The sequence below is a fragment of the Mercenaria mercenaria genome, chromosome 1 (assembly GCF_021730395.1).
Source record: "Mercenaria mercenaria strain notata chromosome 1, MADL_Memer_1, whole genome shotgun sequence".
Lineage (NCBI taxonomy): Eukaryota > Metazoa > Mollusca > Bivalvia > Venerida > Veneridae > Mercenaria > Mercenaria mercenaria.
The window spans coordinates 49,538,538-49,598,514 of NC_069361.1; the positions used below are offsets into that span (position 1 = coordinate 49,538,538).

Genomic DNA, 59,977 nt, shown 5'->3' on the forward strand with positions numbered 1-59,977 from the left:
AGGGCCTAGGGCTTTGATAATTTGTTTGTAGCATCATCTAGCTGTCCTTTACCAATAATGTTCAAAATATCCCCTAGGGTCACATATGGCCCGCGCTGGTCCGGGTTACATGTTTTATATAGACTTGTATAGGAAAAACTTTAAAAATCTTCTCGTCTGAAACTGGAAGACCCAGCCTTTTGATATTTAGTATGTTACATTGCCTAGTGGTCATCTACTAAGATATTCTGAATCATCTCAACGAATTCAAACAAAAGACACATGGCTACCTTTTCTTTTTTCCTTTGGTCACACTTCCCTTCTATGATAGTCTGTAACTCTGTTATGTGATAAAAAGTTATATAAGCATATAAGTTTTCTTAAGTTAATTATAAAAGTACAGATCGCTTTAAATATTAGAACATTACCATTCAAATGATTAACGATGATAAGTTAAGAAATAAAACTGAGCTACAAGACGTGAGCATAAATATTTATGTTTCTGTTACGTTTTATGAAATTAGTTTTAGTATTTTTCAAATTACCTTTCTTAGTATTTCGTTCGGAATCAATTATACGCATCTCCATCATTTTGTCAACTCGATGTGAAATTTCTTCCAGTTGTGCTGTCATATATGAAATAAGAACGAGAACACATATATAATAAATGTGTGCGACATATCCAGTTGTGAATGAAAAGTAAAAATTTAACTGCAAAAGAATATGTTTTGATTATCAAGGATTAGACAAATATTAAATATGCAAAATGATTAAAACAGATTTCTTGATACGATAGTCAAGGAACATTGGTTTATTAAATGATTTAATTTCTAAGCATTATTTCATTTCATATACTTGTATATCGTTCATACATGGGCATTATGAACATTTGTTAGATGTACAATCAATTATTTGTATATCTGAATCGAAACATAATGAGAGAATCCATTGCGATGATTTGCAATGTACAAGAAATATTACTCTATCTTCCTACTTTTTCTAACATCGTTCTTCATACATACTGTAAAAGAGAATTGAGAGAAAAGTGTTGTGTACAAGAACCATAACTTCATTTTTTTCCTCTCTGGAAATTAAGTTGTAATTATAGAATGAACTTATAACATTTGTCCGTAGAATAAAGAGAATTAACTTATAACATTTGTTCGTAGAATAGCTCGAAAACATCGGATTATTTTTTTCTGAATTTTCAAAAACAGAATATATTCAAGAAATATGCTCTAAAGGAAACATAACTCTACAGTGAGTTATGAAAAATGGAACGATCTATAACTTATTCTTGTTAACTATAGATATCAATCAATTTCATTTTCAGTGTACAACGTCAACTGTTGTGATGAGACACATTTTACTTCAATGCTGATCGTACTCTAGCAAGTTTACTCATTTGCATTTTCGCAAAAAAAGCGTTTTGAACCCTACCTCAAAATTATAGCACTTTTTATTATAACACCTTGACAATGTTTACAAAGTTAAAGTATCAGATTTAGTAATAATGTAACTTTTACATACATTTAAAACCTGTGTTAAAGACCACCTCTGCACAGAGGCCACCTGGTTCTAAGACGATATGTTTTGTTTCCCATTTTTACATTTACATTGTATTGTAACCTGTGAATAAAGACCACCTCTCAATAAAGACTATTATTTGGGACCAAGAGTGGTATTTACAGACAGGTTTGACTGTACAATATTTAAATGCTTACATAATTTCGCCATTTTCCTTGATATCTTTGAAAATTTAATTTGTTTATTTAGCATTTAACTTGTATTATTTAAGCCTTAAACAGGACCTAATGTCAGTTTTAAATACATGGTAGTGAATGTTAATACAACAAGTGTTTTAATTGTTCATACGCTTCAAATGTGGGGGATTTTAATAATAATCCAGCTGAGTTGCAGAATTTCAATAGTTCTACCAGGATGCTAAGTGTTTCCTTTTTGTTTGATTAAACTTTCTTGAATCGTTTACAAATTATTATGGTTTAGACACGAAATAAGATATAATGTACTTATTGTCAAAACGTAAAACAGGAAGAGTATATAACAATACATACAATTTGTTTCCAAAATGTCCTTCTTTTTAAAAGTTAAATAAAGTAAGGAATCAACATTTATTTGAAAAAGCACGAACACTCATCTATACGTATCATAAGCTCCTTTTAAAAACTTTATCCATAAAATCTTCTTAAAGGTGGTTTATCAGATTTTAGTCAACCAATGGATTTTGATGAAACTTTACCAACACATCATTTACAATTATTTGTGTTCATCGAGTTCTTAATACACATCTGATTTTCACCGGAAGTATTTTTAAACTGTGATTATTATATCCTGGTTCCCCATCCAAGATAATTTTAGCGTAAGTATAAATTTTGCCTAAGAATTGATATGAATATAAGCACTGCTGCGTTAGAGTTGTGAAAGTTTTGCCTTGACAAAAAAATATTTTGGCAAAATGCATTTGAAATGCAAGTCTATAAATTTATTATTACCTCCGTTTGTCTAGTTTGGTTGCGCAACCAAGATTTTATTCCGAAGCTACTCGTTGTTTCAAAACTTGCCTTAAGTTTCAGGTGGTTGAAATATTCCAGTATATATCAAATACAAATGTACAACTAGAAATTATATAGAAAGTAAAAGATATAATACTTTTTTTAAACACTTTTGATTAAAGGAATGAAATAACAAAATTCTATAACAAGAGCTGTCAGTTGACAGCGCGCTCGACTATTCTCAGTGCTTGATAGTATAATATAAGCTATGAGTAAAACTTTAACATTACAATAAGCATATTCTAAGTCGAAAAGGGGCCATAATTCAGTCAAAATGCTTGAAAGAGCTGTCTGATCCTGTTTACAGACAGGGGTCATAATGGTAAACAAGTATGCAAAATATGAAAGCAATATCTCAATGGACTTTGAAAATATTTGGGGTGGTACGCAAACTTTAACATTACAATAAGCATATTCTAAGTCGAAAAGGGGCCATAATTCAGTCAAAATGCTTGATAGAGCTGTCTGATCCTGTTTACAGACTGGGGTCATAATGGTAAACAAGTATTCAAAATATGAAAGCAATATCTCAATGGACTTTGAAAATATTTGGGGTGGTACGCAAACTTTAACATTTGTGTGACGATCACGCTAACGCTAACGCTCACGCTCACGCCGGGGCGGGTAGGATAGCTCCCCTATTATTCGAATAGTCGAGCTAAAAAGTAATAAATTATACATTTACGATAGGGATCTAATTCTTGTAATGGGTTTTTCAAATAAATCTTTAGCAGAGTATACGAAAACTGAAACGTCAGAAAATGTTGTTAAAATGTGAGTTACCGCCTTTAAATACCATAACTATATACCACAAAACATGCACTGATGAAAGAGAAATAACATGAGAGCAATATCTGAAACTATTTAATACTACGAAATATAGGTAAGTTTATTCTTGATGCACTGAATAGTCATTAAATTAATGTTTGAATGTTAATATGCCGTCAGAAATTTTATGTTTGCTGAAATTATTAAACTCCACAAATATATGTCTTTGCAATTGAAAGGAATGTTTGTTTCCGTGCTTTGTGTTTTCATCGAAAATAGCTTAATAAATAACTGGAACTCTAGTATGATGTGTTCTGCTGTTTTTTGTTTCATTTCCTCATAATCTTAATTTAAAAGTTTAATTTGTGAATTATTAAGACATTTTAGCTCGACTATTCGAAGAGGAATTGGACCTAAGTACATATTAAAATAATTCAAGAAGAAATGAAATTCTCCTACATTCTTCATTGTGTACCTTTCATATCGGCCATATCGTTTTTCCGCTCTCCTGTGGCTATATTAATTCCTTGCAGTTGTGCTTGCAACGCTCCAAATCTGACTGCATGATTTCCGTCCAAATCATTCAGGCATGCTGTAATGTTAATTTGCATTTAACTGAGAAAGTGATACAATATTCAATAATGAAATATTTTTAAACCTCACCTTTTCTACGTTATGAAAATATAAAACGAAACTGTTATAAATAGGGGAAGTTATCATCGGATCATGGGGATGAGGATTTGTAGAGGTTATTTTATAATTACCGTACAAGTTATTCAATTCTCTTTTTTTTTGTACCAATCTAATTTACGCCTTTGCAGTGATATTAAATAAGCAAAACTGTATATCTAAGTTTCATACTATTAAATCATTTTAGAAGTATGGATTACACTGATATCTTAGATTGATAAATATGTGAAGATAAATGATTTTGTTCAAACAGTTTTAGTAACTTACTTTCAACACTGCTTAACCTACGATTCATATCCGTTAGTACTGAGAATTTTCCTTCTAGTTCGTCCAGCAAACTAGTTTTGAATTCATGTAGATCTTTGATGTGTCTCAAAGACAACTGCATATCAATATCCCCTGATTCCGTTCTCCTTAAAATGTCCTTGATTTCTGTATCGGTATCTGTACTAATACCTGATGCTAGTTGCAGAAGAGCTGTTTTTAGCAAAAGTCGATTTGTAGTAAAGTCAGTTGCGCTCATGGTTATGCTTGTGGGATGTCCTTGAATATAATTTCTGCATGATTTTAATGTTTCAAATGAAGATGTGTCTGCAGACGATAAACCTGATAAGAACAATCTTTTCACTACGACCGTAAGTAGGGACATATCCCAGGTTTGTACATCTGCATTAACTGTAGATGTAGATGGAAACAGTTTCGTTTTCTGTTCTCGGATTAAATTGTGGAATAATGCTCTGTTCGTTGCAAGTGTATGTTCGAGGGTCTGACCGCAGTTTGTTGCTTCTCTAGTTACAATGCCTCTCAACACAAGCAATCCACCCTCACCTAGCAACAGTATGTGTCTCAAATACCTCTCATTATCTAAAGTTGCCATCGTCTGTAAAGAAATTAAAACATGTGTATACAACGGTTGGTTTGCTATGCGGTTTGAATGTTGAAAAAGATCTGAACTAAACGCAACATAATATGACATATTGTAAATTGCTCTTTTATGGTTACGTTAGAATTGCATCCATTTGTAAAATTCTCAGGGCATATACTAATCAGTATAGTTTTTCTAGGTATTTCTGGAGAAACAAAATGCTAGATACACTTCATAAATGTCTGCAAATGCCAAATCCACGCCCAGTTGCAATTATAGGAAGACGTAACAACACTGTTGCGAAGCTATTCATTCTTGTGCATAAGTGACCAAAAGACGTCTAACTTACTATTTTCGTATGTGTACATTAATGACCTCGGTGCCTTTGTATTTTTATTATGTCAAGACAAATGACCAAAAATGCATTTCATATTTGTTGTAAACTAAGTTGAAACCGTGGCTTTTACTGCCTCTTTGCAATACAACATAAGATAATAGGTAAGAGTAGATTTCTCGTAAGCACAGAGCACCAAAAACTTAGCATCAAAGCCACACATTTGCAAAGTAGGCCCACAACAAAAAGAAGCTGTAATGGAAAAATATTACAGCCGGGTTGCTTCAAACATCTGACAAGTACATATGAGTTTATGTCAAATAGAGATAGAGGGGGGGGGGGGGGGGGGGGGGGAAAAATGGGTGGGGTGGGAATTTGAAGGGGAAAGAAGAACAAGGATGAATATACAAAGGGAATGCTACGTACCTTAATAACAGTCACACTACAACGTAAACCACAAAAACGCAGAGTCATGCACCAAAAGCAAACACACAACCACACCCAACTGAATAATACAGAAGAAAAACCAACTAGTAAGACACAAGTTAAAAAAATGCAAGGGGAAAGGAGGGGGCAAAAGGGGGAGTAAGGAGGAGAAAAAACGCTTACAACAAACAAGAAAACATACGCAACAGATAATACAAGACAGACAGAAAACCAGTTGAAAAAAGGGCACCGCCTTGGAACGGTCAGTAACCTATTAAAAGGAAAATGGGGGTTTAAACGCGTTTAGGGCATGCCAACCTCTCACTTACACTATTTTCAACAAGTTAGACAACACAATGTAAATAAAATCCCCGCTGAGAAAGGCTCTAACATTAGCACAAAAATATCAGTTTAAATAAGTAAATCATAAAATTAAGGTAAATCAAAGTATAAATCATTACACCAATGTACTCAAATGTCCGAACTCAGAGCACCAAGAGCCTAACTTTTAAGGGCACGACTAAGAAAACTGCAAGACAAAAATCAGCTCCCTTTGTCCGTTGTATGTAAGATTTAAGAGAAAAGCATCATGGAGTCTTACATTTTATTAGTCATCGCACCATCAAATAGGAAAGCGTAGCGATTAACTATAGATGCGTCAATTACTAAACATGCACTGTGCTTCACGATTTTCGCATCGTATCCTCTTTTGATAAACTTTTTAACACATTTAACAAATATTTGATTAAAATAAGGTACAATGCAGAAAAGAATGCTTCTTGAAGTGAGAATGAATCTGTATTCAGAAAAAGAGGGAAACTAACATTTTCTTTTTTAAAATTTAGTTTTTGGTATTTCTATCTCCTTTTCTCCTTTTCTCCGGGCTGAAGCACAAAGAACAGAAGTCTTCATTTGCACAGAGCAGGTTTGACTTACATTTGGAATAAACCTTCCAAAATTGCTCAAAGCGCAGTGTCCGCGTGCTTTGGTACACGAACCGAATAGTTCCACTGCAGTGATTACGGTCACCTTTTGATTTAAAAACAGCATTTCATATAATTCCTGATTAAAGAAAAACCGAAAAGAAAAGCATATATTGGTCTCTGCAATAACAGTGACCTTTTTTTGTTTGTTTTGAGACTAACGCGGGAGGAGCGTTCAATTTTAGAAGAATGATTAATTAACAATATGGAAATACATAAAGTTAACTCCACTGACTACATGTACAAGCTATAGTTTTCCAAATTTCACATGTAATAAGCACAGCACTCAACTGAATGTTTTGTTTTCATTGAAAACATACTTGCCTTTATTGAACTGTCTCTTCAGAAGTAGAGACAGTCCAGACCACGAAACAACCTAGAGACCACAAGACCACACAACCTAGAACATGAGAAAACCCAGACCACGGGACAACCATGACCAGACGACTTTTAAGTAAAAAAAATATGCCCAATCTAGATAATATATACACAGCTAGAAGTTCATGTATAACAAAATGAATGTTATCTTGTTTAAATGTTTAAGAATAATTAGATATCCGTTTATTGCTGTTTGCAGAAACTTGGATTTGTTTTGGATTTTCAGTATATTGACACTGAAACTAAATTTTAGATATCAAATGTAAAACTTAACTTTTTACTACACACATTAAATTCTACAGTTATAAATCGTAAGCAGCATAATATTCAACTATAAATCATAAGTAGTTTAATATTCAATTATAAATCGTACGTTATATATATTCAACCATAATTATCATTATGTTTGATGGTATACATTGATTTGTTCTTCATTGATCTGTTGTATTTGTCAGTCCTATAACATGTACATGTATTTAATAAAGGTCAGTTTAGCTGGGCATGTTTTTTTTATCAAATATGCCTGAAATATCAAGGAAAATACCAAACCAAAGTGAATGACATGATTTGGATCAGCATTTGATTGATAGATTACTCTTAAAACAATAATCCGATTTTGCAAAGTCTTCAGAAATATGGTGTTCTTTTATAAAAATGAAACACGTATACGAATTAAATATTTGAACAGCCAAGTCATACAGTAATGTATCTCCACCATAAACAACAATGATAAATATTCAATAAAAAAGCCACGTTTTCAGACCGTAACCTCTCCGCCCATGACCCCGTCCGCCCTTTTCAAATCGTACATGTCATAGATGTCTATATAATTTGTACGCGCAAAAAAATTAAATAACAAACAAAGTCAACCATAACAAAGTCAAAATTTAGGAAGTTTTAACACATTCTTTACTGACAGTATCTTGTTTACGCGACTTGATATACTTCCAAAAGAATTTTGATGTTTAATCATTTCCAGGATCAAGTAAAATGTTTATGTACTTATAATATGAGCTACGTAGTTTCACAACTTTCCTAAAGTCCTTGAATTTATTAAAGTCGCTAGGATTGTTGGATTAGAGTCTTCAAGTGAATTTAAAGCGAATATATACACTTTCAAATAAGAAATGTTTTGTGGCAGTGTGCCGTTATATTTAAAAAATAAATGACATGCTTCAATAGTGATTTCGAAGTGAAAGCTATGAGCATAAAAATATTTTTTCTCACGCTAATTATGACCAGGATCCTTTACGAAAAAACTGAAATCTGCTTCAACAGTGAAACAAAAGTAGCACGAGGATTACAGTATGCCTAAGTTTTTCTGTATAAAGACAATAGTTAATCTTGGTACTTATAAGAGATTGAATACATGTAGTATATACTTGTACAGAACAGAAAAGAAAAGTAATTTATTGATATATAATATATAATTGTTAACAAGAACAAGGTTTTTTTAAAAAAAGGAGATAATCAAAAACGGGATACCTAGAATTGTGGCTCCTTGTCATTGCTATCACTCTTACTGACCTATATCAATATGTAAAGTGTCAAGTCAACACATGTCATAGTATTCGAGTTATGCCATGGACAAGGCTTTCAAAAATGGAGATAATTCAAAAATGGGACCATCTAGAGTTATGGTTCCTTGTCATTTCACTTTCTCTTAATGAGCTCCTTCATTATATAAAGTAACGACGTGGTATCTTCAACATATTTTTTTTTCGTGTTATTTTATTTCTTTTTTTGTTCAGATCAAACGGTTCTATGCAACAGTTGAAAGAGAGATTCGTATGTACTTATAATCGACGTGTTTCTTTTGTAAACCGTTGAAAAAAGATTATATTTTGCAAGATTTTGTTTTGCTGTAAACCTCGCATGATAATGCATGTATATAATTTGATTTTGATAATGAGTTTACACCTCCTTTATTTTCCTTTATGTATTACTTTCTACTTTAAAAAAATCCTTTCGAGTTTCCTTTATTTTTATTATTATGATATACTACAAACCAAGCTTTCGTGTCTGATCCTTACAATTACTCAAGGTATTTTAAGTTTATCTAAGACAACCAAACATCAAAAGATTGACAGGGGTCTCCGTGGCCGAGTGGTTAAGGTCGCCGACTTCAAATAACTTGCCCCTCATCGATGTGGGTTCGAGTCTCACTCGGGGTGTTGAATTCTTCATGTGAGGAAGCCATCCAACTGGCTTACGGAAGGTCGATGGTTCTACCAACGTGCCCGCTCGTGATGAAATAATGCACTGAGGGGCATCTGTGGTATTCCTACACTATCAAAGCTGGAAATTGCTATATGACCTATAATTGTGCGACGTTAAACCCAACAAAATAAAATAAATAAATCAAAAGACTGACACATTATACACCATGCTCAATTTATACATGAAATTGTTATCAAGACAACTGCAAGTAGTATCATTTTTCATGGCGATTTCTTTCATTGTATTCAAACTTAATTATCAGATCGACAAAGAATCTATTATGGATTCACCACGACACTTTTTACTGCAGCTTTTACGAATTAAGTTTATATGGACTGTGAACACCTAAGACGATCTCAACATGATAATTTTAATTTATTTGTGGTAGGAAAAAATCCTGTAATGATGGTAAGGTCTGGCTTATTATGTCACCGCGCAGGATAAGATTTGGATTTGTCTGTCCGCCCGTCTGTCCGTCAGAGAAATGTATTGTTATGCATATCGCAAAATGTATTTGATCTAGCGTCAAAACACTTTCCTGAAATGTTCTTCAATGTTATAAGTTGCGCATCTACGACAAAGTTGAAAAGATGAGCAATGTATCCGTATTCCATCGTCGTCGTCATCCGAATTGAAAAAAAATCTAAACTGGGTCAGCTGTATCAAAATGTAGGTCAGCAGGTTATTGTGAACACTGTAGAAAACGTAATATATTGCGTCTCCATTCCTTTGTTGTTATTATACGCCCGAAGGAACGTATTTTGGGATACCCCAGGTTTTCATCTGACCGTCTGTCTGTCTGTGTGTCCGTCTATCCGTTAGCAATTTCGTGTCGATTCCGCTCTGTAACTCGTGAACCCCTTGAAGGGTTTTACACAAACTTGATACTTATGTTCTCCACATCAAGACGACGTGCAAGCATCTGTATCAATTGGCTCGCTTTAAGGTAAAGGTTACACTTAGGGGTCGAGATCATATGACCTTGTTTCGTGTCCGCTCTATTACTCTTGATCTGTTTGAAGGATTTTACAGAAACATTGCACAAATGTCCATCAGAGCGCATGTTTTGGAAGGCTGGCTAGAAGATCAATATCACACTTAGGGGTCAAAGGTCATATAACTTTGTTTCGAGTGCGATGTGTAACTCTTGAACTGCTTGAAGGATTTAAAGAAAAACTTGGCACAAGTGTTCACCACATTGAGACGACGTGCAGAGAACATGGCTCGCTTCAAGGTAAATGTCACACTTAGAGGTTAAAGTTCACATGACTTTGTTTTGTGTTTATGTTGATTTGCATTGCGGTGCTCTTGTTTTTATTTTGCAGATTATTGTTTGTTCACCTACTTTTATTGAATTACTTCCCTTTTATGTTACTAGAAATAGGTTATTTTGTACCATTTTTATTGTTAGCCGTAGGTTAAAACCGAGACCACTTTTCTTTCGTACAACATGGATGGTACCTGCAAAGTTAAATTAAATGTGTATTTTGACATATCTCTATCTGGTAATGATTTTTAGTGGGCTTTGAGTGTTTTCGGGGAATTTCTTCCCTTTGTTGTCCTTTTCCTTAGGGCTTCAACAATAAAGTTCTTTAAATTTTGCTCATATCCTCTGATATTTGACTTTATCAAAAACTTTAACCAAAAATTCTAAGTTAAAAAGGGACTTAATTCTGTCAAAATTCAAATCAGAGTTATGAGGATTGTTTTGTCTTGGTGTAGACTTCAATAGTAAATAACTATTATAAGTTTCAAGTCTAAAGCTTTGATAGTAACAGAAATATTTGACTTTATTAAAAAACTTTAACCAAAAATTCTAAGTTAAAAAAGGGCATAATTCTGTCAAAATTCAAATCAGAGTTATTGGGATTGTTTCTCCTGGTGTAGACGTTTATAGTAAATAAGTATTTTAAGTATCAAGTCAATAGCTTTGATAGTAACAGAGATATTTGACTTTATCAAAAACTTTAACCAACGGCGACACAGACGCCGGAGCGAGTATAATAGCTCTACTTTTTCTTCGAAAAGTCGAGCTAAAAACAGGCACATCCAAATTTATATCACCTACCGCATAGTGATGATATGATAACCCAAACCGTATTGCCGTTATAAACTATTTCTCCTACCGCGCATAATATAATCAAATTATGTTGAGACGGTCCCCTTGAAAACTCGATCGTCTTAGGTGTCCACAGTCCACGTAGACTTAATTCGCAAATGTCTATTAGTATGCATTTATTTATGACTGAGACACGATGTATTTTATCAATTAGTCACGGAGAACATATGCCTTGACCGTGGATCGATCGGACATCGAAATCACGATCTTCAGCTAAGCGGCTAATACCCTGATCACACGAACGCTACAAGCGCAATACGAGAAGGTTTTAGTCGAATTTTGGTAAACTCGTACGGCGTCCGCAAAAATGTTTCACCGAGCTTCCGAGTTCTTCACCAGCTCGGATTTGGAATAGTGCGAGGCTTGCTGATGCTCGCATTAGTGTCGTAGAGGTCAATGTACGATGTCCGTACGATATCAAGGACACCGTACGGAGAACATGCGATGTCCGCACGGGGCTCACAAGGCGTTTCAATCAGCAAAGTGGCTACAAAAGGACATTTTTCAGACGTCGCAATACTACTTTATTCTTGTCGCATGGTCACCGTACAGACACCGTACGAGCGCCGTATGAGCTAACCGACTTCTTACGAGTTATGACAGGACTCCTTACGAGTTCCGTGCGCACTTTCTGCGATGTCCGTACGGATGTCCTACTATGGTAAATGCAAATTTTTCAGACGTAGCCGAACTGATATATTCTTGTCGCAAGGACACCGAGCGGACACCGTAAGAGTCTCGTAAGACGCCTTACGAACTCGCGAGCACCGTTCCGGGTACGGCCGGGCTCCCTGCGACTTCTGCACGACCTGTCTGCAATGTCCGTACGGATATCTTACGATTGAATCCTCTAAAGATCGTAAGGGACCCGTAGGTACTGTGACCAGACGCTACGATTGTACAGAGACCGTAAGGACTCTAAAATTGGTGGAATCGTACGATATTTTAAAACTCGGTTGTCTGACCAAGGCAAAAGCGGACGTGCTGGTTTTGATAATATATATGGCTTTTACCTGAAACATATTATACTGTTACATAAAGACATATATTTGAAAAAGTATCGATCACGTACGGATGTACGTTTGTGAAATGCCCAGTAAACGTTTCACTAACTGTACACTCTATATATAATTAAACATGTAAGTTGGCATTTTGAACCGTAGAAGTGGGAATTTTACAGATGCCCACCTCTACTGTAAAAAATCACGCGAGTGCGTGTTCGTGTGCATGCGCGTGCGCGCGAACGTGTGTTTTTGTTTGATGGCTGTACAAAACCTAAAGTAGTAACTTTTCCTAAACTTTTATTAGACGCAGTACTTGACACAGCCCAAAACAATATCAGTACCGAAAACTTGATTTGTTTAGCCAGGTTTATTATTTAAACAGGTAACGAGACAAATCCTTAGAATAACACACACACACAAAAGAAGAAACAAAAAATGGTAAAATATTTTTAATACCACATGCATGAAGGATATCAACTTTATTAATGTAAAGAGGATTTAAAACATATGACAAGACAATGTTCTTCTTTTGACTGATGAAAATATCCCCGTTAATAAATACAAACCTTTTGAATTATAAAACGTCCGAGGGTTTAATAACAATGATTCTTTTGATTTTTTGTTTAAATGCATACAAGATACGAAAAGTGTTAGAACTGTTATACCAAATACCAAAAATAAATGTAAGAAATGTATTTTTCAAATTAGAAGATTAACGTGCACCAGAAAAACGCAATTGAATAGAAACTTTGTGTATGATTGCTTCCGCAATGTGTAATGTGTGTGTTATATTGATTTAAGGTAAATTACGAATCTTTTGTAATTTCTGAAACCTGATACACAGGTATGTCATTATTTTCAAAGTTCAAGGAATCCTAATCAAATTTCTATTTTTTTTTTTTTCGTTTACATATTGTATGTCAGAAAGTGTATTAACCTAAAGTTTTTAAACATTACAACACGCATCAACTGAGTAATAGTCTTGTAATATTTCATAATTAAATTTATAATAATTATTTAATATTTTGAAAAGTAACTGATGTTAACATGTGTTCTTTGGCTTAATCCTTTAGTATTTCAATGATTTAGTTTGAATCTTAGTGAATGTCCATAAAAAACTTTTGTGTTAAGAATATGGATAACTATAGATCAAACTAGCTCCCCTACGGGGCTAAAATTTGACATAAACAATTCCGGATCTACAATTTTATACTAAAGGTAAATTGGGACATTTTTCTTACATGCTGTATATCTTTATAAATGTATCGTAGAGCAAGATGTTGTGAAATCAGATCATAGAGATTAATATTCTGAAATATTGCAACTTTGAAACTTAGGAAATATAGCAAATTGTTATTTCCTTGAAAAATCTCAGAAACCAATAAAGGTACTGCATTGAACTTCGAAACAGGTTGTAAGGCAAGTTCGTCCCCGAGGTTCTATAATTCTGACTTTAATTTTAACAAAATCACTTCCCCTTTTCCACTTTTAAAATGTCCTTCACTGTTTCTTTCTTTAATAAGAAAAATTTGAATCTTCACACAAGGTGAAATCATAATGCAATAATACAGATCTCAGATCAAGTTCCATTTGATATCTATGTTTTATTGTTATTTGACAGAATTAGTCCCTCCATTGGACTTTCAATGTGAGTTTTAGCAAATTTATTTTTCACTTTAAATTGCGCTAGCTGAAACCAAATATGTCCTTAAAAAGCTATTAGCTTTAGTAAAACCTATGCATCTTTTTGCAATGGGTGGTCATAATGCAATAATACGTACACACATCGGTTGAAGTTCTGATGAAGTCTATGATTTATTTTTCAAAATTGTTCCCTTTTTGGACTTTCAGACGGGCAACATTATTGTTTTCCTTAGCTCTGAAACAAATGTAGGTATTTCATGTAAATTTTGTATAAACCTATTGGCTCATAAGATTTCTGATTTTATAGAAAATGTCTCCTTTGGTTATTGTATTAAATGTATGGTTTTAATATTTTTGGTATTTAAAAGAATGACACTAAATTTACTGAGAAGAAAATTTTAAGTAATACTGTAAAGAGAAATTGAAAGGCACAAAAACCATGACTCTGCCCTGAACAATAAAGTCACTTCCTTTTTTTGCAAACTTTTTAGAAAGGAATTTCGTTGACATCAACGAAGAAAATTTACTTTGATTTTACATTGACAGATAGTTGAGCATAACAAGTCCCATACATGATTTTGTACAAAATTGTCTCCCTTTAACAATTGTATTTATTTGTTCACATTTTTGGTATTGAAGAGAATTATTTTAATTCCGCTCGTTTAAGAGGGCTCTCTCCGTGGCTAAGTAGTTAAAGTCAGTTAATTCAAATCACTTGCGCCTCACCGATGTAGATACAATGCACAAGGGTGAAAAAAATTTCATGTGAGGAAGCCATCCAGCTAGCATACGGAAGATTAATGGTTCTACCAAGGCATCTCGGGACTTCTTCCTCCATGGAAAGCTGCAAAGTAGTAACCACATGACATATATTGTGTCAGTGGGAGGTTAAACTCTACAAAAACATGTTATTAAGAGGAACTGAAAGACACAATAACTATAATCCTGCTTCTGTCCTAGGTACTGATATACTTGTCTGCCCTTATGTATTTCTTTTCAATAATTTTAAGGCAATAAACTGAAAAGCCATGAACTGTATAACTCTGTCTTGAATATACATGTAATTTAATTATCTCACAGATTGAACATAAAAGGTGCACTAAGTAGTAATGAATATTATTTATTACCAGTATAACTTTCTCTAACAATGCTTCTACTGGGGTATTCATAACATTTAATGATAGCTCTAGTTACTCTTTATTTTCATTATCTAGTGGTACCTGCGGAGACTAACAACATCTGGATTCTTGTATTAAGTAACTGCTCAGAATTAAGCAAACTTTCGCAGCCATAAGATAAGACGATAAGAATAACTTTCTTTGTTCTTAATATAACCTAAAAATATATTAACCAAATCTCTAACACGAAAATGTGACATTCCCGACATGACTAAAGTCTGTTCCATTCCAAAGTTTTATCCCAACGTCGGTGTCATATGACAAAACTAGACAATTATCGGCAAAGTAAACATGGTTTGATAAACTAAAAAAAGTCACCCTCGAGAAATCTAACGAGTTTTTTCTGCCTTGCCAAATATCCAAACAAGCAGCAGATTTATATTTTCAACGGCAGTTCCCCGTTGTAATTTCTTGTCGCCATTGGTGTTTGCTCTCTAAATTTGAAGTATTACGGGAAATTTCATGAGAATTTTATCGGGAGCGACTCAAAACTCATATTATTTACATGCAAATGCATGAGTGAACTGTAATTTTGTAGATCTATTTAAAAAAAAAAACAACAACAACAATGAGCACGTTATTTAACAAAAAATGTAAATTGACTCATTTTTAACCTATCTAAGTTGTAATCACTGCAGTAGTCTTCAGTAGCTCTATCCAGTATCCAATCCTCGGTGAACAAGTTGTAAACAAACAAGCTCTTTCAAACATCGATGAAAGGCAGGCACCAATCGCACCATGCCCTTGAAACGATGATTTGTTCAAATGAACATCATTTCCAAACGCTTGGTTCAAAGACCTGTATTTTAGCATCCTTACTGAAGCATTTCCAGTCCGCCACATATCCAATTTCTTTCACAATGATAAGTTTTTAATAAACAATATTCACCTTATCGCGTCAGGGTTGTATGCAAGAGAATTTAAATACTTTTCCCCGAAAGAAATTTGTGACGTATAAGACAAATGGCGTACAAATGCAATGGCCATATGCAAATTTATACGAGGCGCACAAGGGAAACATTACCTAGGTGTAAATACACAATTAGTCGATAGAAGATAGAAATCTTGACGTATGTCACGCTAAAAGTAGGAAAATTTAGCTACATGTAATATTATACTTTTTCAAATATATATTTAAAAAACTTTTGTTTATCTTTTTATCAATCTATTTAAATCGTGCTGTTTATATGGAAGCATGCCCTTTCAAGCCCGTGACTTACTCTTGATCCGAAGGTTGCTAATTTAGATTTCTTTAAAAGCGAAATCGGACTGCGAACCCATTCACTCTGTTTGACTAAAATAATATATTTGAAGCTTTTGTAGATTTGTTGAAGAACAAATCTTGTTTAATGCACAAACAAAGTTCGAATGTTCCTTTGACAGTTTAGAAAACCCTTTTATAACACTTAAAGAACAAGTATTAACTTTCGCACACTTGATGACATACAAGTATATATTTACTAATAAATTCATAATAAAAGTAACACATTCCAAAACTGCAAGGATTTTACTTGAACGACAGTACCTATTTTTATGTCACAAAAATACAGATGAATATCTTGTTTTATCCAACGAGAAAATATCATTTAAAAAATACGGAAGTGTAGATACAATGTCGCTAAGGACTAAGTTTAGTAGAGTTCATTGTTCTTTCACTCCTCGAAATAAAACCCCAATAAACAAATAAAACTCCCTTTTACATTTTATTTTAGAAATTTGAAATCTATGAATTCATATCCCCGGGCGTGAACAATGTTTCGAGAGAAAAACACAATGCGAAGAATCACATGATTTAAATGACGGTGTAAAATAATTCCGAAATTTCTCTCGCTTCGGTAGGAAAATCGATGTATTTTATGTTAAAAAACGTTGTTTTCAATATTGTTTCATAGCCTAACATATGCGCCTTACCATCCAATTTCATCCTGAAGTGATGATCACTTTTACTTCAATATTCCATTTATTTGTTTTTTTTATCCGAAAGAGTTTATCACCACGTGCCATGGCCGTTACAATGCCAGTAGAAGAAATAAATTCCAATAGTTCACTTTTTTGAAGAAAAAAGAACATAAAGAGCCTAAAACTTGAAACTTTCAACGTATGCACGCATAATAATTCCAGTTATATCCTGTGCTGATAGGGAAGCCATTCTTCAGAGCGAATATTCACTATAAATTCTTACATTTTAGTTCTTTTTCTCTTATGCAATTTTCATGATTGGTTTCCTGTCCTTTTCTTTCGAATATTCATTCTTACATGTTCTTGAATCGTTTCATGTTCCTTTCTCTCATACCATGAAAGTTAACGAACGAAATCTGTCTCTCTTCTGTTTAGGTCGTCACTACTTGTATAGAATATCTTCTTGGTTAACAAAACTGGTATTTGCTATTTTCCTAATGTGAATTTCAAATTTCCCGATGGGGTCTAAACTTTAAAAACTGAGACTAGGAAACTAGGCGTTTTAGTAAGTCATTATACTTTTGTCGATTTAACATTTAATTACATACATTGTTTCTTAAAAGTGAAGTGCAATCAAGGCGATGTGATGCGTGATTAATAAACTTGAAACCTGTTCAGATAGTGTTAGATTTTATCCTCGTAGCAGACTTTCACGGAATATTGAAATTATAGTCTTTTTTTTTTTTTTTTTTTTTTTTTTTGAGGCCCCAGCTGGGTAACCCCGTTTATTTTTCTTTGCATAACATACATGTATATGACATACAATTTTTATATACAATGTCAATGACATATATAGTCAAAAAACAAAACATGATCTTAACATGTTTCTAATCAAAATCACATCAGATTCAATACGAATATTATGCAAAGAGTTTTGGAAGGTAAGAAAACAGGAAGGAAGGAGAAGGAAGTAGAGAAGAAAAAAAAGAGCTATGTCACTTGGGAGTTCTAACTTTGATTAATGAAAGAGTAGATTAAAAATGAGGAATAAAGGATGAACGTTTCCTGGTTTCAGTAGTAAGTACTCAATACTAGTATATGTACAGGAGTGTTAGGGGTAGTTAAGTTTATTTTAGTCAGCTATTATATTTAATCGAAACCATTTTTCTTCATGTCTATCTAACTTGTTTTGCATCAATGCGATTTCGTTTTCAATTTTTATCCTAGCTTTCAAGTATTGTACAAAGCACTCAAACATTGGAATGTTTTTGCTGTACTTAGATTTAAATATAAAATATTTGCATAATATTATTATAAAGTTTAGAACATCATTTTTCTTATTGTTTTGTATTACACCGAAACATATGTTTTTGATATTCAGTTTCACGTCAATTCCTTTAGTAGTCAATAGATTTTGAATATTGTTCCAAAAGGCTTGTACTTTGGGGCATTCCCATATTATGTGTTCAATTGTTTCTGTATTCATGCAGCAGAAATCACATAGGTTACTGGGGGCCAGCTTACAGATAAATAGATATTTATTTGTGGGCAACAGACGCATTAAAAATTTGTATTGAAAACTGCGTAGATTTGTATCAATGGTAGAAAGGAATGGTACGCTAAAAATATTCTTCCAATTTAGGTTTTCATTTTCAAAAAAAGATTCCCATTTCACAGCAGCAGTTGGTTTTTCATATGGTACATTGGTTGCTTGTAAATTATAAAGATACTGGTTGGGTGTTTTACAAACTTTTAGTTTTTCTATATGAATGTTTGTTTTATTTCCGTACAGAAAATTTTCAGAGATGCTTTCTATTAATATTTTCGGTATCTTTGTAACCAACTGGTAGTATTTGAGATAATCACTTTTTTCCAAGTTAAGTATTCGTTCTGCTTCTTCAAACTTATAAAACCTGTTTGTTCGGAAATCAAATAATTGATCAATATATTTTATTCCCTTTCTGTTCCAATTGTCCCAATATATTGTATTTTGTTGTAATTTAATGTCGGAGTTGTTCCATATTATATGTTTTTTCACTTCATTATTTGTGTTTGAAGAATTCATGATTTTAAACCACGAAGTTAAAATATCTTTCAAAAATTTGTGATTTTTGCAAATTCTAGCAATATCTTGTGTGTGTAAATTACATTCGAAAATTAAACTGCCCCCAAAGTTTTTAAGGAATTTCTTATACAGTATTTTCCAAAACCGTTATTTTTCATTTGAAATTATTCTTTTAACCCAACATGCTTTGATCGAGTACAGAAAAGTTTTAATGTCTGTGAGTTTAAGTCCTCCCAGATCATAGTTATTTACTAATGTTTTGCGCTTTATTTTTTCATTTTTTCCGTCCCATAAAAATTTAAAAATAGTTGACGTGATATCTTTGATAGTATCTTCTGGTGGGTTTTCAAGCACCGTAAATGGATAAATAAGTTTCGGTAGAGCATATGTTTTAATCACAGTTACTTTACCCAATAGGGTTAGTTTTCGATGTTGCCACTGTTTCAGACAATTTTTGAATTCTTGCAATTTAGGTTCGAGGTTGAGCTTATTATTTGATTCTAAATCTGTATAAAATGTCATTCCAAGTGTTCTAGCTTGTTTAGAAGTCCAAACGAAATTCATGTTTTCAGCATATTTTAAGTTCCTCTGTTTAAGTGAACCAGCCTTTAGAACTATAGATTTTGTTGTATTAAGTGTGAGTCCAGATATTTTGCCAAATTCATTTATAACCTTTATAAGTCGTTCAAAAGATTCTTTCTGTCCATTATTTACATAAGTGGCATCATCTGCGAACAAGGTTTGTTTAATTTCTGTGTTGTCTATTGTTATACCTTTTATTGTATTATCTTTTGCTATAAAATTTGTCAGTAATTGAATGCATATTATGAACAAAGAAGAGGAGAGAGGACATCCTTGTCTAACACCCTTCTTTATTGGAAAGCTTTCTGACATATAACCATTATTTATTATTACACTGTTTATTTTGGTGTAAAATAGTTTTACCCATGTAATTAAAGATGGTCCGAAGTTGAAATGATGGAGACATTGCATCATAAAGCTGTGATTTAAGCTGTCAAATGCTTTTTGGTAATCAGAAAAAAAGAGTAGACCAGGTTGATTATTAGCTTCAAGGTATTCAATGATTTCATAAATTAAGCGAACATTTTCACCAATATAGCGGCCTTTCATAAAACCAGTTTGTTCATGAGTAATAATTTTATCTAAAACTTTTTAAATTCTATTGGCAATAGTTTTGGTTGCAATTTTGTAATCTATATTTAAAAGACTGATAGGTCGCCAGTTTGAAAGTAATGATTGGTCTTTTTCAGTCTTTGGTAATAGTGTTAATATACTTTGCTTTTGTAAATCTGTTAGTTCACCTTTTCTATACGAGAAATTTAAGGAGTTTATGAGGTAGAGTTTTATTTCGTTCCAAAAGAGCTTATAAAATTCTGTTGTTAGCCCGTCAGAACCGGGACTTTGTTGTTTTTCATATCAAGTAGTGCTTGTTTACACTCGTTTTCTGTCAATAAACCTTCGCATGTTTCCATTTCATCATTTGATAATTTGTTTATGTTCTGATCCAAAAAATTTATATTTGTTTGGTTTTGTTCATGTTTTTCGTATAAAGTTCTATAATAGTTTACTTCTTTTTTTTAAATCTGATCATTTTTTGTTATTTCTTGACCATTAATTATTAGTTTTGTAATGTTCTTTTTTTCTGCACGTCTTTTCTCTATATTTGAGAAATATTTAGAATTCTTTTCATTACCTTCAATATGTATAGCTTTTGATCTAATCAATATACCATTGACTTTTTTCTCATATAAACAGTCAAGCTCATTCTGTTTTTCTGTTATTGTATCTTTAATATTATTTATGTCTTCATTTTCAACAAGTACCTGTTTATTTAAACTTTCAATTTCTTTTATCAGTTTACTTTCCTGATCTGTTTCAATTTTCTTTTTGTATGTAGAATATTTAATTGCTGTATTTCTAATAGTACCTTTGATAATTTCCCATAAAATATCAGGTTCAGCTTCAGAGTTTTGTCTAACTAATTCCTTAATATTGTCTTTTATCAATGATTTAAAATCATCATCTAAAAGAATACTGTTGTTTAGCTTAAAATAACCTGGACCTCGTTTACATTTGTCAAAATTTATTTGCAGATTAACACACGAGTGATCGGTTTTAAAGCCTGGCATTATATAACAATTATTTGATAAGTTACATAAGTATTCGGAAATTAAAAAATAATCGAGTCTACAGTATATACGTGGTGTTGAGTTTGATTTCCATGTAAATTGGGTGGATGAATTGTTCATATGTCGCCATATGTCAATTAAGCTACATTCTTGTATAATTGCTTTAAGTTTATTTCTTGATTTTAGTTGAGTGTCGACTCTCCCATTTCGTTTGTCTTTTGTTATATCTAATACTCTATTAAAATCTCCCCAATGATAACGTTTTTGTCATTATTTTCAATTAAAAATTCTTCAAGAGATTTAAAAAAGTTGACGTCATCTTTATTTGGGCCATATATATTAATTATTGTTATATCTTGGTCCTTATAATTTAATTCTAAGGCAATAAGTCGTCCTTTAACTATTTCTTTGAAACTAATTATATTATGTGATTCTTCTATATTGAGCAAAATAGCGACTCCTTCGCTATTGGAACTATTTCCGCTGAAGTAAGATTCACCATTCCAGTCAGATTGCCAGAATGTACTTTTGTTATCTGGTAAATGTGTTTCCTGAAGAAGACATATGAGAATTTTTGAGATTTTAACATTGGAATACCTGCTTTCTTTTATTTGAATTTCCTAAACCCCTAACATTCATTGAGCTAATTACGGATGCCATGAACTATTTAGTAGTGCTACTAAAACCTTACTTAACATGGAAACGATCATTTTCCTAACACTGAATTTGTTTTTAGTGGAAAACATATTTTGAAAAGATGTCAAGGGTACCAATTTTTAAGTGGTGAGCTTATTTATAGCGAGAACTATCAACATTTTTTCTATAGCTGAAAGTTATTTCTACGTAAGATAAATGCAAATTACATTTAGAAAAATAAAAACAAAAACACACAATACGCACAAAAAAAACACAAAAATACATATATAGCGAGAACTATCAACATTTTTTTCTATAGCTGAAAGTTATTTCTACGTAAGATAAAATGCAAATTACATTTAGAAAAATAAAAACAAAAACACACAATACGCACAAAAAACACAAAAAATACAAAACATACTTTTTAACAGAGGCCTCAATGCCATTTTTCAACATTCATATATGACCAGCAACATGTGATCTTAGAATTCTATTTCAGCTTAAGAAAGAAAACAAATACCGATAAAATATTCTACGTTTTGTTATCATTTTTTGAAAGCATTCTTATTTGTATCATTGTTTTTAACAAAAATATTTTTAATACACTGACATGAAATTTATGAAGCTTATTGCCGAAGGAGGTAAAACACATGATGTATATGCAAAAAGGAACAAGTTATGCATAGTTTGATATATATGAGAGTAATTGTTCAAAACCTTCAAACATTACATAGATTCATATTCAGTATTTTATAATCAGGGCAGTTGAAAGACAACAATTGTTACTGACCAAACATGGAAGTTATGCATAGTTTAATATATATAAGTGTAATTGTTCAAAACCTTCAAACATTATATAGATTCTTATTCAGTACTCAAGATCAGGGCAGTTGAAAGACAAAAGTAGTTACTGACCAACACGGAAGCGTACTAATAAACAGGTGGCCACACTGCCATGCCGTTCTGACCGTTTATGGAACCACACCCTCAAATACCTAGCTAATATCTTCTGGATACTGTGTTACATAGTGCCGATTCGAGACTGCTGTCTCTATCTACATGTATATACAGATAGATCTAGTTCAATATCATTTGAATGAGTAAAAACACTTCATGAATAAATATGTTTTCTAACACAAAAAGCATGTAGAGACAGTTCAACTACCAATACTTATTACATACTTAAAATTAAATTATCTTACTTTTGTAGGTTTTCCAGATCTATAATTAGCTACCAACTATTCATTTATAACTGACCTTGTGCTAAAAATAGTCTGTTTTGAACATGATCAGTAATGCACTGGTGATTCTCATTTCACCTGTTAAAGGTATATACCCATGTTTTTTTTGTATTTTGTCGCATACAGAATACTTATGATCATTTACAATTTATCATATGAACATGATTTTAAATATTTAAAGCGAGTTTAGTTTGTCAATAAAAAAACAGATTTAACCGTAAATACCACATGTATTTTTTTAGCTGAGATGCGTCATAGGGCTAGTAGTAGCATTGGAAAAAAAACCATAGAATACTGGACACTGCGCTACCTTTTATTAAACTAATTTCTCAAAACAAAAATACTACGTGTAATTCAATATTACGCAGTACAAAAAAAAAAAAAAAAAAAAAAAAAAAAAAACAGAAACAAAAAGAAACTAGGTATAAAATGAATGAACATCCCTGTTTTCTATTTAATTCAATGTTAAAAAGTAGTGGTGTGTTGGAAGAATAATTTATCAGTGGTGCATAAACGTAGGTCATATACCTTTAGAGTGATTGTGTTATTCTGTAAACATTACTGCCCTCAATATTTTGACAGTTGACATACCTCAAAATCAAGGGATGTCAGATTACCAAAGATCCACGTTTTGCCCTTTAATTCAGTTACCAAGCAAAGAAAAAACAAACGTAGGAATTGGTCGAAGAATAAATTTATAATTCCTGTATGTGAAACTAGTCTTTTTTAGTTAAAAATGCGAAAAGCGAAAGAAAAGACTTTGTTTACAGGACTGTTTCATTTTTAAATGGTGCTATGCATTGAAACTTTTTACAGACTTGTCTTTTTATAAAATCCAAACCTATAAATATGCAGGACAGAATTTCAGTCTTAAATAAATGTTATTACGTTATAAAAGTATCATATCTGTACCCTTTTCAAAATATAATGTTATAATATTATAAAAAGTATCATATTTGTATCTTTTTCAAAATATAATGTCTACATATTAATACAATAGTTTCATGAATATGAGCAGTATCAATATGTTTTAGTCTCATAAAAATATATCATTGTTATATGCTTGTTGACACATAACTCGTGTCATGGAACATTTAATAGTATATGTTTATGTGATAGTTCATATATGCACAATTTAATAAAATACTTTTCACTTTTTGTTTGTTTCCACATAAATTTCTCTTTTCATATAGTCGGTATAGCACTTAGAACTATTTTCACATGTAGGTATATTAAATAGTTTAATAGGTTTATACAAAATACACAGTTCATGTCATGATCAGTTCATGTTCTGATTTACACAGTTAGTATCTTCCAGAGCCAGAGGCATTCGCTCGGCGTTCTGGCCAGGGTGCACTTAACCACCATCCAAAATTTTTGTACTGTACTTGTTGTACAATGTCAAAGTGGTTCTTGTAGAATATCTTCCCATTCCTGAACCAAGCAGACTTCACAAGATCTGGTTTTTTGTATTTAACTGATTGGAATGCTTGGTAATTTTGGGATGTCATGTCATCCATAATGGAAATTGCCTTCGGGAACAGTGGGCGATTTCTCATTATTTTGTCTTTGGTCAGCCTGGACATGAATTGGACAATAATAGGCCTAGGCCTATCACCTGACTTGGGCGGTTTGCCCGGCATCCGATGGCTAATACATATGTCCTCTCGTTTTAAGTTAATCCCTGGTATATGCGAGTTGATCTTCTTGATAACGATGTCGGTGGTCTGTTCCGCGTTTTCATGTACAAGTTCATCAGCTTTTTTATTTTCATCAGCAGACTTTTGCGCGGCTTTTGCATAAGTTTTTGTTTTTTCATCTGTTCCTCTATTTTCAGTTTCATTACTTTTTTCATCATTTTCAGTGTCTTTTTCTATATTTTTATATATGATTTTCGGGAATTTTTCCTCAGGTATACCGGTGATACGTATGTTGTTTATTCGACTGTACTGTTCGTGATTATTAAGAAACTCGTCGGTTTTGCGCTCACTGTATATCATGTCATTTCTCAGTTTCACTTGTTCAGCTTTTAATGTGTCCATGTTTTGTTGCATTTTTTTCATATCTATCTTTAATTGCTCGTTCTCTTTATCCTTATCAAAGTTTTCTTTCTCTAAAATCTCTATACGTTTTATCACTGATTCCAGCAGCTCATCTTTCATTTGTTTGATGTTGTCTTTGATTAATGTTTTTAATGTTGGATCATTTTTTGTCATAACGTTCGTCAGTTTTTCATTTATTTCTTTCAACTGTTTGTATATATCTTTCATTGCATTGTCTTCTTGTTTCAATTCATTTTGATGTGTGTTTTGTTTCTTTTGTGGTTGTTTTGTAGGTGTTGTATTCATGCTGGTGTCAGACTCACTCAAACTACTCAGTTCACTGTGGTTTCTTTTTGGTTTTCTGTTTTCACTATCTGCCATTTTAACAAGTTTTTACCTCAGTTTTTAATGACAAATGACAAATGTAGGCTCTGTTTATCAGATAACTAAAACTTCATGTATATAATCCAGTAAATCTATATGTATGTACCTGATATAATCCACAGCTATTTATAGTCTACTTATAGCCTTATAAATCCAATACACTTGACCACTGGTCACCCATCACTGACCTTTTCAAAATAGAAGTTTTTTTACATGCTTTTATTCATTATTCCTTTCACTAAAACACAGGTTTTCTTATACCAAAAGTTCCAGAAAGTATTCCTTTATCACTAGACACAAGGTCTTAATTCCAAAACTTTCAAAAATCACCATAAATTACTGTTTTTTTGAGAGCTGATAATTTTGCAAACACATTCCCAAGGGACATCACTCTCTTGTTTTTATAATCTTGAAATTATAGTCTTATAACAAATATTAATAGTTCTGAATTTGAAGGAGTTAGTTTTAACCTAGTTTAGGAACTAAAAGAGAAGCACAAGAAATATTTTAACAATTATATATCAATACAGCTGGCTAGCACTATCTGACTGGCGGCAGTTGGCGATTTAGGAAAAAACCGGTGATTGACTTCCCTAACGGGAAGTTCTCCTACTGGTAAAAATCCAGGAGTTTCACTGCGAGTTTTTCCGGTAATTTCAACTAATTGTATAAAAAGGACAGGATAGAACTATCTTGAAGAAAAAAATTATTAATTGGCCAGAGGGAACGTGTAAATGAATATGAAGATTAAATGCCTTATGCCGGCTGGGATCCATCGGTAAAGTAAGCGTAAATGTAGTCAAAATCACGGAAATTTGTTTTCCAACTTCCTGCCTCAAGGTCTCTTTTTCTAACTGTTACTATAACATCATGAAAGGGCTGTGGACATGCTTGTGGATGCAAAAAGGAGATATTACATAGACCTACTTATTTCTATATCAAGCATAATTACTAGTATATCTTAATCATTATAGCCATACATGACATTAAAACGTAGGAAATGTGGCAAAAAAATGTCGATTTTCTACGAAAATGCGTAATGCGTTTAATAATTAACCTTAACATACATATATCATATATAATGTTTTACATCATTGTGGTGTAAGCAGCATGAATACATACAAATTTCGATCAAAACCTAAATTTTGTATACGCGAAAAGGTCTGACCTGACCTGCGACATCATTCCTTGTCCTAAAATTATGGTTATGCTAGGACATATGCCTATATGTACATAGAACTATATGAACATGTATCAAATATAAATATGATTGTACCATGTGGTCAATACAGCACCAAAACATAGCGAAAGCGGTGAGAAACTTAACATTACCCGGTCCTGTTGATGTGACGTGATTCTCGGACGTCCAGAACGTTCTCTGTCACTCAAAGACCCCGTTGCATTGTGCCGTTCGAGAAGTAATCTTATTGTACGATGTGCACAGTTCATTCGACGTGCCGATATGACATACCATCCTCGGTCATGCCAATGGCTTGGTTACGTTGGACGCCATTCAAACGTGCCATTTCAGTGCAGTAATAAACAAAAGCTACTAGTATGGCGTTTTTCTGTAATATCCTTACACTGATTGATAACACACAAAAGAACTTTATAATGAATTCTTGTGCTACAGTTATTCGCAAAAGGCCCATTTTGCACGTGCACAGCGAGCAAGCCAAGCGACCGTTATATTCCGTATATTTAACCTTAATGTCATACAGTGTTGACCAAAAACAGTTTATACCCTCAATTGCATAGGCCAAAATTATAATAAAATAATTTTCAGAGTGGGTACTTTTTTATGACGGCGAGTATATAATCGAACATGTATCGTGCGCAGAAGTCATTAACCTTCAATTACATTGTAATATAATGATTATAATAAACTTGAATTTCGCAAAAATAGATCATCTAACAACAGATAAAGAATGTAAAAGTAGAATACCCCTCACGGCTACCCGCCCCGTCTCTGTTTTTGAGATGATAATTATCTTTTTGAATACGGAATGAATTGATTCCCATTGGGATATAATTGGATACAAAATCAAAGGCGGGACTTGTTTGTTAAATTTTGCACGGGGTATTGTAGGGGACTTTATAGATGTCATCGAGTCAAAAATCTTCAGTTTTTATTTTCTATAAAATCCATGCTTCAACTTCTTTTAATTAATTTTTAATTTCTGTTTTCGGCTTTTAATGATGTCACTAGTATCGTATCATGTAAGCTAATTGCGACAGGTGGTAAGTTCTGTCATATTAGAAAATCAAACACAAGCTTTTTGAATTCATTGAAAATATCAATTTCTCATTTTTCTCTAGTTTATATTTGTCGAGATGGAAGATTAAAATTGCCGAAAAATAGTTTATTTCCTGTTCATTATGAATCCCTTATCATCCGTTTTGCCTTGACTAGTTATAATAAGCATTAGTTGAGGTGTCTCATTTTGAGCAAGGCAATTGTGGTTTGCAAAGATCTACATGTATTTTCCTTCGTCATGCAGTGGTAATTTACTATAATACTCTTTATTGATCGAATAGATTGAAATGTGATAAAACTTAAACGTGGTTTATATTGTCCGATCATGTCCTACGTAAAGTGCGCATGAGCTAAATTTTTATTCCGTTGTTAAGGATCTGTGTAAATCCATCTATACCGTTCTTTTATGAACTGGGAAGCCCTTATCAGAAATCGTAGGCGGATGCATTCATTTTAAAAGATATTAGAAAAACAACGATTTACAACAGAATTCGATGAAAAATACATTGTTATAACATCAGATATGCGACATACATGTAATCGTCCTAATATGGTCTAGTTCACGATACCGGCGTGTCTGTCTCTTAATAACACACTTAATAACGTAGACATAATCCTTCTAGTACATGTTCGCTTCTTAGCAGATTTCTTACTCTATGTGTCTTAACACTATTGTTGAATATTCATCTAAATGCTATAGAAATTATGTTTGCAGAATTATGTATTATGCTTTGCTAATTACTCCTATGATTATAGTTATTACACAATGCTTTTAATTATCAAAATATTTTTTCTTCTTGATGCGCGTTGCATCCTTATATACTATTATTATTATATTCTATTAGAGCGATAACATCTTACTATGAGTAATTGTATGATATTGTTATTTAAATACGATGCCATTTTGCTTTTTCGCATAAAATACCCTGATAAGAAGCTCTAAACTAGTGTACCATTATCTAAAGTAGTAAGCTTAACTAATAGTGAATACAATATATTCATGGTTTCTGAGACTTATAAATCATATAGTAAGAAGTACATATACATTATGCGTGTACTGAAGAGTATCCTATCATAACAAAAATAGCAATATTCCTAACATATAAATGAATAGTTAAAGTAATATTTACGTCAGCGCCAATATGGCTTCAGGCATTCCTTACTCCACCTACTCCACACGCGTTTTGAAGTTTTAACATTTTGTTATGGTAGCAATGTACACTTAGATGCGAAAATTTTGGGCACGGACGGTCTTACATGTAGCGAGACGCAATATTGCACTTCCCTTATGAGCAGAATCAGGGTGGCCATTTTATAAATTGCGTGCATGTTTTGTGCTTTTAATTAATGGCAAGATCAGGATTCTCATACAAGAATAAAGAAAGTTATCAAAACGAAAGGTTTACACCATCCATGAAAAATAGCATGCCAAAATCATCAATTTTGCACCTTTTGAACAACCTGCAATGATCCCGCAGCAAAAACAATGCCCAATTTCATTGCATTTCTCAATTTAATAGTCCTTACTGAACGTCAAGATATAAACGGAATGGGGGCCCAACCAGCTCGTTTTTTTTCACAAAATAGCGAAAATATTCCTGAGTATCAATCAACAAGCACAGAACCCTTCCGTGATTTGAATTTTTCCGCGAAAAGGTGTCTCATTGGTCATACAAAGCTACCAGCAGTTAATTTTCCAACTGTCATCAGAATTTAACATGTATCGGCCGTATAAATTTTCTAAAGAATTAATAATCATTATCTCTCACCTTAATTTACAGACATCCACGAAGTTCTATTTATTACAAATATTGACGGGGGCCAAAATTCGAAGTGTACCCTGCTACCTAAATTGATTAAAATGACAGATACTTAGTCTATGCCGTATGATCAACGGTGCATTGCTTTCAACAATAGTACGGTAAAACTATACATTGTAGTGCCCAAGATAACTATGTTCTATTGTTAGCGTTGTAAAGTAATTTGATCAAGGCTGCATGGATATTAGATCATTATGTACCTTTTAGGAATGTGTAATATTTATACAATGCTATTTATTTGTGGGTGCTGTGTTATTTATATAATTTAAAGAATTTTAATGTGTTTTTCTCAAGTTCTTGTGATATAAATTGACTATATAAAAACAAAATTAAAAACGCTTTAACCTTTGTACGATAAATGAAGATTGATTGAACTAATACATTTTCTTTTTGTTGATAGGTCAACACAAAGTATATCATTGTATTTACTTTATAACTGCTCTGTAGTTAGTATATTATCCCAATGTTATAGTTTATATGTATATTTCGCTGAGATACTTGTTTATCTACAATTTTGAGAAAATTTACCATCTTACATTTCCAATTTGTAACATCTCCATCTAAAATTTTGCATATCGTTTGTCGCACGTGTAAAAAATAACTTTATACTACACGCTAATATTACCGAATATACTTTGGAATTCGTCTCCGCCATACGCAGTGCCTTTTGTTGTTGTAATATGAAGCATAAACGAAACCATACGGAGCTTGCATATAATACCGGGTGCTGTCTATTATCAATCTCAAATCATATCCAATGGGTTTTTTTAACTTTAATATCATTTTTCTGAGAAAGATAAACTAGGCTTTTTATATCATACAAACATACTATTTTATAATGATACCAAATGACGTACCGTGAGTCCCTTTCTGATCCTTTCATTTCACTGTTGTTTTGTTTTGTTTCTTTGTTTGTCGAAACAGTATGACTCTCTCCTTCTTACTGCTTTTTCTTAGTCTCAAAAGTTCTACATTTTATGTCTCATATTCCCTTATCGTTTACCTTTTTGAAAGTCTCATAAGTTCTAAATATTATGTCTCAAATATTCTCGGCCAGGTCCGCTGGTCATAATAGTGTTCCTGATGTCATCAACATACATATGAGGGCATTTTTGTAATTCTTCTTATCAACTCGCACTAACAAATGATTAAGAAAAAGTCAATAAAAATTGTCGTTATCAACACATGCGAATATCATGGGTTCGTACCTGTTTTACAGCTTTCAAAAATTGTTCTTACTTGTGAGTAATTATTTACACCAGTCCTACAGCTACAGTATCGCTGTAAAATTCTATATTACTATGCGCTAGCGTGTAAAATAATATAAGTGACCCTGGTAAAACTGTTGTGCTGACCTCAGACACAAGTCCATAAAAAATATTTTTCATTAATCGCTTTCTGTTTTGTATAGTAACCTTTTCAGGATGGCTAACTATCCGATTATCATCTGCTGAGGATATTCATGAGAATCTAGGCCCATCATCTACCACTTCGTCAGACTCAACCATCACCAATATTTTATTATATGCAAAATCTATATCAAACCAGTATTCAGCATAAACTCGATATACTCTATACCGAACTGTCTGAATACAATATACTGTCCTTCTCTTGAAACCTGATTGAATGACTCTGTTGCATCCGAAAGCATAACGTTGCCTTCATTTCATAAAGCTAAACGTAAAGATCGTGTTGGAGATCCTCACGGAGGCGTTATATTATACATCAAAGAAAACATAATTACTTTCGCAGGCATGACCTTGAAATAATCGTCTTGAATCCATACGGGTTGAAATAATTCTCTCTATTTCGATTTTTTATCGACCTCCCAGCTCAGACTCTATTTACAACAATCTTTTAGAGAACTTCATTGGCCTAGCTATTGACTCAAACATTCCTGACATTTCTGGCGTTGGAGAACGCTATCTTGAACAAGACTAACGTTATCACATCGTTATTTTCGGCCTTCTGAAGTCTAAGAAACCAAAACAAAAATGCTTTGACTGATTAGTATGGGAATACGATCTAGAAGACTACGACAGCTTGCGAAGAGATATACACAACGGTAATTGTAATTGCAAATTGAAATCTTTGTCAAAATAATATCCCAAATAAACATATAAAAGTAAGACCCTCGGATATCCTTTGGATGAGCAACGAAATAAGAAAACACATACGACGGCGAAAACGGGTCTACAGAAAAGCAAAAGGAACAAACTCTTCAAATCACTTGCAGAAATTTAGGCAACGAAACAAAGCAGTTATGCTCATCCGTGCAGCCAAATCGGAATATTTCTTAAACCTTTCTGACAAACTTAATAACGGCTCTATTTTTTCTAAAGATTGGTGGGCAACGCTTAAATCTTTCATTTCTAATACAAACAATAACTCTATCCCCACACTAAATAATCCAAACATATATCAGATCGCTTTCTCTAATCTAGAAAGAGCTAACCTTCTAAACGGCTATTTCCAGGAACAAGCAAAACTTTACGATGACAGTAGAGAGTACCTGATCTGGGACCATCCAACTCTGCACGTTCCTTAACTCCCTGAGGTCGATATCGTAATATATCTGCTGCGGCGAGATAAGAATTACCACCTAACGTCGAAGAACATTTTCTGATCTTATCACAATCTCACGCGCATGCAGTCAATTGAAATCATGCAGGAAATCATTAATTAAAATAAACTTACAAAATCTTCGAAGTTTCAAAAAATATTTTTATATCCTATTTTATCCGTAACCTATATCCAAATAGAAAAATATTTTCACTTCGAAGTATTCACAATTTAAACAAACCTACTGCGTTGAAAATATTTGAACGTTTCTGGTTCGCTTACTTTTTCACATGTACAGACATTGAACTCCACTAACAATTGAAATACAATATTAACAAAGACTATGTACAAAAGCATACTTAAAATTGACACCCGTTTTTGTGTGAATATCGATCATGCCTTTGTTTAATTTTGATGTATACAAGTACACAAACGTTTTGTGACACGCGATGAGACAGTTAAGTTGTAATATATACATTTACCTTTGAAAAAAGATTATTACAATCATATGCTTATGTAGTCACGTTGTTTTTGTATTTTATAAAATATGTTTTGTTTTGTTCATGTTTTTCCGTTTGTATCGTATTCGATGTAAGTGTACGAATATTTCAGCCTTTTAAAACTTAACATTTTCCGACCAATCATTTAACTGATAATGGAATTTCATCGTCTGAATCATCATCGGACGGAACTGATATGTCAGAAGCTGCATGATAATGAATATTTTCTTTATTTTAAGAAAGATTTTTGGCAGACGACATTATTTTACTCCTTTGAAATACAGTATGAACGAAACACAGTGGATTTCGTCTTTACATGGCCGCATAATGGCAAACACTTATTTTAACAAGGGAACTAATTAGCACTCATTATAAAAAATAATACCCAGTATGCAAAATAATTTTGCTTTTGCCAAGATTATCAAAAATTTAACAAGTACATGTCACAATCAGCATGATCTCGGTGCCGCGACTATACTCGTCAATCGCCGTCCTGGGGAGTCCTGATAACGCGCATATAGTCGAATATCGACGCTACGGGGGTAGAAAATATAACGCCTATAGTCGCATTTCGGCCCCAGGGAGTTAAGTGAAGTCTATCTTAAGCCTGCAGAGACCGATAGAATAAGTAAAAAAAATCTTCTTACAAGAACGTTTCTTTTTCCTGTTTGTGACCCGTTAAATACCATTGAAAAACTCTTGGAACGCCTTATTTTCAAACATGTCTTTAACCATCTTCATGACTAGCGTTTCCTTACTCCTGTCCAGACTGGCTTCATTCCAGGTGTCTTTACAGTTAATCAACTTGTTGTTTTCATATACGACACCCATTGTAGGGCACTTGATAATGGTCTAGAAGTGCGAGTTGTCATTTTCGATATCAGCTAGGCATTTGACAAAGTCTAACACAAAGGTTTACTTTCTAAACTTAAATACTCAGGAATAACCGGATCTCTTCTCAACTGGTTTCAAAATTACCTTTCAAACAGACGCCAACGTTGTTCTTCCTGGAGCTTAATCTTCATTGGATCTCCTAAGGGCCCCAGGGATCAATCCTTGGCCCTTTACTCTTTCTTATCTTCATAAATGAAATTCGTTAAAGAAATCAGATCTTGTATAATCTGCGGACGACACAAGTCTCTATTTAGCGGCAGATTTTCTCCAGTCTGAAATGCAAACAATTTTTTCATGGGCTGAGATGTGGCTAGTGACTTTCAATCCCTCCAAATCCGAATCTCTGCTCGTCTCAAGAAAAAAAACTGTCAACCTCACCCTCTCCTCCAAATGTTCTATCAGTATATACTTGAAATACTCCAACTTTGTAGGAAAACCATGGAAGAGGGTTAATATTGTGCGCAAAATTTTCATTGAACCGTCGATCTCTTAAAACAATATATACCTCCTTTATTAGGCCTGTCCTCGAAAACGCTAACGTTGTATGGTATAAGTGTACAAAATACGAATTTGATCAACTAGACAAAATACAAAATGAATGTGCAAGCATCGCTGCAGGTACTACCAGACATGTTTCTTTAGAAAATCTATTTCAAGAATAAGCTTGGGAAGCTCTCTAAGACAGATGATAGAAACACAGACTAATTATGTTCTTTAAAATGAAGTCTAATCTTACATCAGCTTACCTATCTTCTCTTGTTCCTGAGCAGGGTGATTCACGTTACAATAAGAAATTCAATAAGAAATTCTTGAGATATTCATATCGTTCCTGCTAGAACAACTTGATATTATCATTCCTTACTACCCACCGCTGTTTGAGAGTGGAACATACTGACACCAGCAAAAGGCAACTGCAAAACGTTATCTCCGTTTAAAAACAATCTAAATTAAAATAAACAAGACACTCCTCATATTAGAACTTTGGCGACAGGAAATTCTAGGAGCTCCATTCAAGACTTCGCACTAAATGTATTTATATATCACGTCGTCCTAAAAAACACTTCTCCTACTCCATTATGCCGATGTGAAAGTCTCAAATCTTATTTCTACTACTTACTTGAGTGTCCACTTCTTCCTGCCTTTCGTAATGATCTTCTAAATAGTCTGGATTTAATATTGACTTGAACACGACCTTATTTGATAACCCTAACTTTTCTGTAAAACAGATAAGATGTCGTGCGCACGAAATACGATATAGAGCGCTCGAAATGAGATGTCGTGTGCTCGAGGGGTAAGATGTCGAGCGCTCGAGATGATATATTGTGCGCACGAGATAAGATGTCGAGCGCTCGAGATAAGATGTCGTGCGCTGGAGATAAGATGTCGTACGCATGAGATAAGATGTCGTGCGCTGGAGATAAGATGTACCATACTTTGTATTATACTTTCTTTTTAAAGCGGTGAAATTTAAATTTCGGGGAAAAATAGGATCATACATACAACATTTTATATTAACTGTACCTATTAGTTTTTTGAAGACGAGTATGAAAGTGAAATACTTTGTTTTTAAAATATCTATATTAAGATTTGAAAGAAAGATATTTCTATTCAAGTTTGCATTGTTACATTATAATGATCAAAAGAAACTCAATTTTATTGATAAATCAATACCTAACATCATTTAATACATGTACTAGTATTTCTGAACCTAATCTGTCTATAAAAAGACTAACCTATTTACTGGTAATCAAATCGGTAAGTAGTCCGTGTTGATCAATCCTTAAGATAGAGAAACTTATCTGTCTTTAGCACACCTTATTTGAAATTAATCTGGGTAAAACTGTCTGCTGTTTCAAAAAAAGTATTTACGTAAAAATATATTTTGAACGGGGTAACCCATTAATGTACGGACGCCTATTAGGACCATTTGTCTTAGGTCTTAGGACATATGTAATACATGTTTTGTTTTACTGTATTTTTTGTTGTGATGTACCCCAACAAACTTGAAGACGTTTTGACGATGGTTATGGTCATGACATGTTGGACCGGAAAACGTCTTCTTAACGTTGATCTGCCGACAAAATAAACACCTTTAAAATATACTTCTATGCCGGTTAACTGCCGTCTTTGTACATAAACAACTTAAAGTTTTCATTCAGCTGCAGTGACATTTATAAGATGTTAGAAACAAAAATTACATTCGTTGTTAGATCATTTCAGTACTTTGTATTTTACTAGCTTTCTAAAAGTAATGAAAATGGACTAAACACGTAAACAATGATTCATTTACACACCACAAATCTAACAATTGTGTAACTGTCTATTTTTATAATCGGTGTAATTACATGTAATGTTTTAAACTACTCAGGAAAAATAACAAGGTATACAAGAAATGTTAGGACAAGACTGAGAGATGTTTATAAAATAAAAAACAACATCCATTGCTGCCTGTCGGAGTTAACTTAGTGACTAATTTTCAATCTTAGGTGTTTCAATGAGAAACATTACCTTGCTACTTCCCTTGAAAAGCTGTATGATAAAGCGCAAGGATAACCAAATGTAACATTGGTTCCTTTCAGTTGGATTTCTCTGACTTTTTCGTTATTACCTTTGTCTAAGATGTTGCGGTTGGTCAAAACAAAAATTCTGTTTATGTGTAGGTGTCTTAGTAAAAATGATTATAATCAAACCTAAATTTAGCACAGAGCCACTTAAAGAAAACCTGTCCTTAATCATTTTCCAATCCAATGAAATTTAGTACAGATATTGCTTATGAAAATTACAAAGAAGTCAACGATAAAAACAGAGGAAGGACCAATCTACTTCTTGGACATAATCAGGGGAAGTAACTGACTAATGTTCCCTATTAAGGCCACTGTATTCCGGAACACTGATCTAATGACCCAGAACATTACAGGTCATCTGTTGGTCACAGACAATCAGGCGTGTGTCAGACCTGCCTCATCGTTCACCATCTATTAATTGGAAACCGTTTCAGTCTCTATGAAATTTTAACTATTTACTTGTAAGATAATATGTGTCATCTACTGACTATGTGCAATTAGCACCACGTGGTTTCTAGTAATTGGTCGAAAACCAATTTCAGTATCGAGATCACTATAATAACTGCTGTCTCCAAAAATAGCCAGGTTTATTTACTCTGTCTACGGACAATATGTCTAGTACAGTGTTTGACTGTGATTGTATTTACAAATTAAGTATCGGGAAACGTTTCAGTCTCAAGTTCACTGTGATCTTGATCTTCTTTCTATTAATCCCAGAAATAGTATATGCCGATTTGTATTGATAAGAGGCAGTTATGCTATGAAATTTGCTGATGTTAGACAAAGGTGTTTGTTAGTTATCGACCGAACGCCACATGGTGTGCAAACTGACCATCAGATCAGCATTTGCAACAGGTCAACCGACATGAGCATATCAATATAACGCCTCTTCTTCGAATGGAGCATAAAACGTACAGCAGATGCGCGTTCAAAATCTTTAGATTACAAGCCAATAATTCAACTCTATGTATGCAAGATACAGATACCAGTGGAAATTTCGTCCTAAACGGATATGTCGCAAGAGTAGTACAAAAACGTTCTATTGAAATACAGCACCTGTACTGCTTACGGAAACCACTGTACATAACACCATATTTTGATGTTGACGGTTCTTTGAAGAACGACTGCACAGTCATTTTGTCTATATGCTGTATTACATGCCAATATGATGTGCAGTACAAACTCCTAGAGCAAAATAGCAAATTAGGAAAATTGAAAATTTACAGGAAATGAAACAGTATTTGTAAAGGATATAATTCGGCGTATTTTAGTGACTTATAGAAGAAGATATACTGTGAATCTTTTTCGCATTCTGTTGATTGGTCTATTGTTGTTCTTTTTTCAATTTGAGATTTTAATATTAAACATTTATTAGGTCATATAAAGTAAACCATTTTGTGGACAGAAGCAAGTTATTGAACTGAAAAGATATAGATTTAGGTACAAATTGAAATGAAATTGACTATTCAAATTGTGAACTGGAAACAAGTGCTGTGATAACAGACTCTCAGAGAGATACAAAGTTAAGTGCTACTACGAAAGCATTATCCGCCATTTTATATCTTTTATAAAATGAAGAATTATTTGTAAAGTATTTTCTCATTATATATTTTTTGTAAAAGAAAACTTTTCGACAATCCTCAAATTTTTAAAAGACATTTTGCTAAAGGGTCTTACGTTGGTAAATATTTATAAGCAACGATGGGATTCGAATCTGTATTAATATTAGTTCCACGCGTGGCTTATTTGGTACTACATGTATTTAGATAGCAAGACTATAATAACAATAGGTACGTATTTTTCAATGTCTACATTAGTTATTCCATACAATAGTTTTAATACGCATATTACTTTATTCATCCGATTTATTATGAAAATAAAACTTGGCGAGTGTGGGATTCGAGCATATGATTAATAAAATGACCACCGTGATATCGCTATACTTTTTATCTTTTCGGTACCTATGCTCTATTTTAAACTAAACAATACAGATTGTGTTACAATACAGATTGTGTTTGTATATAAAAATAGACATTTGTCTGTTAAAAAAACTGTTCAAGGGCATCAAAAACGTTCTCCCTCTACAATAGCGAAGCTGATTTTTGATCCGTCAGACCCAATCGTTTTACTTATGATGAACAGACTCAGTCAAACCAAGTATGACATTACGTTGCTTGGTTGCGTTCCATGCTTCTAAAGGATCTTTCCACAGATTTTATTTACTACGTTTACTGTACTTATTATCGGTATGAGACACACTCATCTACAAATGTGAGCTAAGAAATATATTTAAACTTTCAGTTAAAACAAGTAAACTTATAAAAACAAATATAACATTATGTCGAATTGAGTTTTACTAAGCATTGTAATATACTAGTAAATAATAAATGATTAAGAGGAAGAAAACCGTACTAGTACCAATGTAGTCAAAAGAAACACGTAACGCGAAGTCATCTAGCAGTGCCTGATCTCTAGATATATCTCAAGTTATTTTTTGGGTTTTATAGGTTACAGAGCGCATTAAAAAAATCTATACTTACTGCAGATGGGCATACCAGTATTTTGAAATGAAATAATTTAATTATCATGAAAAGAAAACACTTTTGAGAACAATGAAATTGTATGAAATTTGTCATCAAACATACTATTTTCATTAAATTAAATGTTAAAGCTAACAAAATATTACTAGATGACATATATTATCAATAAAACAGATAGCTTCTTTGCCTATATATATGATAAAAATGTCAAGGTCACAAACTGAGCTAAAATATCTAAATTTTCCATCATATTTTGTGTCCGGAACATAATTAAAAAGCATGCAAAGTATTGACTTCATATTTCATACTTGGCATGTAGGTAGCTGTGCTTTGAGAGATTTTTCGCATACCTAAAGGACGGTGTATAAAAATATAGGATTTGGATGGAATTGTAAGAAAAAATGCTGGATTTTAATATTGGGTATAAATTAAAGTTGTAACATAATCTGAATAGGGCATTTGCCGAAAACAATGAGTTCGATACTGGCACATAAAAATGCCTTAGCAAGAAGACTGAAATCATTTAAAACCGTTAACTTTAATGGAAGATTTGGTAGAAGAGACAGATTTTGAATATAAAAACAATGAAATACTATACAAATGAAGCAATAATTAACAGCCATGCAAAATGTATTGATACTGGCGATCATTATGATATGACTTAGATAACGTTCCCAGTAATGTCACATTACTAAATAATACCTGGCACGCGCTGGAAAATAATGCAATAGTTAGTTTCACATAGCAAAATGTTTCAACCGTTGCTATATAAAATGATATAGGTATAATTAATGCATTTTAATTTTCTTATTTATAAATAATTGAAAACAGATAAGATGTCGTGCGCACGAAATACGATATAGAGCGCTCAAAATGCGATGTCGTGCGCTCGAGGTAAGATGTCGAGCGCTCGAGATGATATATTGTGTATTCTAAATACCATTGCATTGTACTCCTTGATAAAGTCATTTAATTGATAAACTTCCAAACACAAATGCAATGCTTTGGTTTTAAATATCTGTATTAGAAGCTATGTGTAAAAATGTATTTAACCTAAGCTATTTAAGAGTATCTTTATTTAACCTAAGCCACTGAAGACTACCTAATGTTTTAGGAATCCCATTATTATATTTATAGTTACAAGAAGTTAGTTTTTATCATAACAGCTGCACGCGTAAGAATTGACAAAATGTTGTAAATAAAGGCCTTACATTGATTTTAAGTAGTTACTTGATATCTTCCTGTTTATATTTAGTAATGGTTTAATTAATAAGTGATATAATAATACGCATCTGAACGATAAACAATGATTTATTCAAGAGCAAATCACTAAATGAGATATATTATTTCGATTCTAACACGTTACCAAGGATTTTTAAGTACATCCTTGACGACATTCATTAAATATTTGCCCGTTTTCAATCGGTTTCTTTTCCAGCGCGCCGCTATGCCGTTTGACGCCATGACGTAATAATTGTGACGTCAGAACAGTGATTTGTTGTGTAATAATTCACTGTTATCTGCCTTCTTTGTTTATAGGAAAATGAATCGGATCGTGTTAGAATATTGATTTTAACTTGGTTTAAACTTGGATCTTCGAATTATATAGATAATACTGTTTATATTTTACGGTGACATAAAGGACATGGCGCTCGATTAACAGTACACGAAGTCGTTCAACGTGAAACTCAGTCGAACTCACCGGTCGCTTAAGTCAAAAGGGAGATCGAAGATCTACAGATCGCGCGGTCGTGAGCTTGATCCCCAGAGGAGGTGGGTGTTCTCTTTGACGATTTAATAAAAGACATTGTGTCTGAACTAATATATCTTCTACCTCTGATTAATGTCGGACAGTTGGCAGTTATTTGCGAAGAACATGTATGTACTGATACAGAATCCAGAAACACTGGTTAGGTTAACTACTGTTGAAAAACGGCTCTAAACACAAAACAAGCAAACAGATCAAGTCATACTTATGCCCTCAGAAAATGCGATGATAATAGACGTCAGCAGCAGTGCTACCCCATTTACATCGTTTACGATTGAGCTAAAATCAAGGCAACAAGAAAGAAATATGGATCGGAATAGTCATGTGTTAAACTGTTGTTGTTAATGTAATGTACGGGTTTTCTTCTTCCAAGCATCAATCAAAAAGATAATAAGATAATCAAGGGGGTCATTTTTATCAATGATGACCCTATATAACTCATCATAAACTCATCAGAATACGGGGTGTTTTTTTTATATTTACCTTAAGTTTGTTATCGAGAAGGTAATACATTGTAGCAATGATGACGATGAAGGCAGTACTGCTGTGAGAGAAAATGGAGAAAATAGTTTTGTTAATACTGTTACAATTCTTAATGACAGAAGTGAATACCGTATAAGTACTTTTTCTGCGGGAACTTTATTTCTGCGTTTTCAGCGGAAGACAACAAGACCGCTGATTAAAAATCCGCAGAAAATTTTGTCCTGACATGCCGTGTTACGAAGATACAAACCGCCATTATAATCCGGTTAAGTATAAGACAATGTCCGATAGCGTTATCGGCTTTGTCCCACATGTAGCCGAAGGCCGACGAAGCAAGTTTAAAAAATTTAGTAGTAACTGTTTTGTTATTGTTTTGCTGTTGAATAAACATAATAAAACCATCAAATTTGTTGTGATTTTCGTTCACTATTGAGCAGTCAGCTGCTTCAATCCGGAAGCCAGCATAACTGTCAAAATAACAACAAAATACGTACCTGTCTATTTGAAATTAATGAAAACCGTGAATACAGAACCGCAGAAATAATTCCAATCAACGTGAGAATGAAGACACCGCAGAAATAAAGTACGCAGAAATTAATACCACCTCATTTTTGAAAAAATCGCAGAATTTTAAGCCCGCAGAAATAAGTACTTATACGATATATCGTTCAAGTATAAAATACTAGATATTGCGGATTTAATATCGACGTATTTGAATATGTATCAAGAGAGGCTGCCTTGATTCATAGCTTATTTATGTATCTGCATTGGAAGCGTCAATGAGTTTTTAGGAATTACTGTTGAGCCATTCTGAAAATAAACCTGATTAAAATGGCCAGACAAAAGTATTTTAAGAAGACATCTAAGTAGATGTTTGGTATATTAACAAGAAAGACCTGTACCTAGGTAACTCTACGAATATGACATCTGGATCAAATTAGATGACTTAAATCAGCTGCTTAAATGTCTTATGTAAAATAAATTTAAATGCTTAACGTTTTGTATTTTACCGGTGATTTGTTCGAACTAGTATATATACTTTTGTAAACATTACTACTACAATCTTCAGTGTAAACTTTATCCCAGTAGGAGGCACGTGTTCTAGTGGTTCGAATCCGTACAAGATAGGAATTACCACAGGTCTACATAATAATTCAGTACCAAGTAAGTAATCAGTAACTTCGTACAATCACCATCTTCACTACCCGTAAGAATAAATGTCAAAAAAGCATCAATTTCTTTGCAAGGGGTTTTAGTCCTACATGCATAAATTATTCATGGTATATTTTTTTCACATTTTCACGTCTGTCGGTAAAGTTTATATAAAGGTAGAACGAAGGTAGTTTTTAGACAAGATTAATTTGTCACATCTTATAATAAGCAAATGGTGGAGTTCCTCGAGAAGCAATCATTTAAACAGAGATACTGTTCGAAGCGTTACAGGACATTTACATTCACTAAAGATTCTCTAAGACAAGCCATTGTTAGGGGAATGCACACCGAATATAGCAAACAGGAAAAATTAACAACAAACTTTGCTTACTATTTAATACCACTGAGATACCATGTACTTGGAATCCGACGCGATCACTATTTGAGAGCTGCTGATCATTTCTTAGCCGATGAGGTAATGAGCCACTGTTTTGCGAAATAGGCATATTCACACTGGCCATAACTATCGCAGAAGCGGTGGTTCCAACGCCGGGGCGGTGAAGGGTTCGTAGCGAAAGCGGTGGATAAATATGGCAGAGTGAGTACATTATGATAAGTTTTTTAATAAGTTTTCCCATACTTTTTCACGTTTGAATGATAAAGCGACCCCTGAGCACGTTTTCATGAAATCGTAAGTATGACACTGTCAAGTAAAAACTATTTCTTCGTAATAGGTGAATTTTCATTGCAGGCACATAAGATAAAAAATAATTCCAACGCAGTGTGCGGTGGATGCAATTGCAACATTTTCAACACATTGCGGTGTATCTTTTTTCTTTAATGTTCGTTATGGACTTTTAACTAAACAGCATTTTTCCAGAGATTCCGATTGGGGTAGGTCCATGAAATCACATTACCATTAGTCAGCAATAGAAACTGAATGCTTAGTAATAATTTATTATTGATTTGTACATGCGTTCTGTTGAATACACGAAAAGTAAGCTAAATAATTTGAACCATGATTATGTTACTAAATACCATGTTCCTTCGTACCAAATACACTTCAATTTTGATTGTTTATATGAACGCATGAAAGATTTCTTTAATTTCTTTTCCCATAAATATATACAAAATATCAACTGACAGTGTGGATTGTTTGATTAAATGCTGACTACATGCGACTTTTACATCATATAACATACCAACTGGACTAATGTACAATACAATTACTAATATGGGACCACTAATACGAAGCATATCATAACAAAATGTCATTGAGCAGCTGCGTTATATGAGTTAATACTTTTTACAAGTAGGCTGATTTATCTCTACTTCTACAATATCCCTTTCTTTTCTGAGGTTTACCACAGGATTTCAAAATGTCAACAAAAATGTTTAGATTTTTTGTGTCTGGGTCAACATTGAAAAATAAACGGAGAAACAGAGTATAGACAACTAACAAAAGACAAACAGAAAGCAACAATTTAACAAATAATAGCCAATAACTTCATTCACTTAAAAAACTGTCACAACACCAATCAAACATAAGTGACCTTTTAATGCTTGTTCTAGTGTAAAGAGGACGACAAAGAAACAACTGATTCATACGCCGTCAAAATATAAAGTCGAGAGAACAAGAAATGGATGACGATGTTTCATTTGATTAAATAACAGAGGAAACATCGGCAAATGGAAAAGAGCTCTTAAGAATAAGATCTGATAAAGAAGTTCTTAGAAAATCTTCAGAAGCGAAGATTCTTTATTTTTTCACTATGTTTCTAAGCCTTGTAAAAAGACAAATATCCTTTACATAACATCACTCTGCTTGTACCACTTTACCGCCTCCAGCCAAAGAAGCAGAGCAATGTTATTTAAGGGATATTTGTATTTTTCACAAAGTCGTCTGTACTCTGTTTCTCCGTTTATTTTTCAATGTTGAAACAAAAAACTAAACTTTTTTCTTGACATTATGAAATCCTGTTAAAAGAAAAGAAAATGATATTGTAGAAGTAGAGATAAAGTGGCTTATTTGTAAAAAATCTTAACTCATATAACGCAGCTGCTAAAATTTTGTAATGGTATGCTACGTATTAGTGGTCCCATATTAGTACTTGTATTGTACATAAGTCAAGTTGGTATGTTATACGATGTAAAATTCGCATGTGGTCAGCATTTAATCAAACAATCGATATTGTCAGTTGATATTTTGTAAATATTTAGGGAAAATGAAGTTAAAGACATCTTTTCACCGATTACTAAGAAATAGTTTTTGCTTGTCGGTGTCATACTTACGATTTGATACAAACATGGGCAGGGGTCGCTTTGTACAATATTTTACCATTTGTGATGGAAATTCTACTGAAATGGCAGTCTCTCGTCAAACTGTACAGAAGTGTTCACATTAATGACAAAGAATTGCACTGAACAATCGTTTGTGGCTGAAAGAGTACACATGTTGGCTCCTGTCTCACTGCTTGTTTTCATTAAAACGTGAAAAAAATATAACAAAACTAATTAGAAATCTTACCGTAACGTAGTCATATTTATCCATCGCTTTTGCGACGAATCCTCCATCGCCACGGCGTTGGAACCACCGCTTCTGCAAAAGCTATGGCCATTGTGAGTGGTATTACGATAATATCCATACTTTATAATCAAGCTATTTCTATGAATATGTCCTCATAAAAATATAACCCAACGCGTTTTTGCTTATCACTTTTGTACGGAAGAGCATTAGTACTAGGTTTATGTAATTTATTAACCCGAAAGTTCAAGTTACTAAGTTCGAGTTAATATCTCGAAATTTCGAGTAACGTATCTCAAACTTTCGAGTTACCCAGTCGAAATTTCGAGTCACTTAATTCAAAATTTCGAGATACCAAGTTAATAACGTGAAATTTTGAGTTAATAAGTTGATATTTTGAGTTAAGTAACTTGAAAGTTTGAGCTAATAACACGAAATTTCGACTTTGTATCTTGCCCTTTTTATCCGCAAAATTTGAACGTCTGTCCATCTGTCATAGGCCAAAAATATAATTGACGGCTTTTGACCATTCGATGTGGAATCATTCATCTTTCTACACTTACATATTTTCTACCCAACATGTAGCGTCTTGAAATAATACTACCCTTCATCAATATGACATACCCCATAGCCTCCAGAGCTACTCCAGATTTCAAACTGTATCCAGGATATTTATCTTCATTTACATGTATAGTGTGTTCAGGTGGTAGTGGCTCGAACTAGGTCGAAAACCTTCCAGGTATGGTCAACATAGTGAAATATTCTAAGTTCAAATATTTCCCGGTCACATTCTGTGACCTCTCCTCAAAATTGAGATCTGTCCTGGTACCCAATCTTGGTCAGACACATTACTACACGTTCATGTAGGGTATGTCTGTATTTCCTTACCATATCGGCTCAAACTAGGTCTAAAACCTTCCAGACTTAAACATGGTTTAAATAGTAATATTTTTATGGGTAAACGCTGCCCGGTCATCTTAATCACATGACCCTGTAGGGCTGCCCGATGGATACACCTGGTACAATATCTTTGCCAGGACTTTTACATCAACGTAAACGATTGTTAGTAAGTAAAATCTTCAAGCTACGTGACTCGAAATTTCAACTAAATCACTCGAAATTTCTCCATAGTATCTCGAAATTTCGACTTAGTAACTTGAAATTCAGAATTAAGTAACTCAAAATTTTGACTTTGTAACTCGAATTTCGACTTAGTTATTAAATTGAAATCTCGAGATATTAACTCAAAATTTTATCTTAATGACTTAGTCAAATTTTCGAGTTAGTTACTCGAACATACACCTGACAATTATGCTCTTCCGTACTTTTGGGCTATATCCGATATACTTCATCTTCTATTACTTAGTAATCGGGAAACCATTCAAATCTAGAAATATATAAGGTAGCAGGGTACACTTTGAATTTTGGCCCCCGTCAATATTTGTAATAATTTATTTAGAACTTCGTGATTTTGGATGTCTGTAAATTAAGGTGAGAGATTATGATTATTAATTCTTTAGAAAATTTATACAACCGATACATGTAAAATTCTGATGTCAGTTATAAAACTAACTATTAAATTGAGAAATGTAATAAAATTGGCCATTGTTCTTGCAGCGGGATCATTGCAGGCTGTTCAAAAAGTGTAAAATTGATGATTTTGGCATGCTATTTTTCATGGATAGTGTAAACCTTTCGTTTTGATAACTTTCTTTATTCTTGTATGAAAATCCTGATCTTGCCATTAATTAAAAGCACAAAACATGCACGCAATTTATAAAATGGCCACCCTGATTCTGATTATAAGGGAAGTGCAATATTGCGACTCGCTACATGTAAGACTGTCCGTGCCCAACATTTTCGAATCTAAGTGTACCCTGCTACATGTTCCAATAAGGGAAATCTGCCAAAATTAAACTTTGAAAGAACTCTTAAATTTGTGTGGTTTTACATAGTTTAGAACCTCTTCTTCGATATTCTAAACTTTCTGGGGACTTAAAACGCTACCTGACCGCACAGCAACTCAAAAATGTCACGGTGAGAACACATAAAAGCATAAAAGTCAATATACATGCATACGATTTTTTTAGATTCTAGCTCCAGTTACAGGGTTCTGGTACAGCAAAAACATCATTTTTATCATAATTGACTCACACAGCGCATATTTGGCCCACCAGCTATGCATTTCGTCAATCAGGGGGGTGTTCGGACGGTGGGGACCCCATGAAATAGAAAAATAGGGGGTGGAGACATTTTATTTTCGCAAAATGGTGCAGAATTGCCGTTATATCATTCCTAATGACAAAATACGTTAAATCATGCCAGAAAAAGGTAAAAACGGATGTATTGTACGTTCTTTGTCTCGTAGCGACAATTTGTAAATTTTGGCTAAATTTGCGCATGCATTAGGGGTGGGCAAGTTTAGACTCTCTCAAACAGACTTTTTTTTATGCTATTGAAAACATTTTTATTTGGTTTAATTTGCGACAGACATATAAAAGTTCAGAACTAGTAAAACCCTCTTTTGTTCATTAACTGAAAAATCTAAAGGTAGCAGGGTACACTTCGAATTTTGGCCCACGTCAATATTTGTAATATTTAGAACTTCGTGATTTTGGATGTCTGTCAATTAAGGTGAGAGTTAATGATTATTAATTCTTTAGAAAATTTATACCACCGATACATGTAAAGTTCTGATGTTAGTTGTAAAACTAACTGCTGGTTTGCATTTGTATGAATCAATGAGACACCTTTTCGCGGAAAAATTCAAATCACGGAAGCGTTCTGTGCTTGTTGATTGATACTCAGGAATATTTTCGCTATTTTGTGGAAAAAAACGAGCTGGATGGGCCCCCATTCCGTTTATATCCTGAAGTTCAGTAAGGACTATTAAATTGAGAAATGTAATAAAATTGGCCATTGTTCTTGCAGCGGGATCATTGCAGGCTGTTCAAAAAGTGCAAAATTGATGATTTTGGCATGCTATTTTTCATGGATGGTGTAAACCTTTCGTTTTGATAACGTTCTTTATTCTTGTATGAGAATCCTGATCTTGCCATTAATTAAAAGCACAAAACATGCACCCAATTTATAAAATGGCAACCCTGATTCTGCTCATAAGGGAAGTGCAATATTGCGTCTCAATACATGTAAGACTGTCCGTGCCCAAAATATTCGAATCTAAGTGTACCCTGCTACCTAAATGGTTTCCCGACGTTCATAAGATTGTCTACGCCATTGCTGAACAAATTCTATTAAAGGTGGATGATCATTTTTTGGTCGAAAACATTTTAACATTTTGTAATTTACGCTTATTTGAGTTCATTTAAAAACTTTATGCAATTAGGATCACTAGAGGTACATGTATTTGTAAAATTGGGTTTTTCCTATTATGGTTACCTAACTAATATGGAGTTCTGTTAGCAGTAAAAGGGATATAGATATAAGACCTACTGTGTACTATTTGTTAAAGATGAAACTCATTGGAAATTTAGTACTTTAGTAATTTTAAACGTCTTGATTGCATAATCCAGGTAGATTGTAAATAAATGAATTTAGAAGTTGTATGCAGTTTTAAAACTTGCCGTTGTTAAAATACCCCGATATCTATCAAATGCAAGTAAACACTAAATATCATACTGAAACATAAAGAAATACTCAGCTTAAATATTAACGGAGGTAATAACAAACAATATAAAAACAAAATGCAACAAACGCTTACTCTAAGTAAGAGATTTTGTTCCTTAAAATAATCTCTAAAGTAAAAAAAAATGTCATAAAATGTTGCTTAAGTGATACTTCTATGTCTAGATGTGCAACTATTCAAGGACATTAAGATGACAGTTGCCGCTTTGTTTGTCTTGTTCGTCGCCTGTGCTAGGTCCTTGTCCGGGGCATAACTTATATAATTGTCAAGGCTGGATCAAGTCCAAGATATAAAAGTTTTTATTGATTATAAAATTGTTTCCCTTCTTATACTTACATGTTTCGCTCACTTTACTAAATTATTGCTTAAGAGAGGGAACTTCAATGTAATACGAATTCATGGAGTTTTTATAATCAGGATAGGCCCATTCGGGCTTCTTGTTTGGATTCTTTTCTTGTGAATTTTCTAAGTATATATTCATAATTGAGTACATTATGTTTAGTTCACCAAAAGTATTTTATCTCTACATGTTTTGATAAAGTTCGTAGTTCCGTGCATCTAATGACGAGCATAGACAAATCTTGAAAATTGAATTAGTCAAAATGTGACGACGAAATGTGGTGAAAGATTTCCTGTGATGACTTAATTTTGTTTCTTATAGGTACATGTGCTGTGAAGGCTTACATGGGTCACAATGACGGAGGATTTCCCGACATATGTTTTAATGGAACTCAAACATACTTTATCTACACACCTGGCAATTCGTTTTACAAATACTTGTTTAACAGTACCCGATCACTCTCAAAACTTTTATGGCAACCCCCGCATGACCATATCGATACCAATCAAACGAAAAAGATACTTACTAATTATTAAACTAGAAATGTGTCACAGACACGGATGCCCCCGCAACATGAGAAAGGTCACAGGCATGGTACTGCTCACAAACTAAAAGAAGGACCCTCAAAAAAATCTAAGATCACACAAAATTCCTTACCAGGTAGAGATAGGTCAAAATAAAATTCAAAATTGGATGTAACATGCATGTTGTACTACAGAAAAGTGGTCTTGATATTTCCCTACTACCAGTAATAAAAAAGTTACAATATAAGCTATTTATAGTAACGACAAAGGGACGTAATTCTAAACTAGGGACCTGGTTCTTGCGCATGACATTCTGCCTCATGATGATGTACAATTGAGCCAAGTTACATCAAAATCCCTCCACGCATGAAGAAAAAATGCTCAGGACGAAGTCATTCTTGTATGTGACCTTTGACCTCTAAGTGTGACCTTGAACTTTAACCTAGGAACCTGATTTTGGGTATGATAAATTGTCTATCCATGTTTATTATTTGTGTTAAATTATTTTGTAATCGAACTATGCATGTCCAAGTTATGAACCGGACACGAAGACCACATTATCAGTATATATGTAGTGAAAATTGACTAAGTTCAACCAAGGACTGTGACCTTGACATTTAAGCTAGTAAAATGGTTTTGCGCACGACACGTTGTCTATTCATGCTTATTATTTCTGTGAAATTATTTTGAAATAAAACTATGCATATCAAAGTAATGGCTCGGACACGAACGCCACCCTTTCCCGAACAAACAAAAGCACACGTACACACACGCACGCATGCACGCACGCAAACAAACACACAAACAAACATACACACGGACAGGAGTTACACTATATGCCCACTTTATGGCGGGGGCATAGAAAAAATTAACTGAACCGGATCTTTTAGGGGGAAAAAGTAATTTGAGCCGAAAAATATCTCAATATAACTTTACAGGCAAAATCTCATGCAAACCATGCATTTACAAGTACCTAAAAAGGCCTTTATTATGAATACAGGGGGTTTGGGGTTGGATAACTTTTTAACGTTTGGCATACTAGTGGTTAAGTTTATTTTACAGAAATTTATCAAGAAGCAAAATACTTTTGATTGATAAAATGTTAAAACCAAGAATGTTACAAGATTATTAATATTTACAATGTTAGTTACTTCATGTTTTATTAACCCTTACCCTGCTAAATTTCTATAATGAAGTTGTCCATCTTTCAATTTAGAAAGTACCATTGACTTAAAAGGGGTCCTTACCAAATAGACACTGACTAAATGGCGAAGAGTGCAGATCTTGAACAGACTGCGCTAACGTACTGCTGATCAAGATGTACGCTTGTCGCAGAGGCAGAAGGTTTATCATATGGTCCATTACACATAACCATGAAAAAAAATCCAAATCTTCTTCAAATTATGTATTAACCGGCTATCAAGATCGAACAAGTTGGAGTCCCTATATACTTATTAAGATAATAATACTAATTAAAATGATTTAGTATACAATTATAATAAAATTCGAGTGCTTTAATAGAGAGAAATTACATATTTGAAATATTTGGACACAAAGCAGACACAAGAAGTATTGTCCACGACAGAAAAGTATTTTTAAACTAACATAAACCGATATTTCAAAACTAAACAGATCAAATAAACCATGATGTTATGGAAAAGTTTACATCTTATCTACATGTCAGATATTGTTTAAAACGCTTTAAAATTAAAACTGACTTGATAGTATCTCATCAATTTTCAGTAATGTAGAAGATTTCAAAACTTAAAGGACAGCTCGACCAGTTGATAAAGTCTGAAGGAACTGACATGATGGTATTTTTATATAAAGTTTACTATTTATTTTCTGTACAAATTGTCTGTTACAACATGTATAAATGTCAGCAATCTATCATTGTTCACAATCAGCCAAATTGGAATGCTTCAAACTTTGGAATTCTTTATTAAGTATAAGTTTCTCCTTTTGTACTGGCTACAATAAACGACTGAAAGTAAAAACAGAAAGAAGCTATTATCGCATTGCTTTTAACTTTAACGTTTTTAAAAATGAGTACTCAACTGATGTAAATTCCTTCTAAAGACTGTGAAACTTTTAGATATATAACAAATACACTTGACTAACATTTCTGGAATGTCTACTTCAGCAAAATGCATTTATTGCTAGATAAGGTCAAGATAGAAGTTCTGTTTGTATGTTTTGCTCGTTTGATAGTTACATGACGTCTGCAATCACAACCAGTTCAAAATTGTCTTTCAAATTTCTACTATGTTTTATTAAGAAATACAATGAATACCGATTTATGATTTTGAACATATATCAAAAACTTTTTAATACATACTGATTATGTTGTTTTAGTGTTCTAGAAGTACAAAGACCATCCCAACGATGGCTAGCAGTAAAGCAGCAAATACAAAGACTGAAAAAAAGTTTTAAGTACAATCAGTTATCAAACAACAAATAAATGTCTACACATCAGACTTTAAACCTATTCTTTTGTTGTTGTAATATATTTTGTACTATTATTATCATGAGAACAAGCAATTATCCATTAATTCATGAAATGTTTTTACTAGTATTTCAGCATACAGATATCGCATACTTTTCCATTGGACAATAACACTGTCAACATTCGGAGAAATGCTGTCAGTCTCAGCTCCACTTCGGCTTTATGTTGAAAATATTTACCGTCCAACCCAAAGCTATATGATATTTGTATGACATAGGCAGAAGTTTCCCATCGAGACCCCTTTTATGTAATTTTCTCTTCAGTGAAATTCTAGCATCTGACTCAAACAGCTTCTTCAGATAAGATATAAATCTAGATTTCTTGCAAACTCAAGATTTCGTTGCTAACCGTCCAAAGCACAAGAAAAGAGACTATTATGACGGGTACGTATTTCTTCATCATTCATGCAGTCTAGCCGGAAAGATCTCAAAGATTAATGTCACATATCATAATGCGGACGTTCTTTTGAAAACATATTATTGAACGTACATGGATATACTGCAGCATGTAAAAAGGTATGCAGGCACATTCATGCAACGTATCATCGGATATATAAATTCCCAAAAATGGTATGCAATGCACGAATCAATTTAATAGAATATCTATTTATGTTTGTATCAAAGGGAAAGTTACCTACCTATTACTATACTGACGTGCGAATCATTCGAAGTACGACTGTCCTCCGTTTTGGTTTCATTCATCAGCTTCTGAATAGTAAATTGTATATCATGATATATTATTGAGTTAATATATATCTGTAATTATCCTAAGAATGTACAGTAAGTAAGTTTCTAGAACACTTTACCTGTATCACAACTGATACTAAAACTGATATCGAAAGACTGTTTTATAAAGAAGATGACATACTAGATTAATTTACAACCAAACGTCATGCCAAATACAAATTATTCTCTGGTGTCAATGAAAAGAAAGTTTGGCCTGCATAATTCAAGCAAATCATATTTTTATGCAGACAAAAGTTAAGAACAAATAAATTATTCAATTTATTGAATTTTTACAAACCTGTGAAGTCCTGTTAAGTATGCTTATCTTGGTTGCTTCCTCTGCTTTCTGACTGGAATCTGCAGATATAAATAATCAAAGAGAATTACCTCTATAAACTACAATTTTTTAGATGTGTTTCTGACTGCTTTTAAAAAGGTTTGCTTTGAAAAAAAAGCCACACTATTTTAGCATAAAACATGCATTTTAAACGCTTATTCTCCGCTCCTTCAAAACATAATTTAGTGGACGCATATTTTATCAGTTGTGTTTTAATTATTATCTAACTGTTTTTGTATTAAAATTATGTATATATTCTGTCGCCAATATAGATATTATGTTCTTGTTCTGGTAAAAAATGTTGCATGAATACAGTAATATGAACATAGGGAAGTGTGTATGAGTCATAATTATATAACCCTTCAAGGAAGAGAGTTTCTAAAAACGCCTATGACTTCCTACTCAATCCTCTATGTTTGTACATATAACAAGTTACTGTAACAATTGTAATTATATTAATAAAATACTGTTTCAACAAAAAATATAACCTTTCAATGTTAGTCTACTGTCTGATCTATCAAATCTGTAACCGGGTATTAATGACATACCAGTTTAAAGTTCTCTTTGGATGGTAATGGGACCAATTGTGTGGCCAAAAATGAGATTTCCCCGTGTAAATTTCTGGTCCTTGAAAAGTATTGTGCATGCTAGATTTATACAAAATATTTACACGGAAATGTTGCTTTTATGCAAATCAAAGGTATCCTGAAAGTTTTACAATGACCCATTAAACAATTAGTCAAAGTTAAATTTTTACGTTCTTGTTTGTCAAACCTGACTAAAATTTACAATGGATAGCACCCCATCAATGCCATTTAGGTGCTTTTTAAAACATGTTTGTTTATTTTGAAAATTTAGTGATGTTCAAATTACAACCCACAGACTAGTATTACATAAATAGATTACTCTTATATTTAAAGAGAAACGGGAAGGATGGATCAAACAGTAAACGCTATATAGCATAGTTTTTTGAACTATAGTTACCATTGTCTTTCGGATTCAATTCCTCTTTACTGGGATCAGTTTCTGCCCTGAAATGAACGAATGCATATATTATCTAAAAGTAAAGCCATTATCAGAGAAGCAGAAATCAATTAGATGTCCATAACAATGAATAACAAACTTGTGTGTATGAAGGCTTGTGTGTAACCATTACTGACAGAGAACCAAACAACCAGAACCCCAACAAAATGGTTACCCAGAGATCTGGAATTGATAGAAGTATTTTGTACGCCCGACTTAAAACACGACAATGTCTTTCACTACAATGTCTGTCGTGACTTAAGCTATACGAGAGTAATTTATGTTCGATTTCTAACATTTCAAGAATGTGAAAGTAGGCATGTTCTATTGGTATTTATGTCTATGAATTATACAATATGAATAAAAAGTAGACATCTGCTTATTTTCAACTTCATCTGAAACAGGTCATATATTTTGAATGTACATAGAATATATTCAGAAGCTAAATTACAAAAATTTAATGCCTTTACATGTTCAAAGAAATAATAAAAATGCATAATATTGCTGATGGAACTACCTTAACAGCCTTTTGCAATTACACTAATGTCTCCTTTCGTTCGAAAAGTGCGCATATATTTACACGGAAAGAATAAGTGGTATTCTCGAAGTATAGTAAAATAAGATTAACTGAAATGACATTGGCTTGAATTATTTCAGTTCCTCATTTTCTATTTGTGAAAGTAACTTACCATTTTAGTTCTTTACACTTAAAGTCATCATGGACGTCACGCTCAAAACCCTTTTCACATGGAAAAAGACATGTCCCATCTGCAATATAATGAGGGACATGAGCGTTACCTCTTTCAAAGGTTTCTTGTTCGTTAACAGTATTACACTGATAAACATGAAGTTGTATTTTAGAAAGCGTTCATATACAATAAGCTTTTACCAATTACGCTATTAAATCAATAAGATTTTACGGAGCTTAATCTGTGTAGATATGTAGAGGAGACGCTTTAAAACAAAACTCACGCATATACATTTTACAGAATCATTGTGTTCTCATAAGTCTACGTAACTTTTGCCGTTATATTTATTAACAGGTTGAGAAGAGAAAACAGCTAAGATATAACATACTCGGAATAGGGTACAATCCTCTAGAACATGGGTTGTGATCAGTTACACCTGTACATTCTAGGGGTTGGTATCCGAGTTCTCCGTCATACTTCTGAAGAAACTTGCCATCCAGGCTGTAAAACCCATTTTCGAAGTCACAATATATCATCGGTGGAGATATATTGTCTCCCTTGGAATATATCGCATATTGTACTGGCAAGTCTTTGATGTCTTCATGTCTGGCTGTGCATGCGTCGTAACAGTTCGATTTGTATGGCTGGTATCTTCCCTTTGGACATTTTTCTTTCTGCACTTTAACTACACTGGAATCTGTAGCTTTACGGGAGACCCTTCTCCAATACCCTGAATACCCACAAAGAGAGACAGTTTAGGTACTATTAACGATAACGTAATAAAAAATCATATAAGATTCTTTCACTGGTTGTACGTGCAGATGGGAATATCCGGCCTCGAGGGTAACTGTTTAGGCGGTAACGAGGCTCCCAGCCAAGTTACCGCCTAAACAGTTACCCGAGAGCCGGATATTTCCATCTGCACCTATAACCAGTGACAGAATCTTTTTCTTGCATACCGATTTCAAGAAATAATAACAAAAATAAAATCAATCAAACGGCTTTCATTTTAGAACTATTTCTTTTGGCAGTGTATTTAAACAAAGCGCGGGAAACCAACGTCCGTAAACAAGAAAGACGTCATGACGCTTCAAAACAAACAACAATGTTTAGTTCCAGTTTTGTTTTATCGGTTGCAGCATAACGTTATGAATTTTTGATAAAATAACGTGATTTGAATCGAGAAATATGCTATCAGAAACCAATAGGAACTGTCAAGGTATTGTATTTTTATTCCGTTTTTTAAATAAAATATAAATTACTACATAAATCTTCTACATATATGTAGTTCGTTATATGTCATTTACAACACGAGAGTCATCTTACACCCCGGGGTGTAAGATGGATTTTTCCAGCACCGGTAATGATACCAGAAATCCCCGTCTGCAAGAAAAGAGCATGATAAGTTAACGGAGACGAGAGAAAGTTTCTTTTTCGAAATCGCCCCATATCCAGTTAAAACATTTGAAAGCTGTACAAACACACCTTTTATGCACACAAGGTCCTTTGGGGAGCAAATATGAAGCATTTCACCATCAGCAGTGTATACACAAATAGGCTTGAATCCGGAATCACAAATATCGGCAAACCCACAGAAACGAATGTAAATATCCATCATTGCTTCATTCCGTTCGCATGTTCCGGATCCAATAAAGTCTGCGTAGTCACAGGTTGATGTGATCTGTATGAAAGTTGGTCTGAATCTTGATGATATCTAGGTCAAGTTCAAAACTGGGTCACGTGCGGTCAAAAACTAGGTTAGTAGGTCTAAAAATAGAAAAACCTTGTGACCTCTCTAGAGGCCATATATTTCATGAGATCTTCATGAAAATTGGTCAGAATGTTCACCTTGATGATATCTAGGTCAAGTTCGAAAGTGGGTCACGTGCCTTGCAAAACTAGGTCAGTAGGACAAATAATAGAAAAACGTTGTGACCTCTCTAGAGGCCATATTTTTCATGGGATCTGTATGAAAGTTGGTCTGAATGTTTATCTTGATGATATATAGGTCAGTTTTGAAACTGGGTCAACTGCGATCAAAAACTGGGTCAGTAGGTCTTGAAATAGAAAAACCTTGTGACCTCTCTAGAGGCCATACCCTTGAATGGATCTTCATGAAAATTGGTCAGAATGATCACCTTGATGATATCTAGGTCAAGTTTGAAACTGGGTCACGTGCCTTAAAAAACTAGGTCAGTAGGTCAAATAATAAAAAAACCTTGTGACCTCTCTAGAGGCCATACTTTTCATGGGATCTGTATGAAAGTTGGTCTGAATGTTCATCTTGATGATATCTAGATCAAGTTTGAAACTGCGTCAACTGCGGTCAAAAACTAGGTCAGTAGGTCTAAAATTAGAACAATCTTTTGACCTCACTAGAGGCCATATTTTTCAATGGATCTTCATGAAAATTGACCTGAATGTTCACCTTGATGATATCTAGATCATTTTCGTAACTGGGTCACGTGCGGTCAAAAACTAGGCCAGTAAGTATAAAAATAGAAAAACCTTGTGACCTCTCTAGAGGCCATATATTTCATGAGATCTTCATGAAAATTGGTCAGAATGTTCACCTTGATGATATCTAGGTCAAGTTTGAAACTGAGTCACATGCCTTAAAAAACTAGGTCAGTAGGTCAAATAATAAAAAAACCTTGTGACCTCTCTAGAGTCCATACTTTTCATGGGATCTGTATGAAAGTTGGTCTGAATGTTCATCTTGATGATATCTAGATCAAGTTTGAAACTGGGTCAACTGCGGTCAAAAACTAGGTCAGTAGGTCTAAAATTAGAAAAATCTTTTGACCTCACTAGAGGCCATATTTTTCAATGGATCTTCATGAAAATTGACCTGAATGTTCACCTTGATGATATCAAGATCATTTTCGAAACTGGGTCACGTGCGGTCAAAAACTAGGCCAGTAAGTATAAAAATAGAAAAACCTTGTGACCTCTCTAGAGGCCATATTTTTCATGAGATCTTCACGAAAATTAGTGAGAATGTTCACCTTGATGATATCTAGGTAAAGTTCAAAACAGGGTTACGTATCTTCGAAAACTAGGTCAATAGGTCAAATAATAGAAAAACCTTGTGACCTCTCTAGAGACCATATTTTTCAATGGATCTTCATGAAAATTGGTCAGAATTTTTATCTCGATAATATCTAGTTCAGGTTCAAAACTGGGTCACATGAGCTCAAAAACTAGGTCACTATGTCAAATAATAGAAAAAACGACGTCATACTCAAAACTTGTGGGAAGAGGTGAGCGATTCAGGACCATCATGGTCCTCTTGTTATATACTTTGACAGTGATTTTTAGCTAACCTGCTCAGGTGAGTTATTGTGATCTCTCAATGTCCGGCGCCTGTCTGTCTGTCGTCTGTCAACAATTAGCTTGTGTATGTGATAGAGGCTGTATTTTTCAACTGAACTTCATGAAATTTAGTCAGAATGATTACCTTGATGAAATCTAGGCCAAGTTCGAAAGTGGATCATCTTGGGTCAAAAACTAGGTCACTAGATCAAATCAAAGAAAAAGCTTGTGTATGCGATAGAGGCTGTATTTTTCAATTAATCTTCAGGAATTTTTAGCTCAACTTTTCAAAGAAAAAGTAGAGCTATTGCACTCAGCCCGGCGTCGGTGTCGCCGTTGGTTAAAGTTTTTTATAAAGTCAAATATCTCTGTTACTATCAAAGCTTTTGACTTGAAACTTAAAATAGTTATTAACTATCAAAGTCTACATCAGGAGAAACAATCCCCATAACTCTGGTTTGAATTTTGACAGAATTATGCCCCTTTTTCACTTAGAATTTTTGGTTAAACTTTTTGATAAAGTCAAATATCTCTGTTACTATCAAAGCTATTGACTTGAAACTTAAAATACTTATTAACCATCAAAGTCTACACCAGTATAAACAATCCCCATAACTCTGATTTGAATTTTGACAGAATTATGCTCGTTTCCAACTTAGAATTTTTGGTTAAAATTTTTGATAAAGTCAATTATCTCTGTTACTATTAAAGCTTTTGACTTGAAACTCAAAATAGTTATTTACTATCAAAGTCTACACCAGGAAACACAATTCCCATAACTTTGATTTGAATTTTGACAGAATTATGCCCCTTTTTAACTTAGAATTTTTGGTTGAAGTTTTCGATAAAGTCAGATATTTCTGTTGACAGAGTTATGTCCTTTTTATGCCCCCGAAGGGAGGCATATTAGTTTTCAACTGTCCGTCTGTTCGTTCGTCACAACGTTAACTTTTTGCATGAAGGCACTTTACTTGCGAACCACTGCATCCAGGACCTTCAAACTTCACATGCTGATAGTACTTATTGAGTATAACACCCCTACTGACTTTGGGGTCACCAGGTCAAAGGTCAAGGTCACAGGGGCCAACGTTAACTTTTTGCATGAAGGCACTTTACTCAGGAACCACTGCACCAAGGACCTTCAAACTTCACCCGCTGATAGTACTTATTGAGTACACTACCCCTACTGACTTTGGGGTCACCAGGTCAGAGGTCAAGGTCACAGGGGCCAACGTTAACCTTTTGCATGAAGGCACTTTACTCGCGAACCACTGCACCCAGGACCTTCAAACTTCAGTAGCTGATAGTACTTATTGAGTACACTACCCCTACTGACTTTGGTGTCACCAGGTCAGAGGTCAAGGTCACAGGGACCAACTTTAACTTTTTGCATGAAGGCACTTCACTCGCGAACCACTACACCCAGGACTTTCAAACTTCACATGCTGATAGTACTTACTAAGAACATCACCCCCTACTGACTTTGGGGTCACCAGGTCAAAGGTCAAGGTCACAGAGGCCAACGTTAACTTTTTGCACTTTTTGCAATTTTGGTCAGAATGATTGCCTTCATGAAATTTAGGTCAAGTTAGAAAATGGGTCATCTTGGGTCAAAAACTAGGTCACTAGGTCAAATCAAAGAAAAACCTTGTGTATGCAATAGGGGCTGCATTTTACACCAGATCTTTATGAAATTTGATCAGAATGTTTGTCTGGATGAAATCTAGGTGGAGTTTGAATATGAATCATCTAGGGTCAAAAACTAGGTCATCCGATTAAATTAAAGGAATACCTTGTGTACGCAATAAAGGCTGCATTTTACACTGGATATTCATAGAATTTAATCAGAATGATTGCCTTGATGAAATCTAGGTCAGATTAGAATATGGGTCATCTATGGTCAAAAACTAGGTAACTAGGTCAAATCAAAGAAAAAACTTGTGTATGCAATAGAGACTGTATTTCTCAATTGATCGTCATGAAATTTGGTCAGAATGATAGCCTTGATGAAATTGAGGTCAAGTTTGAATATGGGTCATCTGGGGTTAAAAACTAGGTCGCTAGGACAAATTAAAGAAAAATATTTTGTATGCAATAAAGGCTGTATTTTTCAATTGAGGTTGATGAAATTTGGTTGGAATGATTGTCTTGATCAAATCTAGGTCAAGTTTGAATGTAGGTCATCTTTGCTTAAAAACTAGGTCACTAGGTCAAATTAAAGAAAATACTT

The 59,977-nt window shown here is 33.6% G+C and overlaps 2 protein-coding genes across 2 annotated transcripts; both read right to left on the bottom strand.

Annotated features, from left to right (window-relative positions):
- Positions 1-203: 203 nt before the first annotated feature.
- Positions 204-32,656, bottom strand: LOC128557864 (uncharacterized). The gene is made up of 5 exons (XM_053546421.1): positions 32,168-32,656; positions 4,278-4,890; positions 3,796-3,912; positions 525-605; positions 204-319 (listed from the first exon to the last, which is right to left on the bottom strand). The coding sequence occupies exons 1-5, from the start codon at positions 32,180-32,182 to the stop codon at positions 204-206; spliced, it is 942 nt and encodes a 313-aa protein (XP_053402396.1). The 5' UTR covers positions 32,183-32,656.
- Positions 32,657-50,542: 17,886 nt separating this feature from the next.
- LOC128545894 (uncharacterized) lies at positions 50,543-56,104 on the bottom strand. Its single transcript, XM_053547120.1, has 8 exons — positions 55,918-56,104; positions 54,821-55,162; positions 54,433-54,511; positions 53,705-53,751; positions 52,682-52,740; positions 52,296-52,365; positions 51,491-51,568; positions 50,543-51,136 (listed from the first exon to the last, which is right to left on the bottom strand). The coding sequence occupies exons 1-7, from the start codon at positions 56,048-56,050 to the stop codon at positions 51,504-51,506; spliced, it is 795 nt and encodes a 264-aa protein (XP_053403095.1). The 5' UTR covers positions 56,051-56,104; the 3' UTR covers positions 50,543-51,136; positions 51,491-51,503.
- Between the last annotated feature and the right edge of the window lie 3,873 nt (positions 56,105-59,977).

Bases quoted from the DNA above. Each gene is read 5' to 3' on its own strand.
- LOC128557864 (XM_053546421.1), bottom strand. The intron at 3,913-4,277 runs GTAAGTTACTAA...TTAACATTACAG, and splicing joins TAGGTTAAGCAGTGTTGAAA to CATGCCTGAATGATTTGGAC. The intron at 606-3,795 runs GTACACAATGAA...CATATATGACAG, and splicing joins CGATATGGCCGATATGAAAG to CACAACTGGAAGAAATTTCA.
- LOC128545894 (XM_053547120.1), bottom strand. From the start codon at position 56,050: ATGATGGATATTTACATTCGTTTCTGTGGGTTTGCCGATATTTGTGAT. The intron at 55,163-55,917 runs GTGTGTTTGTAC...GTGGGTATTCAG, and splicing joins GGACCTTGTGTGCATAAAAG to GGTATTGGAGAAGGGTCTCC. The intron at 51,569-52,295 runs GTAGGTAACTTT...ACTTTTTTTCAG, and splicing joins GCACGTCAGTATAGTAATAG to TCTTTGTATTTGCTGCTTTA.